Genomic DNA, 63618 nt, shown 5'->3' with positions numbered 1-63618 from the left:
AAATATATTTTTTTTACTTTTTTTTTTTTTTATTGCATTATTTAGCAAAACAACTTCCTGTTGTCACTGTCGCTGTTTTTTATTTCCTTGAAGGGAACATTACAAATCTGTACTGTGAGCTGTTTTATTTAAATGTTTAAAACATTTTAATCATCATTTCCATGTGTTTATTTTGCTGTTGAAACAAAATGGATAAAGCCACTGAGCTGTTTTTTTACACACCACCTGAAAAAGTACAATTTTTTTTTTGGACCATGTTAAAACTTTTTGAAATATTTTAAAGAGACTTGGGTTTGATATGAATTTGCCATTGCGCATGAATTTAAGGATCTGTTCTGATCTTCGACCATACAATGTACTGCCATGTTCATCTCCATCGTTTTATATACTGTTTTATTTCAGGTCGTTATTCGGGAGGATTTAAAGACTGCAGTCGGAACATTTCAATTCTGGAAAAGAATACCGAGTGCAACCGAAGGGATTCTTCATAAATATATCACAGCTTCCGTTAATTGATGTAACACTCAATCAAAGTCTGTTTTTATTTCATTAATATTGTACAAAATTGTACACATGAATAATAATAATACAAATGTTTTTGTATTATTATTCATGTGCTTATGAGCTTCATGGAAAAGTCCCAGCATGAGGATCTCTGTTTGTTTACTGTTTTCTTTTTTTCCGACACCACAATATCGTCTGAACGATCATAAAGACCTTTATTAAACCCGGCCGTTTATTCCTCCTGCTATGGAGATGTGTGATCTGATTGGTGCACTGATGGAGGTCATTCTGGATTTATCAAGAATGCAGACAATGATGATTTTAATATTATTATTATTATTATTATTATTATACGATTGTGCTAATCAATCTATTTTTTTTTTTTGAAGCGGCTCACACAGACCTGAGTCTCTTTGCCCTCAGTAAGAAAGTGAATGTACAGACATGTCTGTCACGCCACTCCGTCCTCGACGTGTTTATTGATGAACGTATGACAGGACGGAAACGTGACGCTTGTCGTCCCTATGTGCACTTTAGACTCTTTTTAAACTTTGTTTCTTTTTTTGTTCTCTTCATTCTTCCGACTGGAAAGAAGTATGTGATGGTGTGATGACGGTTGTCAGTGTGAAGACAGTGGAAATCCCCTCCACTGCTGTACATTTATTCTGTATTGTGTTTTAATTACAGAGGTGGGAACCAACAGGAAACTGAACCACAGCTGACCATGTTTGAACTCCTTTTTTTTTATTTTTTTTTTATTTGTCCCTGAAAAGCTCACTTTATAAACACAGGACCAAAAATCTGGAAGTTTTAAGACGCTGCCTCAGTGACGTCACCTGTGTGACGATTAATACGACGTTATTCCATTTAATGTTTTAATGTAATATCTTTTTGTTAAATCGGCCGATCTGACAAAATCTTGATGGCCATAGGTTGAGGTTGATCTTATTTAATCGTCTCATTTTGCCCACAGACGATCGAAAAACAAACAAAACTGTAAAGTAGTACGAATTTAGAGAGGTCTTCGCAGGTCTGTGTGTTTCTGCAGATTAGGTGATGGTGTAGAAAGTCAGATTGTGTCTGATGTTCTGCGAATCTCCTCCATCTTCACATGGCTCCACGTGGAGCAACCAGTGAGACGTTGTACAGTTTCAAGGAAAGTTTAAAGACCTCTAAATTGTCTTCACTGTCAGTTTTGTCACCTGACAGCTGAACGGATTATCGCCATAGAAAGCAAACAAAATCCATGTGAGGTGATAATGGGACCCAGAGGGCCACTGCTTTTTGTTTGTTTGTCGTTCCCCCTGACCCCCCCCCCCCCCTTTTTTTTTTTTTTTTACCATTTTAAGCTTCTCACTGAGTTCTGAGTGGTTTCCATCCGATCACATCCATTCCTGAGAGCTAAAGATGAGGGACACACTCCGTCTCTCTGATGGCTCCTGCAGTTTTATTTTGTTTTTCTTTTTTTTTGTTTAATGAAATGTTTCCATGTGTCCTGTTTTGACTGCCATGTAATGACTTAATGACTTATCATTCCAAACCTTAAATAAAAAAAAAAAGTTTATGAAGCCATGATGGATGTCTGTGGTTCTTTTAAAGGTGTGTTTGTGTAGTTCTGTCTTTAAACGGTCTTATAGTGTTTATATGTATTTCAGGAAAAAAAAAAAAATTTTCATTTCATATACACTGCTCAAAAAAAATAGAGGGAACGCTTAAACAACACAGTGTATTTCCAAGTAAATCACACTTCTGTGAAATCAAACTACCCACTTAGGAAGCAACACTGATGGACAATCAATTTCACATGCTGTTGTGCAAATGGAATAGACAACAGGTGGGAATTATAGGCAATTAGCAAGACACCCCAATAAAGGAGTGGTTCTGCAGGTGGTGACCACAGACCACTTCTCAGTTCCTATGCTTTCTGGCTGAAGTTTTGGTCACTTTTGAATGCTGGTGGTGCTTTCACTCTAGTGGTAGCATGAAACGGAGTCTACAACCCACACAAGTGGCTCAGGTAGTGCAGCTCATCCAGGTGGCACATCAATGCGAGCTGTGGCAAGGTTTGCTGTGTCTGTCAGCGTAGTGTCCAGAGCATGGAGGCGCTACCAGGAGACAGGTCAGTACATCAGGAGATGTGGAGGAGACCGTAGGAGGGCAACAACCCAGCAGCAGGACCGCTACCTCCGCTTTTGTGCAAGGAGGAACTGCCAGAGCCTTCTGCAAAATTACCTCCAGCAGGCCACAAATGTGCATGTGTCTGCTCAAACAGTCAGAAACAGACTCCATGAGTGTGGTATGAGGGCCTGACGTCCACAGGTGGGGGTTGTGCTTATAGCCCAGCACCGGGCAGGATGTTTGGCATTTGCCAGAGAACACCAAGATTGGCAAATTCGACACTGGTGCCCTGTGCTCTTCACAGATGAAAGCAGGTTACACTGAGCACATGTGACAGACATGACAGAGTCTGGAGACGCCGTGGAGAACGTTCTGCTGCCTGCAACAATCTCCAGCATGACTGGTTTGGCAGTGGTACCGAGATGAGATCCTCAGACCCCTTGTGAGACCATATGCCGGAGACGAAAGCATTGATGCTATGGATTGGCCCGCCAGTTCCATCGACCTGAATCCAATTGAGCACATCTGGGACATCATGTCTCGCTCCATCCACCAACGCCACGTTGCACCACAGACCAAGAGTTGGTTGATGCTTTAGTCCAGGTCTGGGAGGAGATCCCTCAGGAGACCATCTGCCACCTCATCAGGAGCATGCCCAGGCGTTCTAGGGAGGTCATACAGGCACGTGGAGGCCACACACACTACTGAGCCTCATTTTGACTTGTTTTAAGGACAATACACACAAGTTGGATCAGCCTGTAGTGTGTTTTTCCACTTCAATTTTGAGTGTAACTCCAAATCCAGACCACCATGGGTTAATAAATTTGATTTTCATTGATGCTTTTGTGTGCTTTTGTTGTCAGCACATTCAACTATGTAAAGAACAAAGTATTTAATAAGACTATTTCATTCATTCAGATCTAGGATGTGTTGCTTAAGTGTTCCTTTTATTTTTTGAGCAGTGTATTTCGATACCTCAAACGTTTAGAAATCCAAAACAAAGTGAACTTTAACCAATTAGCGCGTGCCACTGTGCATCAGGCCGATGGCGCCATCTGCTGTTGAGTAGGTGTGCGTGCGTGCGCGTGCGTTTATTTGTCGAGACCATGTTATCCTGCATGCTGTTAGTCATAGAGACGTCTTCACCTGGACACGGACATCACTCTGCTCCAGGTGAGGAAGTGTTGAAGATCGGAAGTGTCAGATGGGGCGCACTTCAGTGTACTGCTTTGTTTATTTATTATATATATATATATATTATATATATATATATATATATATATATATATTATATATATATATATATAATGCATACTGTCATGCACACTGCTCAGAGGCAACCGACTGCACTGTAATTCTAAATTATTTGAAAAATGTATAAAGCCATAAGTCAATCTATATGTTCAAGCGAAAAAATAAACTATTATTAAAAATAAATTACAATTATATATTATAAAACAATACTATATAAAGAATAATACTATTATATAATTATATATTTAGATATAAAAAATAATACTATTATATAATTATATATTAGATATGAAATATTTTATATTATATATATTTTTTGATGCACAAAAATTTAAACAAATGGTTAGAAAAAGATTGGAACGGATTGAGATTTTAACTGAGTTTATGGGAGCGGTTCGTCTCTGCCCTCTTGTGGCCGAACATGGAAATGTAACAATAAATCTAAAATATTTGACACGCTGTATGAAATATTTAATTATTATTTAATAAGTGAGAGTGTGTGTAATCTATGAGAAAAATAACATCACATAACGGAGGAATAATGATAGGCAATATAATGTAAATGGGGGGCACGGTGGCTTAGTGGTTAGCATGTTCGCCTCACACCTCCAGGGTCGGGGTTCGATTCCCACCTCCACCTTGTGTGTGTGGAGTTTGCATGTTCTCCCCGTGCCTCGGGGGTTTCCTCCGGGTACTCCGGTTTCCTCCCCCGGTCCAAAGACATGCATGGTAGGTTGATTGGCATCTCTGGAAAATTGTCGTGTGTGTGCGTGTGCGTGTGTGCGTGTGCGTGTGTGTGTGTGTGTGTGTGTGTGTGCGTGTGTGTGCGTGTGTGTGTGCGTGTGTGCCCTGTGATGGGTTGGCACTGCGTCCAGAGTGTATCCTGCCTTGATGCCCGATGACGCCTGAGATAGGCACAGGCTCCCCGTGACCCAAGGTAGTTCGGATAAGCAGTAGAAGATGAGTGAATGAATGAATATAATGTAAATAATTAGGTTAAATTACAATATGTATATTTTTAATCAATTAAATATTTATTTCTCTCTCTCTGGTTCTGAAAGTGTACATATATATTTCTATATATATATACATACACATACACACACCAGGTTGCGACTGGAAATCTGGCAGAGAAAGAGAGAGAAAAGCCAGTATGTCCCACCTGGGGCTTCTGGAGAGGTGAAAACAGGGGTTATGCTGTGGTGGGCTACACAATGTTAAATATTTTACATACTTGTGGTTTATATGTGTGTGTGTGTAATATATATACAGGGCTAAGTATCATGCATTGAGCCTGACAGTCACGCATTTTGGTCTTTTGTACGGTGGCCAAGAAGTGCAAAACACATTAACAAATCCAAAAACACAACGACAAGTCAGACAACACGGAAAAGGTAGGTATCGTTTGTGATGGAAATTGTGAATGGAAACTTAACGATCATCGGACAAGACACCTTTCATTCACCTGTATATCTTGAATGACAGGTGTCTTGTCCAATGATCAGTAAGTTTCCAATCACAAACTATACCTACCTTTTCCGGGTTGTCTGAATCGTTGCATGAAACACATTAAAAAATCAGAAAACACAACGACATTTCAGAAAACCAACGGAAAAGGTAGGTATAGTTTGTGATTGGAACACTTACCGATCATTGGACAAGACACCTGTCACTCAAGGTATACAGGAAGTACAACAGTCTGCCGCAGGGAAAAGTTGGAATGTGCGTGTAAAAGTGTACAAAATGTATTGTTCTTACTGGTGATTACTGTGGATTAATTCTGTTATTTTCTTATATTTAAACGGAGAACTTTACACATTACACATAAGATTCCATACCTCTATATCTTGAATGACTGATGTCTTGTCCGGTCGGTAAGTCGGTAAGTCTTGATTGGTAAGTTTCCATTCACAAACGATACCTACCTTTTCCGGGTTGTCTGACTTGTCGTTGTTTTCGGATTTGTTGTTTTGTTTTCGGATTTGTTAATGTGTTTTGCACTTCTCGGCCACCGTACTTTTGTCACGCTTTCCCGCCAGACATTGTATTTCTCACGCAGAAAAACTTACTATTTATCATATATGTAATATGCCGCAGCGCCCAAAATGTATCTCTCCGCACTGCTGTCTCTATGGAACCGGGCAGGAATCAAGCGCGTCTCCCCTGGAGTTCTTAGACGAGGCTGACACTTATCAGCCAATCAATATACAGTATGTGCAATTATATGTATATGCATACATATAAACCACAAGTATGTAAAATCATTAACTGTGTGTAGCCCACCGCAGCATAACCCCTGTTTTCACCTCTCGAGAAGCCCCCAGGTGGTACATACTGGCGTTCCTCTCTCTTTCTCTGCCAGATTTCCAGTCCCAACCTGGTTCCAGCACTGGTAGTTCACCCGAGTTGAGCTTTGAACCTGTGCACTGTGGACAAATACAAATAGCTGCTCATCCTCAGCCTACTGAGCTACTTCACTCGGCAAGCACTCGAGCTTTAAGTTTTACTTTGCAGCACTGCTACAGTACAGCACAGGTTTTCCCACTTAAAACAGAGCTCACCAGACTGAAGCTGGTCTTGAACTACTGCCTCCACACACACACGTTTACACACAGACCTATGGCACAGCACCACACACACTGCTAACCTAAACCTCACTTTTTCTTTGTATCTTCTAAACCCACACACGATTACCTCAGCAGCACAAGTCAAAGGTTTTCTTATTTCATTGTATTTCTTCTTGTATTTTCTACAGTCTCAGTGAGAATCTGGGTTCAATTCTCATGTTGGCTTAACATCTGTCTGTGTGCTGGAACATGTGAATAATACAAAACAGTGTCACTGTACAATGTATAAAATATGTATCTGATAAACAATGAGTGTGAAAGTATGTGTATGGTGTATTTGTGTGTATAAACATCCAGTGTAAATAAAAAGTGTGTGTGTACAAATCATAATGAGAGTACAGCAACACTATGAGTGCAGCACGACAATAATTGTGAGAGTTCAATCTGTAGTGTGACGCTCTCTCCACAATGAGCACATCACAAATCTGTGTGTGTGTGTGTGTGTGTGTGTGTGTGTGTGTGATTAAACAAATAAAGGAACTTCACAGTACCAGACGCAGCAGCAGACGCAGGCAGATATGGTTAGTTCCACCATGCTGGCTTTCTGGTAAGTGGAGTCCTAATGTTTTGGTTTCAATAGAATATGAAGTTTATTTAAAGATTACAGCTAAAAAAAAAGTGTCAGATTAAATATTGTGTTCCTGATGTTGGTGAACTCTTGAAATGAAACCTAAAGCATTGTGACTGTGTTGTCTGTCTGTTCCTCTGACCTGTCTGTTTGTGTCAGTGTGTGTATGTTGTTGGTGAGTGTGTGTCAGGCCGTCCAATTGGCAGGACTGATCCAGTCTCCCGGTTTTCCATACGGATACGGCTCCAACGTGTCTGAAACGTGGAAACGCTGCGCTCCGCCAGGTCATGTCCTCGTCCTCACGCTGCTGCACCTGGATCTGGAGGAAAGCTCCCAGTGTGAGAACGACTTCCTGGAGGTAAACAATGGAACATTTTCCCTCATTGTTGTTTTCCTTTTCCTACCTTACTTTTAATATTCCAACGATTTGATATCTTTGATATGTTTTTTCTTCCCCTCTTCCTCTTTTTGATGATTTTTTTTTGTTAAACTTGGACATTCACATTCCGTATCTTTGTCTCCCAGGTATCTGAGCACAGCCTCCTGGCTAAGTTTTGTGGCAGAAAGACGTCTGAGGAGCTGAAGTCTGTCGATCCTCCGCTCCGCTCGTCCTCCGGAGGCTGTCTCTCCGTCACCTTTCAGTCTGATTACTCCAACACGGAGAGGCACACGGGCTTCCAGCTGTTTTACACAACACAAGGTAAGAGGAAAAAGCCTCGACATTACGGCTGTTCTAGTGTTTGTTCAAATATCTGACGTTTTCCACACGAAGACCAGCACGCGTCTCAATACTTGTGTTGAGCATTAACCTTTGACCTCTGCCCCCAGATGTTGATGAATGCTGGGAAAACATTGTGATGTGTTCACATTTTTGTCATAACTACATCGGCGGGTACAGCTGCACCTGCAAACCAGGTTACTACCTCGATGAAGACCAACATGAATGTCATGGTATGGACGCGTGTACACACACACACACGTTTCTCTCTCTTCCTTCTTCCCCTTCCTTATCATTCTATTCACTTTCTCTTTTCTCATTTTTTTTACACACATTTGTTCACACTCACTTTGCTGTAGAGCACTGAAACGTTCCCAGAAATAAAGTCATTGGAAAGTCAGTAGACAGTTTTAACAGGCCTTCCAGTAACAGCAGGAAGTTCCCTTTCTCGCTCTCGCTCTACTTCCTGTGGTGCTCTGGGGATGGTGGTGGTGGTGAAATCAGGACTGGGGACAGTTTCACATCCCCACTACAACACACTATTACTGAGTCAGTAGGAATAAAGGTGACATTTAGAGACCTTAGACTTGTTACACTGCACTAAATGGTCCTATGTTCTGATTCATGAGTCGCTCTTTTCCAAACGATGATAAACCTTTCAGTAGCTGCTCCTGCTCTATCTATTTTACTGCTGTTTACTCCTAACCCCCACCACACCACTGACGGACGTGACTCCGTCCTTCACTCCACACTCATTCGTTCCTCATTCTGAGGACAAGAACATATTTAACTTCTCTTTCTTTCTGCAGGCTTCAGCCTTAAACTTCTTCAAAAACAGCAGTTACAGTAGTCAACGACGAGCGTCGGAATGTGGCAGTAGTTCATCTTCTGCATTAATGATTGTATTAACAGGTGACTTTTTAATGTTTTATTCAGTTTGTATCCAACGTTCTCTTTTTCAGCCGATTGCACAGAGCAGCGGCACGGCGCCGGAGTGTTAACGTCTCCCGGAAGTCCGGGGCCGTACTTCGAGAACGCCAATTGTTCCTACCGTCTCTCTGTGAATGAAGGAGAGCAACTGTGGTTCAAATTCACCGGCGTGTTTGACGTGGAAAGCAGAAACGGACAATGCGTCGACTTCATCGAAGTACGTAACACAGGGACGAGATATGACCAGCAGTTGAGCTGACAGATCCGTACTTCTAAAATATTAACAAAAGATTACAAACAGTAGAAAAATACTCATAAAAAGAAGAGAAATAATATTGTAAAATATTTGTACATTCTGAAACCACATTAAAGATCATTCAGTCATTCATTTATTCATCTTCTACCGCTTATCTGAACTACCTCGGGTCACGGGGAGCCTGTGCCTATCTCAGGCGTCATCGGGCATCAAGGCAGGATACACCCTGGACGGAGTGCCAACCCATCGCAGGGCACACACACACACACTCATTCACTCACACACTCACACACTACAGACAATTTTCCAGAGATACATTAAAGATCATTTAAAGGAAAATTAAGACACTTGAAAATAATTAAAAACATTTTTTAAACTGTTTTTAAAAACAGGTTTTTAAAACAGGTTTTTAAAGAAATTACTTACGAGAAATTAACAAAACAAACATCATTTTGGAAAATAAGGAAAATGTCCAAAAACTAAACACTATTAATTAAGTAGTGTTTCAAAACAATTAGATAAATTAAATTAAAAACAGACATCTGATGTGTTCAGAATATGGCAGCAGTTAATGACTAGCTGTGAAATAACGTCATGTCGCTGCTCTTCACCCACTTGAGCATGTAAGTGATTTTTGCTCAAACTGTTTCGCCTTTGTTTCTCCCAGATCAAGACGGCCAGCGAGACGTTTGGACCGTTTTGTGGCAAAGACAAACCTGCCGACATCTTGTCCTCATCCCAGCACGTTGAAGTCATCTTCTACTCAGACCTGGAGGGAACGAATCAGGGCTTCACACTCGAGTACAAACCGAAAGGCAGGATTGTTAAACTGACATTTTGAATGTGGATAATGTCGAGGTGCTCAGTTTATTCTCACTGCTGGATGTCTACTGATCGATGATTTGTCATCGTCTCTTGCAGGAATGGAATGTACTGGAAAAGTGACGCCGGACGCCATCGTGTCTCCAGAGAGAGATCTGTACAAAGTGGGCGAGACGGTCATGGTGCAGTGTGTGACCGGATACGTTTTATCCGTACGTTGTATCGAGAGTGAAATGAAATCATTAGACTCAACAGTACAGATATATATATATAACTGAAGGTTGTGTTCAGAAGAGTGACGCATGTGTATTATGCTGTATGTCGAGTAAATAAGACAAGAAAATACAGCTGAAATGTTAGAGAGAAACCGTAAAATCCTGTTAGAAAGCACCGACACTGGAGACTCCTTCCGTATGGGTTTTTCCCTCAGTCACTGAACTGTTTCTACAGAAAATCTAACAGGTAAGAATAAGCAAAATCAATGTTTTCTGACCAATCAGAATGCACAATCCAACAGCGCTGGAGAACCAATAGTTTCGCTCATCCCAGGTGTGAATCCCATCCTCCAGCTGTTTACTGCTAGAGTTTGAATTTTAAAGAAACCTCACATAGCTTTCAAACCTACTGAAAGGTGTAGCTCATGACAACAATCACGACGACAGGTGGAGTGAACCAGAACGGATGAAAACAGGCACACGTGTTTACAGCTATGACATGCCATCATGTAGAGGTCACCTGTAATCCTCCAGAGGTACATGAAGCCCAGGTCATGAGTTGATTGTGGGCGGAGCCTCTGAGGTTGGATTGAGTGCAAAGAAAAGGCAAGGTAGCGATTTTAGCTTCACGGTGACGTAGACAATCTTTTTTGACCAGATTGACTTTAAATTCTTGCTTATTTTCTGGGTGCAGGACAGTGATGATGATACGTTTGAGTCCACGTGTCAGTTAAATGGGGAGTGGAAACCCAAATTCAGCTGTGAACGTGAGACAAAATCCATTAACATTCTGCTTACTGAACACATCTACACCACACAAAATGAGATTACTGGCATCATCATTTCTGTATATGTTTGATCTCAGCGGTGGATTGTGGATTTCCTGAGCTTCCAGAGCTGATGGAGCTGACGGAGGAAAATCCAGAGACCACGTACAAGCACAATATCAGTGTTTGCTGTCCTCAAGAGTTCTACCAACTGGAAGGAAAAGGTAAGTGTGTGTGTGTGTGTGTGTGTGTGTGTGTGTGTGTGTGTGTGTGTGTGTGTGTGTGTGTAAATGCACATTTACTGGCCCACAATTTGCCAGGAAACACCCTGGGCACTAGGACCCAGGAGCAGTCCAAAATGTTTAGAAAGTCTGAAATCTTTGTATGAAAGCAAAGTTCAAGAAGCAGATGCTTCTCTGATAACCAGAGCAAATAAATCCACATTAGTGTGTTACAAGGCAACACCTCCTGACCAATCAGAACGCAGAATCCAAAAGCACTGTGAGATGAGAACTACTAAACCTACAGAAACGTGAATAACTGAAGGTCATGACTGTGGTCTGCTAGCTGGCTAGACAACTGTGTAACCCATCAGAGCTTGTGAGCCATGTTCCCTTCATCTCTCTTCTCTTGTTTCAGCCAGCTTCACCTGTCACGCTACAGGAGAATGGGTGGCTGAAAACGGAGAGATCTTTTCAGAAGAATCACCGCAGTGTGTCCCAGGTATCAAGAGTCAACTATCAAAGTATCCTGTGATTCATTTAATTGTTTGAAATCCTACAGGTTTTTTCCCCCTCATGGTGGGTAAAGGAATGGCAATAAATTTATTTTGAACAATTTCTCAACAAAAAAAACACCCAAATGAAAGCAAAATATTAATAAACCAGAGTTAATTGAATTTTAACTAGTGTTCAATGACATTATGAAAATAATTTAAACTTTTTCATGATTGTGCTGATTCTTTACACATGTAAAAAAATTGTTTAAACTACAATGACCTTTCAATTTTAAATTGATTGATTTTTTTTTTTTAGTGTGTGGCATAACTAAATCATCTGCTGGTGGTAGAGTATTTGGGGGACAAAATGCCAAACTGGGTGAAGTTCCCTGGCAGCTCCTGGCTCAAAATCCTCGAGGAGGTGCATCTTTAATAAACGACCGGTGGGCCATCACGGCCGCTCATGTGGTGAAAAACAAGAATACGATGATTTTCATGGGAGGGATGGTCGACGTTGGTGACAAAAACGCAGTCCACATGGAAACTGAGATGATAATAATTCACCCTGACTATAAATACTTACCTGATAACTACAATAACGACATCGCCTTGGTGAAGATGTCTTCTCGGGTTCCTCTCAGCAGAAATCTCTTGCCTGTGTGCCTTCCAAAGACAAAAACCGACGGACCAGCATTGGAGAATAAAACCGGGACGATCTCTGGGTTTGGTGCAACAGGAGAAACGTTGCAATCTGAGGTCCTGCAGTACGGCCACGTGATAGAATTTCCAGGTGTCTGCGTTAAAACTAAACTGGAGGTCACTAATAACATGTTCTGTGCTGGTGGGAAAGACAAGGGTGTGGACAGCTGCAAAGGAGACAGCGGGGGTCCGCTTGTCATTCCCATGTTGGGGTTCGGATCTGCCGAAACACCTTACCGCCTCAAGGGGATAGTTTCGTGGGGTCCTGAACGATGTGTGAATGATAATAAAGGTTATTATACCAAAGTGGAGAAATACCTGCAGTGGATTAGGGACACCATAAAAAACAACTAATTTTTTTTTTTTTCATGCTTGGGTGATTTAAGAGAAATTCTACAGCCTTCACTTCAAATTATATATGTGAGGAGTTTAGACGTAATAAAAACATTTCAAACGATACCCTTGTGCCTTGTCTGTAATATCCACCAGTTTAGCATAACACACACACACATGCACGTGCACACACACATTCCCTCACTCTGTTTGCTTCTTTTTTCCTGCTTTCTCTTTAGTTTTACATTAATGTCTCGGATGTCTTCCCTCTATTGGATGGAGGATTGTAAATCCTGCTCACTAACTTGATGGAGGATTGTAAACCTGCTCACTAAAAAAATCAGTCCTAAAGACTTTCCAGTGTCTGAAAACTTCCATAAACAGTAAATAAATAAAATGGACCATGACCTTTATTGATTAGTGACGTCATTAGTTATTAGTAGAGGCAGAGTCTCAGGTCATGTGTTAGTGTTTTACAGGAAAGAGAGAGAGTGTGTGTGTGTGTGTGTGTATGTGTGTGTCTGTGTGTGTAGGTCGGGTTCAGAGACCTACTGAGTGAGCTTTTTTGTTTATTTTTTTAAGTTTTTATTTGAACGTTTGAGTAAATATAGAAAAGTCCAAAATACTACCACGAGGCAAATCTTGTTTACTGGAGAAACAGAAAGTGTGTGTGTGTGAGAGAGAGTATTGTTACCTGTAATAAGAGAGCGAACGGGTATATTAGACTATATTTGCCCACTTGATCATTATTATTTGACTTCATTTCCCCGGATCATCTTATTAAGCAGCACCCTGTGGCTTTCCAGATCAGATTATAGCATGCTACAAACTAGACCCTGTAAACATGTGCATGTGTAATTAGTGTGTTTAGCAAGACACGCGTCGGGCACTAGGACCAAGGAGCGACATGAATCATGATTATTAAGAACGCAGGGGAAAATAAAATAAACCCAGTTTGTTATTTGTGCAGAAGAGCAAAGTTCAAACCACAAAGCTGATCCGATATCTAGAGCAAATAAATTAGTGAAAAATACTACAAATTGTCCATACATAAATATGTGAATACATTTACGTAACAGATCCTGGAAAAATAATTGCAGCTGCTTTAATTTCAAAGGATAAAATGACGATGACGTCATTACATAACGCTTCACGCCACCGTTTATTCTTTAGTACGTAGTTAAATATGGACCAGTGTCTCCCTCTAGCGGACAAATCTGTCGAGGCGATCAGGACAAGCTTTAACCCTTTTTTTGTTTGTTTTAAATGGTTGTTGCTTAAACAATTTAGAAAAACATTTAAACTTTAATTCTTCTTGCTAATCACATCTTTAATAAAAAAACAGTTTTAAATTTTATAAATAAGTATTCATAATTTATAATGTAATTTATATTATTTATAATATTCAGAACACTTTTTTTAGTTTATTAGTGCATTTTATTATATTTGGAGCCTTATGCTACACCCTAATCCAATCTTACATTTATTAGATAGTAATTTAAACTGCATTCATTCTGCATTTTATTTCTAGCTCATTTTGTGTGACTCTCAGCCATTGAGGGAAAAATCAGAAACAGCAACAGAAATCATCACTGATAATTCAGTAAACAAGAAATTTGACGCACACAAAAGCAAAAACCAACAGACTTTAAAAAATTTTTTCACATTATGAGTGAAATCTGAGCTTCATCCATTTTAGGTGTTACTCCTAAAGCAGCTCTCATTAAGTTCTTATGCTGTGGATGGATTACAGCTGTGAGAGACGCTCACACGTGTGTGTATATGTATGTGTGTGAGAGGGATATTCTGTAAAGACTACGATGATAACCTGCTGTTTGATCTGAGATTCGTCGGTTTGATCCCGAGTGCTTTCTCAGCATAACAGATGTCTGCTTCAGATGATTAATTGCTCGCCTCAGGGAGGGGCACACCATCGCAGATCTACCACCGAGCCACGAAATGCTAAATCTGCTATGGATGAGGAAAAAAAATCCTCCTAGTTAAAGACTAACTTCTTATAAAGGCTGCCATATTTTTCCCCTTCTTAAAATCCAACCCCCTTTTTAAAAAATAAATGAATTATATATATATATATATTATCTGAGCTCTGATCATAACCAAGATCACTTTTTTGTTGCAAGAATTGATTTATGGTTTTTTTTTTGGTCATTGCATACATTTTGTTTTATGTATTGTAATTTTTGTGTTTGTTTTTATTGTAAATTATTTGTTGTTTTGTTGTGAAAGCCTCATTAAAAATATTTATATAATGCTTTTGTTTAAAAAAATGAATAGAGAGTAAATTACTATATATTAAGATAAAATATAGTAAAATATTTCAAGCTTTCAGCTTAAATTTTTTATTTTTGTAATCTTTTTATCGTAAATTCGTTAGTTTTAAACTCCGATATTTACATATTTACGAAATATGAAACTTTCCATTTTGAATATAAACTTTTATTTTCTTATTTGGTAAATAAATTAGCAATAGAAGAACTTGAGTGGCCTGATCTACAGTCCTCACTGAAGCTGAACGGATCCCTGATTTATTATGCTACGATACTACGCCAGTTTAATATTAAAAATTTTTGAAAATTCCTTGTAGTGATTATTTGTTAATTGTAGATGTTAATTAAGTCAGGCTAATTTAATGTTTACGTTTTAAACTCAAGTCTAATCTTGTTAATTAATAAAAATTAAAAAATAAAAAATTTTGCAAAAATACAATTTAGGAAACAAAACAGCAAGTTAGCATGCAGTTTTAAGTCCAATGTGACTTTTTTGTTTTTGACGAAAGCGTTAAAGCTTTAATTTCATAATTTTTCTGTTGTTGGCCGTTGTATTTTAAGGTCATAATGTGTAGTAGTTCTAATTATAATTTAATGTGTTATTTTTTGTCGTTCAGAGTTTCTACTGATACAAAACCTCCAAATTAACTTAAAAACCTCTTGAAGGTTCTTAGACTCAGTTTTGCTCAGATATTTGATGAAAAACAAAAACAAACAAATAAATAAATAAAAAGGAAAAAAAAAACTTTAAGTCCACATTAAGGTTTACTTTCGATTATCTCAGTTTAACAGACTGGAGGTACTGCGATCACCTCGGAGATGAAACAAGAGAGAGAGAGAATGGTGGAGGGGACAGATAGAGCGAGAGAGAAAGAAGGGGAGGGATTGTGGGAAGGCTCATATAGGGATTGTGGGAAGGCTCTCATATTCCTAGTGGTCCCACTCTCTCCCTCAGCTGGACCTCAAACATCTAACAATCTCCATCTTCTCCATATCAGCTTTTCCATTCTTCTTCTTTGCCACAGTTTAGTTCTAGTTTTACAGAAATGGCCAGTTTTACTGTGCACCATTTGTACATGGACAAGTGATTATTTATTTATTTATTTATTTTTGCTCTGCGTGTTTTTCGTCCTCCCAGAAACCATCTCTTCTGAACTCGGCCGAAGGTAAGAAATAAAATATTTGAGTGTGTATGTATATTTTTTATAGATTGTTGAGTGTTTGATACTCAACAGGTGTTTTGACACTACAACACTCAATCTATTCATTTTATAAATAAATTCATATTTGGAAAATAGATTTAAATTTTATGTTTTTAACAATTTGTGTTTTCCCTCCCATGCATCCACATTTTTTGGGGGGTTTTATTTTAAAAAGATCTTTGCTAATACACATTTGTTTCTATACGTCATAAACACCACTGCTATGGATTTTATGACGGGTTAATTTGAGTTTGTTGAGCTCATCTTTGTACCATTGAGGAACAATTTTCTTACTGTCCTAGAAGCTCTAGATATCTATTTATATAAATATTTTAAATGTATATTATACATTTTTTTATTTTTATGGTGTTTTTTTGTGGGGTTTTTTTTTCAACGACCCCTAATTATCTATAATTATTAGATTGATTTCTAATTGACGATAAAATTTCTGAACTTTTCGAGTCAGGCGTCGATCGATAACTCGGAATCTCAGGTTGTGATGCGTGAACAAACATGGCAGCCCATCACATCAGGCATGTTCCTGATTTGCACCCTCGACATGGCCGTCTCGCTCCTCCCCTCCTTCCCCTCCCGTCCTCGATCTCTTTCCTACATCTGCATTCTCTCTTTCCTCAGTAAAGCCCCATGTTCAGAGGCAGAGCTCCGGCCACACTCATGTCCTCAGTCATTGCTCCCTCCAATCCCTCCGGCTCCACGGGACCCAAAGAGGTGGAGCTGATCTTGGTGAAGGAGCAGAACGGCGTTCAGTTCACAACCTCCGCCCTGGTTTCGCCGACCGGCCAGACTCATCCGTCTGGGGAGGAGCGAGAAACCTGGGCCAAGAAAATCGACTTCCTTCTGTCAGTAATCGGCTTCGCTGTGGACCTCGCTAATGTCTGGAGGTTCCCCTACCTGTGCTACAAGAATGGAGGAGGTAAGAAGTGGGAGAGTCTCAAAATTTAATAAATACTCAATAAACAAAAAGATTACCAGAAAAATGTCAGATGTAGTAGAATTTCCTTCTGGCCAGATTCTATCACAATTACCTGCAAAGATCAGTTCCAAATGAACAGGAGACAATTTTGAGCCTGAAGACTGATGTTCCTGACCTGAAGCTGCTTGGAGATCAGACATTCTGGGCAAAACCTAGAGTTTATTGGCATCTAGAAAAGTCCTCTACCTCAGAAGACCCTTTCTTTCTTTTCTCCAGACGTCATGCAGACATTGAATAAAAATGCAACATTATGCTAAATCAGCTTAGATAGTTGTATTTAGACATTTGAGGAAAAAAACATTGTCTATATAATATTTCCATGCAATCGTTTTCAATTATTTTTTTTTCCATTTTAAATCTTAAGCCCAAATTTGATCTCAGTAACAGCTTTCCTTCTCCTTTTCCCCACGAGGTGCCTTCCTCGTCCCCTACATGTTCTTCATGGTGATCGCCGGAATGCCGCTCTTCTATATGGAGTTAGCACTGGGACAATACAACCGTGAAGGAGCTGCAGGAGTGTGGAAGATCTGTCCCATATTTAAAGGTATCGTTTAAACTCAGTGACTCATTTATTTATCCGTCAGTCTCCAAACTAGCGATTCTCGTGACACAAATACTGTAGTGGTGATGGAAATAAACAGAACATTCTAATGGGCAAAATCTTTAAAATCTCCAGCTCAATTTCAAGAAGGTTAGTGTTTGTTGAACCGGATTTCGGGACTGATGACGTGATCAGAAAACTCTAGAGGATATTCTAACGTGGAGAATGTACGTTAACACGAACATATTTTGCACAGTTTAATGTACAGGCTAATGCTTATCTAGCTTGTTCAACTCTAGACTATAGTTGCCTAGCAACCATTCCAAACATATATTCAAACCATCTGTTTTTATTTCCAGAAAATTCTATATATTACTCCCATTTTGTACCAATTAAGGATTTGTGGAGAATTTAAAAGGCAATTGACAAGCGAACAAACTACTATGAAATCATGCCAATATGAACGTGTAATACAGGTACATACCTGCTGTAGCGTCTTGTCTTAGACATGCAGCGCATATCCTGGATGAAGAAACAGACAGGACACGGCCATCAGACTCAGACAGGTACCGTTTATCTCTCCTTTAAAATTCCTGAAACAGGAGACTGTCAAAATGGCTTTTAGTCTCAAAACATGTAGCGTTCACGTTAGTCCACTGGAGGAGAACCACAACACGCTTCAGGAGGCCCGAGATGTGTGACCTTCGTTTCCATAACACTTCTACTCGGGTGTGTTGAACAGTCATACACGCATGACTGGAAAATCCTCCATCCCTGCAGTACGGGAAAAGGAAACTTACACCTCAGAACACCAAGTAATACATTTGCAAGAAGAAAAAAAAAAGTACTTTTAGACAAAAAGAGGAGCTACATCCTTTTTAAAAGCTAAAGTAGAAGTAGAGAAATTATGCCAAGTTACAATCACTGGCAATGTTTAAACTGCTAATTAACATACCAACAGAAAATTCTAAAATTACCACAAGATGCTAAGACTAAAGTTACCCACAGGAGGATATTATTTAGCAGAATGCTAATCCAAATAGCCAAACTTAAAACTCTAAATCACCACAGAATGATCTGTAATTAATCTTACTAGCAAATTTTCCCTAATATTTCAACTAATATGTAGCTAGCTACATTTACTACATAAAGTTAGGGATACTAATGCTAACAGGATGTTGTGACTAGCTATCCAAAGCCTATAACAAAGTATAATAATTAATTAGCCACACAAAATGTTAAGCTTCAAATTACTAAATTTACTACACAAGGTTATGAAACGGATTCTAATCACAGGATTTTTTTTCCAAACTAAACTTTCCACTGGTTGCTCCTCTAACTTGCCAAGGTTACCACGGGACATTCCTGCTACTTAAACACACCAAAGATGTTATTTTATCTACCTAAATTTAGCACAGGTCTTTTTGGCTGTTACTTTACACAAGCTAAAGGCACCAAAGAATGTTACTCTGATACAATTTAGTACACAAAGCTAGTCAAGCTAGCTGAGCTAACAACAGGACTTTGGATGGCTAGCTTACTAAATTGACCTCAGGTGGTTACGGAGTCAGTCAGACTAGCTAAAACTCCCACGGGATATTTTCCAAACTAGATGAAGCTACTTCATGATGGTAGATGAACTAGCCTCAGACTGAGTAGCAATATTTACCAGAGAATGTTACTGCTTTTCTTCAGACTAGTTAATCCATACTGTTTGTGTGTAGCTACAGGTGTGTGCTCAGATTTAGATTCCCAACAAACCAAGCTGTCAGAACAAGGGAGAGGAAGAAAGAGAAAAGACAGACATCTTAATGACAAGCTCTGTTTTCTGTGCGCCTGCCACTCGGCGAGAGATTACTGTAATTACTGCTGATCAACACGTTCACTTCCTCGCGATCGATGCTCTGTAAAGCGCCGAAAATTGCACATGTGCACACAAAGAGATGACGCGAAGGTCGTATCCTAGCAAAAACTCCTTAGAGACAGACGTTCTCTAGAAAAGCCCTAATGTTAACCCTCTCGTCAAGTTAAGGGATCTTCCTTATTTATTGTTTTTTCAAGAAATCATTTTTAATGGAGTCAATTTTGGCATAGTGCTAAAGCATTTTGGAGAAATGCATATGATGGTAAAACCTTTCATGTGTGCTGTTCCTCCTCCCAGTCTTGGTGATGGTTTTTTTTCCCTCCTGATTTGTGCCCTGAGGGATCTGCTGATTTATTAACATTATTAAGAAATTAGCATCTTGGTCTGAGGCTGTGAGATAATCTAGAAGTCCACAGCAGCAACAAAAGACATGGGTAATTAAATTGTATTTGGTTCATTGTCCTCAGGTGTCGGCTTCACCGTGATCCTCATCTCGCTGTACGTGGGGTTCTACTATAACGTCATCATTGCCTGGGCGCTGTTCTACCTGTTCTCGTCATTCTCCGCCGAGCTGCCATGGGTCAACTGCAACAACACGTGGAACAGCGCAAACTGCTCTGACCTCAACGCCACCTTCCTGAACGACTCGCACAAAGCCACCCCCGCTCTGGAGTACTTCGAGTGAGTGCACATGGGCTACAAAATACACATATTAAGCTAATATTAGCCAGATGTTCGGTTAGCTTTACTAATAACGTCAGTGCTTGCTGTGATCCGTGATGCTCATAATAGCCATTATATTTTGTAGATTGTGTTTTATTTACACAGCAGTTTCCTTAGCCATCTTGGTAGTAAAAATTATAATTAGTTTGACTTTTTAGGTCAAGTTTGCTAAACTAGCACATTGGCCCTCTCTTATCCAGAGGAGCCTCTAAATATTACATAATTATCTGAACATGGTTATTTTTCTGCAGACGTGGTGTGCTGCACCTTCAGGACAGCACAGGGATCGATAACCTCGGACTACCTCGTTGGCAGCTCACTTCCTGTCTTGCTGTTGTGATTGTCGTCCTTTACTTCAGTCTGTGGAAGGGAGTGAAGACCTCAGGCAAGGTGAGAGAATTCTCTAGAAAGAAAATGCAGAGACTTGAACAAGCTTCAGAAATTATATACAACAACCCGCTCTGGAGATTAATAACACCTGTGTGTGTGTGTAGGTGGTGTGGATCACTGCCACCATGCCTTACGTGGTTCTGACAGTTCTCCTGCTGCGAGGTGTGACCCTGCCTGGAGCCATGGACGGCATTAAAGCCTACCTGAGTGTGGACTTCCTACGTCTGTGTGATGCTCAGGTACGTATACACACACACACACACAATTAACCACAAATAATTTACTGCACATTTTATTCTCATTAACACAGCCTTACACAGTACATACTAATCAGACAGCATGGAGGGTTAAGCAGACAGATATAAAGGTGGCCCAGTCCGTCTCTTTTCCTGGTGTATGATGGTGAAGTGTGAATCGCTGGATCGTTGTCGGTGTTTGTGATAAATTTCACCGTGTTTCGCTGGTCACTCTCTCAAACGGCCTCAAAGCCGCAGTTTGAGAATTAGATTAGACGCAAGCGAGCGGCGACAATTTGCAAAATTACCCTGCATTCAACGAGTTCCTTTCATCTCTGAGCTCAATGAGTTCCTGCAATTATCCCTAATGATGGCACTGCGGCCGCTTTGTGTGCCCGTCTCTGTGTGTGTGTGTGTGTGTGTGTGTTTGTGTAGGTCTGGATTGAGGCGGCGACGCAAATCTGTTTTTCTTTAGGAGTCGGCTTTGGCGTTTTAATCGCCTTTTCCAGCTATAACAAATTCACCAACAACTGCTACAGGTACACTCTGTACACAAATTTAATTTCTCCAGCAACAGTTTCATCAACAAATGCTACAGGTGCACACACCTTCCTCAAATACATAGTGTACTCACACACTGCCTCACACTGTACACACTGCAGTACTCACCGTGCACACACAAACCACACTGTGCTCTCTTTTTACACACACACACACACACACACACACACACACACACACACACACACACACACACACACACACACACACACACACACTCTTTATTCCCACTGCAACACTGTATACAGACAAACTCAGGAGTCTCACACTGTTCACAAACTGTACACACTAACTGATATTGCTCACACAATGCAGCATGCTCACACACACAAATGTGTACACAAAGACTGTACAATGACTTTTATATTGATTTCCTGTCGGAAATTAACAGGTCAGTTGCTTATTACACACAAGTCCAATCACTGATCCTGTTCATCACTGGCCTGTTTGCCATGTCTTCACAGAGACGCCATCATCACCAGCTCTATCAACTCACTGACCAGCTTCTTCTCTGGCTTTGTCATCTTCTCCTTCCTGGGCTACATGTCGCAGAAACACAACGTGGCTCTTGATAAAGTTGCTACAGACGGTAAGCTTGTGCGCTCTGTAAGGACTGGGAACTTTACTGAGATCGGACAAGATGGCCATCATTAGTGACAAGGATGGAAGCAAACAGACATTTGGATGGATGGATGGATGGATAATACTTCAAAGTATGGATAGAAGAATAGATTGATATTTACATGAATGGAGTGATGGATGTTTAGAGACTCTGAATGGATGCACATAGATATACAGAAGGATTAAGACAAACCTGTGGACAGACTGATGGATGGCTAAACAGATAGAGACAGATGGATGGAGAGAGAAACAGGCCTATACATGGACAGAGAGACCGATAAACAGAGACAATAATGAGAGTTAATAATGATAACATGTTTATCTTGTGACCTGCAGGTCCTGGTTTGGTGTTTATAATTTACCCAGAAGCCATTGCAACGTTGCCGGGCTCCTCAGTCTGGGCCGTGATCTTCTTCATCATGCTGCTGACGCTGGGCATCGACAGCGCTGTAACCTAAAACATTCTAATAATTACTTTACTTTTTATACTACTGTATAGTTAGAACTAAAAAAAAAACAAAAAACAGGTTAATAATAAAGGTCAGAGAGGCGTGTTGTGGGAATCAGCTTGTTTTTCAATTCATGGTGGTTATAACCTGCTGCAGATGGGCGGGATGGAGTCAGTAATCACGGGACTCATAGACGAATTCAAGTTCCTGCACAAACACAGAGAACTGTTCACACTATTCATCGTGGTGTCCACCTTCCTCATCTCACTCTTCTGTGTCACCAATGTGAGTGAGACTCCAACACAGACGTGGAATATGCCTAGACTTCAGAATCAGATTAAGCCATGAATTCCGTCTCTGATGTGTGTGTTAACTCTCGCTTCCTTCCTTTACAGGGAGGAATCTACGTGTTCACATTATTGGACCACTTTGCAGCAGGGACATCGATCCTCTTCGGCGTGCTGATTGAAGCCATCGGCATCGCCTGGTTTTATGGTGAGTGCGTGCGTGTGTTCAGGGAAGCCGATTCTCCATTACCGCCAATCAGAGACGAGAGAGGATGGTTGTGTTCCGATTCATATTTACTTCATTAGGCACAGCTGAGACTCAGATATGGTGCTGGAATCGGACATCACGTAACCCTCATGTGAATCTGAGACAATGTGGTCTTTATTAGTTCAGTGTGGACGTGTCCCAAACCACCCACCCATCCACACACACACCCTAACCACTCCATGACATACAACCCAAGTCGGCCCACTGTGGGCGTGGCCTAATCCACACACACACCCTTTTTAAATTTTGTCTTTAACTTTACTGGATGAGTTGAGATCCTGTGAGGAGTTGTGTTCCTTTTCAAATAAAGAAGATCAATTTCTTAAAAAAAAAATAAATAAATAAAATAATAATAATAAATCCCCTGACTAGAAAATCCTGCTGAAAGCTGAACTTTTCTGACCGTTTCCCGAGGCAAAACGTCTGACCTGAACTTCAAAAGACCAGCAGGTTCATCAGAGACCAATAGCAGAATAACCCTGATATAGACGTGACCCAAAAAGTTCCAGAGAAAGCAAAATGAGCCACACCTGAGGAGCATCGGCACTGACAGGGACCTGCGGCAGGAAACGCGTGTCACTGACATGCTGCCTCTATTTAAAGCTACAGTGTCTCTCTGAATGTCTCTTTCCTCTTTGATTAGAGCATTTGGTCACGTAGAAATGGCAAAATGGGCAACAGAAAGAACGTTTTGTGCTCGGCCTGTGACTTAGCAAAGGTTTACAAACAAAAAAAAAGAAAAGAAAATGGAAAGAAATGTGTCAAATAGCAGCTGCAATCTCCAATCACACTGAGCTGGTGGGCATGGCCTAATATTATAATAAGCACGTACAAACCACTAGATTAGATTTTAGTCCAAGTTAGATCACAAGGTCAGCTTTCTCCAACCTTTCATTTACTTGCTGTCAGTTTTTGTTCATTAGATGGGATCAGAAACGTTAAGAATGGGATAAGCAACATCAAGCATGTGATTGGTCAGGGTGAATCTTAGCCTCACCCATGTTAGACTGAAAGGGAAGAAATTGTGATGCTTCCCTTGGGAACAAGTTGAACGCTGGCGTTAACTGTGTGTGTGTACGTACGCAGGTGTGGATCGTTTCAGTGACGATATCCAGGAGATGATTGGGCAGCGCCCTGGAATTTACTGGAGACTCTGCTGGAAATTCGTCAGTCCCTGTTTCCTGCTGGTACATGAGACTTCATTTTTTAATTTTAAATTACTTTTGCTCAAAAGTTTAAATCCCAGCGCTGCCAAAGCACTGCTTCTAAAGTCTATTGTAAAAACAAACATAACTTCAGCATGACAAAGCCCATAGATCAACCCTGCATACCACCAAAGCTAGCTAACACTTGCTAGCTCCAAAATAACCAGCTTATGAATCAACAAGCATGGCTATCATTTCCCAGCCTGAATGATTAATATGAAACTTATTAGATACTGATCATAGTTAACTAGCAAGCATTAATAAAAAAAAAAATAATACATTAAAAAAAAAATTATGCATTATGCAAAATCCTATCGACTAACAGAATTAAGTCATAAGAGAGAAATGAGACATGTTAAAATGTTGGCCATATGATTGGTCAGGAGCTGAAATGGCACTTACAGTACACTTCTATTTGTAAACTAACTGTTGCATCTTGTTTTCCCATCCTGTATCCAGTTCATGGTGGTGGTGAGCTTCGCGACCTTTAACCCCCCGAAATACGGCTCGTACTCGTTCCCCGTGTGGGCCAACATGCTTGGCTGGTGCCTGTCCATCTCCTCCATGATCATGGTTCCCATCTACGCCATCTACAAGTTCTGCATGCTGCCCGGAAGCTTCTGCACTGTATGTGTTCAAGCGCAGGTTCTTCCACAACACATCAAACCTGCTAGCTAATGAGCTATTTGGTAGCCAATATACTGCTAGTCCTGAAAGCAGGAGTTTTGCAGCAACCTCGGGCTAACGTTAAACTCCTGAGAGGTTCTAAAGGGTACTTCAGGGCTTCTATAAAGTGTTCTTTTGATAATAAAGGGTTCCTTAGAGTTCTATCACAGGGACAAGGGACAAAATCCCTTTGTGTTAAATGTGAAAGGAGCCGATTCACAGTCTAACGTTTTCTAATTCTTTGGTTCCTGCTTGTAGAAACTGGCGTATGCCATCACACCGGAGACAGAGCACCACCTGGTGGAGCGCGGGGAGGTGCGACAGTTCACGGTACGCTCAGCTCGGATCACACTGTTAAGCTGAGGAAACTGTTTTGCCTTTTAAAATCAGTAAAAACTTTAGGGAAATTGTGGGGATAGTAATAGATCAAAGCAAATGAACACTAAATATTAAAAGGAGAGATTCAGTCCAAAACTATTTTACAAGCTAATTACAATTTTTAATACGTGAAATTTTATATTCTTCATTATAAAAAATAACTATAGTTGACACTTATTTAGTTGTCACTAGTTGTGACTATTTCTTTAAAAAAAATGAATGACTGAAGAAAAAAAAATTAAATAAAGCTAGTGACAAATTAGAATGAAGGTATAATTTTCCATAATAAAAATTAAAAGGAGTTTAATTAAAGGACTCTTCTGATGTTGGTAAGCCTTATACTAATTAAAGCTTGGACTACAAACACTTTAATATATGGTCCAGGGTAAAGGTTTGATTAAAGTCTAATCTCTAAAGTCTAGACCATTTAGAAAAGGAGCTTATACTTTTAAAACGTTTTTGTATCATACAGTAATTAACCAAATTTTAATCCCCATATTCTTCTTAGGGGATGCTAACTTTTGCACGTTGACCAAACAACTACTTTAAAAGCTGCCTAAATGTTACTCATGTGTTTTCTGTTTTGTTTCTAGCTTCATCACTGGCTGGTGGTGTGAACGTGGCACAAAGTAGTTACACAAGTCAACTCCTCCAGCTCAGTAGGGGGCGGTGTGTGCCAAACACGTGTACGTCTCGTCCTTCTCTTCCTCGCGTAAAAAAAAAAAAAAAAAAAAAAAAAAGATAATTAAAAGTGTTTCAGTGCCGAGGTATTGATCACAACATGGTTAACTTTGTCCAAAAAAAAAAAATCTAAATCATTTTAAGGCTGAACCCAAACGCTAGCAGCTAACAGGAAACAACTAGAGCAAACAGGTGTGAACTCTAGCGTTTGGGACACGGCCGTAGTCCCACTATGATGACTGTTACGAGGACTGTTTACTGTTTCTAGATTCTTTTGTGATTAGAGTAAAACCTGAGCCTTATTGATCAATGTGATTAACGTGTGGAAAACTGTATACTGACTAACAACCTAGCAACGAATAATGTTGAATATTATCTAGTGAGATAGCTGTACATCTTATTTGTGTTTGAAACGAGAAAAAACAAGGGCGTGTTGATCAGGTTTATCCACTTAACAAAGCCATATTTGTGTGTCAGCTTTGCTCCGCTGCTCATTTACATTTTCGCAGATATTAGCGCAGCTCGTATTAAGACGTGATGCAGCGAGTGGTTACACAATGCCTTGTGACATTGACTAAATTGTATAGTTTATGGTTAAATAAACACCACATTCTAGCTACTGATTTTTCAGTGACTTGTTTGTTTGAGTGCAAAGAAAAAAGTGAACTGAATTGTTCCTTCAACAATATTAAAAAAACAAACCGAAAACAATCAAAGAAACACAGACATTTGTCTCTCATCATGTATTAAAGTGAAATTTATCACCTGCTGTTAAAAAAATCTCAATAAAGAACCTGTGGATGAAATGATCTGAGCGGGGTTTGTTTTCCTTTTCAACTGCTGGAGTAACACAGCTAGCATAAATGCACTAATATCAGAGGCTCAGTGGGATGTGTGGAGCCTTAGGGACCATTTCAATAATAATAATAATAATAATAATACTGCATGTGTCTTGTCCTATGGCATTTCCAGTTGAAACATTCTTCACTCACACATCTGTCTCAACATGAAAAACATGTACTTCACATCTGCTTCAAAGTGAACTCAGTGCTTAGACTTTTGTTTTTGTGGAAACGTAAACACTTACATTTCCGGATGTTATTTCAGGTCTTTGAGAGCATCCAAGCACTGAACACCACAGTTTAAATTAAATGTTGACTAACACCTTTGGCTTTACTGCTCTACACCTGCAATGACCGTGTTTCTGTAGATACAGACATTCAGTGAAGTTAGATGCGGTTCTGAGAAGTTATGACTAAATCTTTCAAGAACAGAAGCTTTAACTGCTCCGCTTCTCTCCTCTGTCTGATCACCCGACTCACTCACCCTTACCTCATCCTCGTCCCTCCCCTCTGTGCATGTGGTGTTTGGATTTTTTCCCAGAGGTTGTAGGTTTCTAGCGGCATCTTTCCGGATATCCAACAGAGAATCAGAAAAGAAACGTTCTGAGATTGATGGTTTGCTGTTATTCTAAATCTATTAAATTCATCACACCGACTTGTGGGTGCCATTAATTATGATCGCACAAACTGTTTATTGCCAATTTCTTTGCTTTTTACTGAAAAGTCCAAAAATAAACAATATATAAAACAAATATAAAGTGGCTTTTAATTCTTTATCTTTGATATAAATTCTTTAACATTTATTAATAATTATTTTGGCACAAAATTCATATAAATATTTAATTTAAAACAAACAATAATAAATACACCTTGAGAAATAATTCAGTAGCACATTTAATATTAAATACTGTATTCTAGCAGCTTTTTCGCAGCGTTAGCTTCCCCTCACGTTTCCTGCTTCCTGTGACAGGTCCGTCTGTGTCCTTTAAGTAAGGTTACAGGTAAGTAAGGTAGCTTCAGTGACCTTTGACCCCTGCGATGGAGCACAAGCCATTGGAACTTTAATGGCACTAAAACTAACACTGCGCTAATCGGGGGCTGTTCATCATCATGCTAATTTCGTTGATTAGCAAAGCAATAAAGCGGACATCTGTGCAAACACGTGAGAGATAAAATGTTCTACGTTGTCGGATGTTCAGACATTGTCCCAAGTAAAAAACCAGAAACAAACTGGGATCAAAGGGAAGAAAAAAAATAAATAATAAGTCAAATTCTATTTGTGTTAAACGGCATTGTCCTCAATCAGTAAGCATCAGATGAATCAAAAAAGTGTTTGATCAGCAACGAAAAGAGCTTCTGATGCTCGCATTCTCATCGTCATAATGTTTATTCATACACACACAAATCCAATCCATTTTCCTTACAGGCACGTCAATATCCAATCTGAGCGTCGGCAGACATCACTTGGCCTCGTCGTCTCTTACATAACAGCGCATGCAGCACTTAATAAAAGGGAAAAGCACATGGCAGAAGTGGCCTCATAGCTCCCTGATTGTTTGGTGATGGTTCTCGTGCTGCTGAATCCGAACGTCTGATTACAAAGAGGCTGCGCACGGATTGTTGTATCCGAAACAGATATCTGTACCCGGGCAGCACCTGAGCACGACGGGGTGAAGACAAATTACCACTGGAGCAGAGCAAATTACTTTATGGTGCATTGGGAGGCTGCCTGCTGCATGAGAAAGATAATAAAATCTAATGTTTAAAGCAAACTCAAAGCAAATGAGATTAGACAGAAAAAAAAGAGTGAAGGAAGAAAAGGAATGAAAGTGTGTGAATGCTGCTACAGGAAAATAATCCGTGTCTGTGTGTTTAGGATGAAGACATGTTGTTCCTGAAGGCTGTACACACTGACCCCATCATGGCACCTCGTCCTTTCAGGAAGTGTGTGTTCAGAGCCCATGTTGTCACCGTGCCCCAATTACAAAGCACTTTAGTCTGCATGAGAGTGGAGTGTAAACTCTTATTACACAACACCACTTGGGTGCAATTTTCAGCCTTATAGTACCAAAAAGGGACAAAAAATTATGACCAGTCTTTGTGTGTGTTTACTCATGCATCATATACAGCATAAATACTTAAACTAATAAACACAACACAATACTCAACACCCACTCACAATTATACAATCACACACACCAAGCATTTGAATACAAGATGATTAAAAAAAAAAAAAAGTTTAAAGCTAGTAGCTTTGTATCATGACCCTATACCTAGCTAGGTATGCAAGCAATAACTAATGAACTAAAGTTAATTAATTAAATTCTAATTAAAATAACGTGTACTTTCTCATCTGTGTGGACAGAATTACGAGGCATTATTTTGTGGTATTTGTATATATTTAAAAAAGGAGACCATGAACTCACGACCTAAACGACTTAAAAACGTTCTAATAAGCTAATACATGCTTAAAAGGAAAATTATATTCGTGACCTTTAGAGCTACATTTGTTTTATACTTAAAAAGTAATCGAATTAAGCCTTTTATTTTTAAATTACATTGCAAATATCAACATAGCCACACTACATTAACGATTTATTATTATTATTATCGTGCTACTAGCTAGCATGCAAAATTAATTAATTATTTAATTATTAATTAATTAATTTATTATTATTGAGCCTCTTCGTATTAGTTTACAGACACATCTGAGGAAAAGTATTATCTTATAATTTTATCTTATAAATAATTTTCCCACTTTTATTCCACTGCTGCTTTCACATTCTCTTAAAGGCTACAAGCTAGAAAGCTACATGGTTAGCTTCGGTTATTAGCTTACGGTCAGCGTCCGGTTTTAATTAATTAATTGATAATTAATTATTTCCCCTTCACAGATGTTACCGTAATCTTCAATCAGTCCGAACAGAGCGACCATGAACTCACCTTTATGGCCAAAGTACAAACTTCAGTCCAAAGTGTCCCATGATTCAGTTAATAACTAATAAATCCTTCATTTGGTCCTTAATTGCTTCTTTTCTTGGGTTATGATGCCATCTTGTGGCAGGTCAGTGAAACTCGCTGGAGTTCAGGTCAAACAGGTTAACAAAAAAAATACAGTACATATATATATAGTGTAAGAACTTTAGGATGCAAGTTTCACTTGCTTGTTAGCAACATTAGCCTGGACACTAATGTCCCAGAGGAGAAAGCGTACTGATACTGAATATGAGCTGTCACTATAGAAGCCGTAACTTATTGTAACTTAATGAGCACATTCATAAAAAGTGGTCATAGACAATAAAACATGTTGTGACCGATCAGAACCTTGAGCTGATGGACTCATAAGCTGTTCTCTGACAAGATAATCCATTCTTCAAGTAAAACAAAAGGGTTTTATTTCTGAACCAATCCTCAGAAATAAAAGCAGCACATTAGAGCTTTACTTCAGAATGACACAAAGTGCTGACACTGGAGACTCCTTTCAGAAATGTAACAGATGACTTCACCGTAGCTACTACTAATCCTTGTATTTATTTATTTATATTCAACATTAAATTTGGGGGGCATGGTGGCTTAGTGGTTAGCATGTTAGCCTCACACCTCCAGGGTTGGGGGTTCGATTCCCGCCTCCGCCTTGTGTGTGTGGAGTTTGCATGTTCTCCCCGTGCCTCGGGGGTTTCCTCCGGGTACTCCGGTTTCCTCCCCCGGTCCAAAGACATGCATGGTAGGTTGATTGGCATCTCTGGAAAATTGTCCGTAGTGTGTGATTGCGTGAGTGAATGAGAGTGTGTGTGCCCTGCGATATGGGTTGGCACTCCGTCCAGGGTGTATCCTGCCTTGATGCCCAATGATGCCTGAGATAGGCACAGGCTCCCCGTGACCCGAGAAGTTCGGATAAGCGGTAGAAAATGAAAGAATGAATGAATGAACATTAAATTTGCTTGTGTGTAGTTGCGTTATAACAACGTTTATCTGCAGAGAAATATTTAATTGATTTGACTTACTGTACAACTGCTAGCTGATGCTGTGTTGGTGATATGAAAATTGAAGACACACTAATAACATCCCAACACAGACATTTATTCATTCATTCATTCATCTTCTACCGCTTATCCGAACTACCTCGGGTCACGGGGAGCCTGTGCCTATCTCAGGCGTCATCGGGCATCAAGGCAGGATACACCCTGGACGGAGTGCCAACCCATCGCAGGGCACACACTCAACACAGACATCTGTTAATCAAAGTTATGCTGATGTGATGCTATGCTATTAGGTATGGTATATTGTAGCTTTTAATGAACCAAATGCTAATTGTTAAACTTAGTGTATCAACACTTTGTACCTTTTCCACTGTACAGCACACACATGCTAGTGATAGTAGTTTTCCCAGAAGGCCGAGCACTGCAGCATCACAGGTATAAGTGTGTATTATACAGCCATCAGAGACCAGCCTGACCATGGAGCATGAAACCAGCTCAGTTCAGCAGCATGAATCTTGGGTCAGTGTGAAGTCTCACAGCTATACCAATCCAATCAAACCATAATTATACCCTGATTGTGTTTCTACACATATAACCCAGGTAATCATGCTCGTTATATTGTTTATATCATGATTTTGATTATATTATTTGATTATATTATCCTCATGCGAATGGAATTTTGCTGAACATGTGTGAAAATTCTTTTGAAAATATGACTGTCAAATACTGAGACATTTTTGAGAGAGAGAGAGAGAGAGAGAGAGAGAGAGAGAGAGAGATTGCTATTCACCTCTCACCCTGATTTAATATAATACCTGATTATTCTACTAAAAGTTACACCCTCTCTCTCTCTGTAACCTCTCCTAACCCACAGCCCCAGTGTCATGTCTTAAACACTGTCTCTAATGTAATGATGTGTTGCATGTCTTTTATTCTGCTGTTGTCACGCAACACAATAAACAAACATGCCGTATTTACGTGGGTTCTCACTCCAGACCACATTCCCTGTGTGTCCAATTAGCTCCACTCTGCCAAGCAACAGAACCACTGGAAAACACACATTTATACACAAGAGCTATGCTATTAACACGGCTAGAAGGCCTCCATTAAAACAATGATCTATAATACCACACCTAAATGACCGAAAAATCATGTAGAAGTGAAATAAAAGTACAAGATGTACACACAGCACAGTACTGCTGGAGTATGGATTCCGACTGGCTAGAAGATGCCGATTACACAGCAGCCTTCACTGAGATTCAACTCCCAGGTTCATATTAATGCGGTTATCGTTTCTATAGTGCCATCTTGTTCACAGGGGTCTTGATGCTCTACGTGAAGGGATAAAACAATTATATGATGAAGTTTTCTTGAAGGTAACATTTAGGGAAGGAGTCTCCAGTGCCAGCTGGTCTATAATTTAAGAAATAATTATTTTAATCTGGTGAATAATCTGCTGTGGTATGAGAGGAACCCGGCACCCTGTTCTCCATTTGTACCCTTCAGTGTTTCAGATCCACCTCTCGGAGTAGTTCAGCACGTCTCCATGGCAACCGTTCAAAATAACCTCGGCGTTCCCGAGATGCCCGGTGTCATTTCAGCGCGCGCGGCGCAGCAACCTGTCCACTTTATTTTAACTGCCAAATATTTATGATCATATTAACCTGCTGATGATGAAAGGAGTGAAACAGTGACACTTTAATAATCTGGATGATGATGACAATGGCGTTCGCGCGACTTTGCAACACTTTTGATGTGCAAAAAAACCACTACGTTTTAAACTAAAAGATGTCTTGTGAGAAGCCCAACTTCCGCGCGCAGCCGGCGGTGCGGAGCATCTTCGTGTACAAGAACGGGGACGCGCACATGGAGGCACGGCGCGTGATCATCCACGAGAAGCGCGTCTGCGACTTCGAGACTCTGCTGCGCGAGGTGACCGGGCGAGTGCGCGCTCCATTCGGTGCCGTGCGCAGCATCTACACACCACGAGCCGGGCACCGGGTGGAAACGCTCGAGCACGTGCGCCACGGCGAGCAGTACGTCGCGGCCGGCAAGGAGAAGTTCAAGAAATTAGAGTGAGTGACGCCGAAAGAACCATAAACAAACTGCGTAAAACATTTACAATCTAAACAGAAAACTACTAAATACATACAAAAGATTACATCTATATTAGCTTTCCTGGTCATTCAGATCATCTTGGTTTTAACCCCTTACTTTAAATTCCATAAATTGTGATTACACAGGCTGATACTTTAATGTGATATTATAATAACACACATGGAATGGTGATTTTCTTCCACAGCTATTTGCAAATCGGAAGCAAGAAGAAACAGATGCTACAGAACAACGGGCTGGTGAGGACAAAAGTCACATACTGTATCTGCTCTCATATGGAAATAAATGCCATTTCCCAGGTTCCACCAGTCTCACAGGGGTTAAACCCTACAGCTAGCAAATTAGCCGAGCTGTAATGACCTTAACACTGAACAGGACACAGATTTATTAAGAGCCTAGTTTATATGTAAGGAGTCTCCAGTGTCGAGCGAACATTTTATGTTGTCTTCAGCACACAGGTGGCGTAAGAAGCAATAAAACACTTGGACATACCGCTGTAGGAAACAGCGAACACAATCAAGCATTCACTTATATTAAGCAGTGTAAATGATCACACACTTTCACTTCATTTGATTTGATTAGGACAAACTTTTAAAACACGTTGGTGGTTTTTCCTTAAGTAATCATTTCCTGGAGAACTCGAGCTGTATCGTGTGGAATCAGAGCCCCGATAGCTCTTAATGATTCTAGTTAAAATGCTGTCCTTGTCTTTCCGAGTAACGCAGGTCTATTCCCTCGACACAGACGCAAACACACCTCTCACCATGTTGCTATGAACTGATGCTGAACAGGACAACAGAGGCTTAAGCAGAGAGAACACACACAAATAGCAAGTGTGTGTATGAATCAGGAGTCGAAAAGTTTGTCCTAGCTGATTGTGTTACAATGCGAGTAAAATAAAGTTGTCAGTAATGTTTGCTTTTAATACCAAACTTAAAGGTAGCACCTTGTAATCAGGATAAACTGCTCGTGTGTTTTATGTGGGCAGGTGAAAGCAGCACCGCCGAGCCGGATCATCGTCTCAGCCCGGTTTCTGAAGCCCATCAAAGAGCCATGTGCAATATTGTGAGTTTTCTCCTGTTATCCTTTACCACTTGACACTGGTATTGCAGTAACATCTCAGTCTAACACCATCACCATTTCACAGTCTGACTATCACACCATCTGTTGAAATATATTTCTGCCCATACTTATATCTGTGTGTGTGTCTTCCAGTCTAGCAAACTTTCCATCAGTTGCTTTCATTGTTTTGTGTGTATGTGTGTGTCCTCAGCATTGTTGCTAATGGTGACATACTGAATCCGGCTGTGAGGTTTCTGGTTCCTAGCCGCCTGCTCAATCAGTATGAGCGAATTCTGGAGATGATCACAGAGAAAATGGGGCTGAGGATTCTGGGTGGAGTGCGCAGGTATCAGTACACCTGAACACCACACCACCTCGACACCTGAACACCTTTACTACACTTGCTCATCAACGATCATTAGGTAGTGAGCTAACAGGATGTTAACTTGTTAGCTCGTGTTGACACGGGGTCATTAAACAGCCTGTAAAACTACACGTCTCCCACTCAGAGACCTGAAACCGTGAGTAAATCTGACAAGCCCAACGATATTGTAATGCAATTTAGAACATTATGAACATCACTCGCACATCTCCATTTAGTAACAATGACTAACTTCACTTTAGACTAACAACTCCCCTGTTCATCTTTGCTAATGCAGCTTGTCACTTAGCACTCTATTAGCATAACTAGGAAGCTAGTTAAAAAGCAGCAGATGCTTTAAAATGGTTGATACTTACTCGTGACGTGTTTAAATAAATAGCTGCTTAACATTTTTGATCACTTCTGCAGTTTGTGTTCGCTGGAGGGACTTCCTTTAACAGACGGGAAAGATCTGGAAAACGGGCAGTTTTACGTGGCAGTGGGCAGAGACAAGTTCAAACGCCTGCCTTACGCCGACATGCTCTTCACCAAACCTGTAGGCATGAGGAGGAACATCAGGTGAGGCAATCCTGTACTGGAACATATCTTAAAGGAGATGTTTATTTAACCTTTATGGAAGAAGTCTCCAGTTCTAGCAGTTTGTAAGAGCCAGAATTGAAGCTGTAAGACTGGAAACATAAATTGTACCAGTAGCACTGTGTCCTACTTCCAGTGATGACAGGAACCGACTTTTGAAACACAACTAGAAACGGATAAAATGGTCACTTTTCTCACAAAAGACATTTCTGGATAATTCCGGCTTTACGTTTTTTTAAACACGTGCGCTACACTGCTAATTACAATGTTTCAGCAAAACATTTCACTTCTGCATGCCATTAACTTGATGTGTAACCATGTACCACAAATACTGCTATTAACCCATGTGTCAAATCACTTACAGATCGAAAGCAGCTTCTCTTCCACCCATTTACAAATATGCAAGACAAAACGGGGAAGTAAGTAACCGCTAATTAGCCATCTATTCACATCTAAACTTCAAAAACTGAATCCTGGCTACTGTTAGCATAGCTAGCTGGCTAATAAAGCATCAGTACCACTAGTTACAGCAACTAAATTGCCTTATTCTTTATTACTAGTTAGTCTATCACTAACCTCAACATTAACATTCACATGGAATAAACTATCTTGATATTAGAATAATTTCACGAACTGTACCTTGAACTCTAGGGTCTTTGTGTAAATGTACAAGCTTAAAGCTTGTAATACTATAAAACCTACACAATGGTCCAAGTTAAACAGCTAGCAAGAAGAACAGTCATGCTAGCATCTTTCTGCCTATATAGATTTCATACTTTCATCACTTTAGATGTTAGCATGAGGAGCTAGGTCAGTGTTAATCACAAAGAAATCCCTTACACGTTGTTTTCACTCTCCACCAGGCAATTAACGGAGTGAGCAATTCGAATCACAGTGACGACGTGAAGATCAGCGACCCGGCTATATCTCTGATGCGACAGATTTCGCAGGCCAGGCTTATGGCCATACGCAAGAAGCGGAGCAACCTGACCAACTCATTCAGCACCCAGGATAATGGTACCATACACTTATGACGAAAACTGAAGCAGCTTTACTTGTTGAATGGTTTATCAAAGATCATCAGGCAGCCAATCAGATATGAGAATGGCAATATTTTAAAATAGTAATATAGATTATTACAGTAGTTACTTTCTACATAATCCTAAGCTGGAAATGAGTATCAGCCTAGGGGTAGAGACCAAAGCCTTAAAAAAAAAGCCCTTGAAAAATGTGATTTCAATGAATAAAATGTCTTTTCATGCTCAAATTATTTAGCAGCTTATAAAATAGCTACAGCACTTATTTATGCAGCACTTATTTACAGTGCAAAAAATCTTTGTGATAATGTATTAGAAATTATAATGAAAATTTATCAGTAGTCATATTAATGTTTTTAATACTTGCCTCATAACCTCTTCCATTACATCATGAGTTACAATTGAGGTCTGAAATTTGGTAGAAAATCTTCACTTGATTTAGACATGGGTCTTTGAAGGCACAAAGTAATTGTGTGTGTGTGTGTGTGTGTGTGAGAGGGAGAGAGAGGAGAGAGAGAGAAAACGAAAGGATGACCTCATGCTAATCACATTTTACTCAGAATTAAACAACCTTCATTTCTTGTATTTACACAGTGACCTTTTTCCACACGGATGCACACTCTAATTATTTTTAAGAACACGCACACTGACATCATTCCAGGACTGACATCACTGTGTGGATGCCATCATGCTTGGCATCCTTCCTTCCTCTTTCTCTATATCCCTGTCACTACATATCTCGCTTGGGCTCTTTACCTTTTCCCAACCGATGACGTAATGCAGTTGTGGTTTGGTGTTATGACGTGTTCCGACCCAGAGATGGCGCTGTCGCTTCACGAGCGCCGTCGAGCAGACAGGGTCATCGAGTTCGGAGTGGTATAAAGAGCATTACAACATCCCTCTACTTCTTCCGTCATCATAAAGCCCCCACACACAAGCCAGTTATTCAGTTGTTCATTAACACCCTGGGTGGCTGATGGCGAAGTATTAAATCTCCATGGTGATGAAATAAACATCTCAATCTGTAGGGAACTGGTGTTCTTCCCTTAACACTGAAATAACAAATTATCACTCGAAGTTACACTTTCTTTACGATCGAGTGATTGATTTGAAGCCTTCTTGACATGTTGGTATCTAATCTGTTCCACCAGTGCACTGTTCATTTCCATTATAATGGCTTCATTCAGAGTGTTAGCAATCAAATTTGGTTGGTTATTGTGGCCAGTCTGAGACTTGTTTCTTAATTGAGGGCAGTCACGGAGGTTTGGTCGATCAGTTGGTTATTTGAGGGTCGGTTAGTTATTTGAGGTTTGGTCACGGAGGTTTGTTTGGTTGGTTATTTGAGGTTTGGTCACGGAGGTCTGTTCGGTTGGTTGAGGTTCGTCACGGTGGTTTGGTCGGTTATTTGAGGGTCGGTCACAGAGGTTGGTTGGTTATTTGGGGTCGGTCATGGAGATTGGTTGATTTTCATTGCTTGCCAGACGAAGACATGCTGTTTAAAAATGATTATGGCAGATATTTTAATCTTAGACTCATTGATCTCTCCAAGACTGTAACCTTGTGTCAGATGGTTTAATTTCCAAAGCAAATTGTACAAAAAATATATTTCTAACCTATTAATTAATTCTTATATTCTTCTTTGACTTAATCATAAAGCAGTGAGTTTTCACACCTAGACGATAATGTGCTTGCAATTTAAGATAAATCTTTGACGGGGAAACGGCACAGTGTGCAACAAACTAACAACAAAATGACTGCAGGGCAAATTACATCAGTTAATGAAGCCAAAGAGATGGAATGATTGTGTGCGCGCGTGTGTGCGCACGTGTGTGTGCAAGCAAGAGAGAGAGAGTGCACGAGAGAGAGGAGACAATAAATACAAAGAGGGAGCTAGAGATGGAAGGAGGAGGTGAGGAAGATATGAGGAGGAACAGCTGCATGGTGCAGCAGCCTCGCTCTGATAAGAGCAGGGAAGATTAGAGGGTTGAGAAAGAAAGAGTGTGTGTGAGAGAGCGAGAGGCCCAATGATGGCTATCATACACTCGTTATACTCCTTGAACAATCTTTTCCTAATGGTGTGAAAATGTTCAAATGGGCCTCCAGAGCCCTGGTGTCCACTCTGAGCAGAACAGATCCCTTTTGTGTGAAAGAGTTTGTTCTTCTGTGAAGAGACCAGACCCTGGAAGCTGGAAAGACTTTCTAATCAGATGATAGCCGGATAAAAAATGGAGCTAATATGATGGTAGAACTAACAGATTGACAAATTGATAGAGATTTTGTACTTCTGGTGCTCAAGTTCACTATAACAGAGGCTTCTCTGTCTTTTCAAGTCTTTATGGTGCAGAAGGAAAGCTCTGCTGCCCATCACCACCAGCTGAAACCTCATTACAGGAAACACACCGAGCTCACACAACCGTCATTTTTTTATAGAAAAGATTCAAGAGAAGCTTACAACACTGCAACCTGCGATACAAGCTCCTTGAGGAACATCTGAAGATCTGAACGCTGCATTCACCAAGAGTGAAAAAAAAATGTAATTACTAATTACAAAATGAAATTTAAATGAATGCTAATTTGTATTGAAATGAGAAATCTTCAATGACGCTTTAAAGCAACGAATCCAAATGATCAACTCTACCAAATCCATGGACTGATCCTGTTCCTGACCCTGACATGATAATTATAGCATTAATCCTTGCCTTTCATCTACATCTGGGCCTTCATTGTTGGAGTTCTGTACACTTAGCATAAAATGTTCAACATTGGCCTTGCAAATGGCAGCGTATCAGTATTAAAGTATGAATGGCCTCCCAATCAAAATCCATTTAGACTTGTAATGCATGTTATCATGTATAGTACTATATAATTCTGTCTTAATCAGAATTCTGAGGAAGTTATTCTTCTTCCTGAAGGGACACACTGTTCCCTTTAGCGATCAGGATTTGTTTTTATATTTTTTTTTTGGTATAAGGTTGGTTGTTCCATTGCTTTTGGTACATTTTGGGATTAGCAATAAATAAAATAAAAATTGTGCTATTCCACAACTTGTTGGTCTTGGCGCAACATCAGCTGCTTTGGCTTACTGTTGTGTTTGTGATAATCAACTGCAGATAAATTTAAAGGAAACTCAGAAACATTTCGGAGAAGAAAAAAAAAACCTTAGAGACCCAGACGGTGGTTTTAATCCTTTCGTAGAATTTTACAAAAGACTTTTATTCACTGAGCCATTGTGTTTTTTCAGCCAAGGCTAGTAGAGAGACACGCTGTACAGAAACTTTCAGAGGAACGAGGTGTTGTGAATAGAAAGCTGTTTAAAAAGAGCTAATCAGTTTGCCGAAAGTGTTTTATTGGAAGGCGTCAGGAGTCAAGCCTGAGTTTCCATTGTGGCTGTTTCAGAGATGTTGAGTGTTTCATCTATTAATAAAACCCCATCTCTTTATATGTACAGCCTCAATCACTGACACTGACCTTGTTTAGAATGCCTTTCAGGACATGCATTCAAGCCCTTTGCTATTTATTTTGCGTTCAGAAAGCACCTTAAGAGCGACCAAGAAGCGTCGACTGAGGGTTTGTGAAAGAAAATAAAAAAAAAAAAAACGTAAGTTAAGCGCCGCTGAGAACTTGATCAATACCCCTGAAAAGCAGCAGCAGTACACGGCTAAGATGCGTTTGTATTTGCTTCTTTAATGTCTTTAAAGTTAAAGCTTTCAGCATTTCACCTGAGAGACATTCAGGCAAAACACCTAAAATCTCATCTATTAAAAAATGTTTCTAAACATTTCTCAAGGGGGCACGGTGGCTTAGTGGTTAGCACGTTCGCCTCACACCTCCAGGGTCAGGGTTCGATTCCCGCCTCCACCTTGTGTGTGTGGAGTTTGCATGTTCTCCCCGTGCCTCGGGGGTTTCCTCCGGGTACTCCGGTTTCCTCCCCCAGTCCAAAGACATGCATGGTAGGTTGATTGTCATCTCTGGAAAATTGTCCCTAGTGTGTGATTGCGTGAGTGAATGAGAGTGTGTGTGTGTGTGCCCTGCGATGGGTTGGCACTCCGTCCAGGGTGTATCCTGCCTTGATGCCCAGTGACGCCTGACGCCTGGCACAGGCTCCCCATGACCCGAGGTAGTTCGGATAAGCGGTAGAAGATGAATGAATGAATGAACATTTCTCAAGGATGTAAGGGATCACAACTCTGTCTTTCTGCTGATTATTAAATGACTGCAGCCAGATTAAGTGTGTTATTCCTCCAACAACCACAAAATTATTAAGAATTTTTTTTTTACCTTGAAGAGATAATAATAAAAAAAATCTGAACTGACACGTTCACAAGTTCCAAGCACAAGTTCATCTAGTCTTGAGTAAACACCTCAGAAAAGGTCTAGCTATTTGCTTCTGCTAACCAATTAGCTAATATTAGAGTGGCACTGTTATCATGTCGCTATGTATCTTTGTGCACACTTGTTGATTTTGGCATGTAAATACAGTATGACTTCCTGTTACAGGCTCCTGTTAGATAATTACTAAGCTAGCTAGCTAGATAGCTAATAGAGCAAATTAGCAAAGCCTCATCAACTCATCAGTAGACCAACTGCTAGTTATGGTTGCTATAGTAACAGATGAACACAGCAGGCAGAAAATGGTGACATAATATAAATATTCTGCGGACCAAGGATTTTAAACTTCTTTACAGATATTTTAAAAATGTTCTCATTGTAGAGCAACTCATAGCTATACATTTACTATACATTTGTTTATTGTTAATAATTAAATTACCAAAATTTTAAGCAGGCACCTCGTTTTAATTAAAAAACTAATGTTAATTTCAAAGCATCATATTTGTGCGAGTGGTCACAAGTGGTTAACTCATTTAATGACTGCTTTTGACATCATTTATTAATGTGCGTCCCAGACACATAGAAAGAATTAACCATGAAGCGCGCTTATCCAAGCAGCACTTAAAAAAGCGAAAGAAAACAAAAGGTTGCACCTTTCACTTTTGCCGGCAGCGTAGTTGAGTGCCCTGTCCCTCATACCTGGCCCCTTCCCCATGATCTACTGCTAAGCAAAATCGTGCTTTCTGTTGACATCACAGATCACTGTTGCCTCAGGAGAGAGAAGCTTCTCCACTTTAAAGCAAATTAAAACTTCCCAGGAAGGACTGAATAGCTTAGCAATGATTTCTATTGAACAAAGAGTCAGAAGATCCCTGAACATGGAGGATATAATTAAGAATTTTGCTGAAGCCAAAACCAGAAAGGTTCAATTCAGATAAAAGGACTAGAATTTTGAATATGCAAGACAACAGACAAAAAGAAGACTCTTGCTTAAGGTAAAACCAAAGACCTTTAGTTTCTTACAACTAAAAGGATTCTGTATCATTTTGAATGAGATAGTGAACACTATTTTTATTTTCTTAAAATATTAAAATTAAAATTTTTGTTTAAGACCTAACTAACAATTTTGTGTGCTGTTACATGCAACAGATGCACAGATGCATCTCACCAGCACCAGAACTTGACGAGTCCAAATAAGCTGCCGTTAACCGAATGAATAAAAATAAATAGGGAATAAACAGATTTAAAAAATAAACATAAAACTAAAAAATAGAGAACTAAATCAAAAGAAAGGATTTAAACATTAAAAAGGATAGAAAACCAAACAAACAGGCAATTAAATTGGATATAAAAACAAAACCAAAAAAGATTACCACAACAAACAAACTCAATGAGAAACTAAACTCAATTTAAAAAAAAACAACAACTGTAAAACAATAACACAATTGGATAAAAATAACAAAAACAATATGGGGCACGGTGGCTTAATGTTTAGCACGTTCACCTCACACCTCCAGGGTTGGGGGTTCGATTCCCGCCTCCACCTTGTGTGTGTGGAGTTTGCATGTTCTCCCCGTGCCTCGGGGGTTTCCTCCGGGTACTCCGGTTTCCTCCCCCAGTCCAAAGACAAGCATGGTAGGTTGATTGGCATCTCCGGAAAATTGTCCGTAGTGTGTGATTGCGTGAGTGAATGAGAGTGTGTGTGCCCTGTGATGGGTTGGCACTCCGTCCAGGGTGTATCCTGCCTTGATGCCCAATGACGCCTGAGATAGGCACAGGCTCCCCGTGACCCGAGTAGTTCGGATAAGCGGTAGAAAATGAGTGAGTGAGAACAAAAGCGATTGACATGCTAACTACCAAGCTGAGCTAATTAGACCAGGTGAGATTTATTAGCAAGCAGATAAACTTGCTAGGAAGAGTGTGGGTATGGCTTTAAGAGTTGGAGTCCCTGGAGATCTGAGACCAGAAATGATCAGTTAATAAATATATGTGACTTAACATAACTGCCACTGGACACTCACCATATCAGTCAATACCATGTGACCAATCCGAAGCCAGAGTTCAACAGGACTGTGGTGTATATTTCTTCTGTCTATTATATCAACCCACAGGTTCTCTACTTCTACTCTTCTCCATCAGTCATTTTTCTCTCCTTTATTCCGTCCTTCAACAGATGAGGAAGAAGCTAAACCTGAATGCAAGGAGGTGGAGAGCAAAGAAAAGCCTGAGGAAGATGAAAATTCAGCAGCTGAGCAGGTCTGAGTTCACTACACATCTGACAACACAAAATAAACCTCCAACATTTACACAAAGTCCAGCACAGTGTGTTCCTATTGGCTGTGAGCTGAACAGTGTGTTCCTATTGGCTATGAGTTGTACAGTATGTTCCTTTTTGCTGTAAGCTGTACAGCATTTTACAGGAATGCATCAACACACTTCCCACACTGCACCAGCATCAAAAAACATTGTGCTAGGAAACTTATCACACTGGTGATCAATGACCTTCAATTGCTCACAGGTATATGGCAGTGAGGACATAGGAGCTGGAGAGGAAGAGGCAGCAGCTGGGGAGGAAGAGGCAGCAGCTGGGGAGGAAGAGGATGCAGCTGAACAGGAAGAGGCAGCAGCTGAACAGGAAGAGGCAGCAGCTGCGGAGGAAGAGACAGCAGCTGAACAGGAAGAGGCAGCAGATGCGGAGGAAGAGACAACAGCTGGGGAGGAAGTGGCAGCAGCTGTGGAGGAGGAGGCAGCAGCTGGGGAGGAGGAGGAGGCAGCAGCTGGGGAGGAAGAGGAAGTAGCTGGGAAGGAAGAGGCAGCAGCTGGGGAGGAAGAAGCAGCAGCTGGGGAGGAAGAGGCAGCAGCTGGGGAGGAAGAGGCATCAGCTGCAGAGGAAGAGGCAGCAGCTGAAGAGGAAGAAGCAGCAGCAGAGGAAGCAGAAGTGGCAGTGGAAGATGAAGAGGCAGCTGAAGAGAAAGAGGAGGCAGAAGTAGAGGCAGAAGCTGTGTCAGAGGCAGAAGGAGAAGACAAAGCTTAACCACATAAAGAGGAACCCACAGGAGAGACAGTGGAGAGGAAGCAGGAGACAACACGGCAGCAGGAGAAGGAGAAGGAGAGGAAGGCTGAGACGGGAAAACTAGTGACGGTGATGGCATCAGAATATACAATTAAATTTAGAGTAAGAAAGTAAGATAAATATTCTATTTCTTTTTTAATAGGTGACAGTGGGGGAAGTCCTTATGAAGTCAAATGAACATATTTGCATATGACATTCAAATGGACACAGATTATACAACTAACTCCAACTTTCTTAAGACTACAGTACAGTAGGTGTGTCTTTGACTCCATATACTGTATGAAATGAGAATTCGAAAATGGAGAGAGTAATATTTAAATTATTTATAATAAAAACTTCAGTTTTAGTTACATCTTGGTGAGAAAACCTGTTGAGAGGTGATGAAAAAAACGCTGCTTTATTTTACACACATTTAAAATCGGATATTTACAGAGGTGTATTTTGTGTGGTGCTTCATTTTTCTGTGTAGATCTGTTTATTATCCTGAATAAAGAGAATTAATGCATAAAAGAAGTGTGAATTTTTCGCTAATCGCTAATCTGAAAATTTAAATTTTATGTTCTTGTGTAAAAAATGTTATGATGGCTCCGAAATTTAATGAGCGATGAAGTGATTAAGAAGTTAAATTAAATTGTGCTTAATGACATGAAGGATGTCCTGAAGCTACAAGCTTTGTATTAATATGCAGCAAAAAGCGTTTTTTCACTCAGCAAATACACATTTAGAGTTAACCTGGGAGCTGTTTGTGGGTAAAATAGATGGTTGTTTCCATGAAAGCTCCATGATACCTTCATGTACCATGTTTATTATGGCACTTATTATTTTTTTTTTTTTTTACAATTTTGTCAAAATTTTAATTCTTTGTGGAAGAAGAAAGAAGAGCAAACGCAGATTTGAGACCTGGCTTTTATTGTGTTTACCAATATGGTACATTCCGAACAGAAACCGTCCGACAGACCCGGCTTGTCTGTTCACTCTGTGACACTGTTGTACGAGGCAAAAGCAAATAATTGCAAAATAAGTTGCAAAGGAATTTCACAATTATTGTCCAAAATCATTTTTTTCCCGATTAGAATATTTTTTTTTACCTGTCAGTCACAACAGATAAGAAATTACAAATTTGAAGCATTGTTGGGAGAACTGTGACCATGGACAAACGTAATTTCACAAAACTTGAAATGTGGAAAACATCAAAAACACAAGAGCTGTCCGCAGTACAACACTCGACACATTCCAAAACAAAACTGTGACAAAAACAAAATTCTACATGACGACACACAAAATGTCCATATCAAAGAACAGACTTTAAACTCGGACAAAGAATAACAACACATTGATCTGGACACATTTCAGTGTATTTGCTCGTCAGATCAGTCCTAACGTCACTGTGCCATTAAAAATGAACTGGATTCTGAAGGTTCTTTGTTGCTTCATGAGCAAAACTTAAAATTCTGATTTTTTTCAGAAATTTGGTTGTGTACACAGAAAATGCCAGAAAAATAAAAATCATACATTTTTAACTATATTTTTATAGACATAAATAACAAATATTCTGTTATAGCATATTTGGAGAAACTGGTTCTAATCGGACGATAACTTGACGATTTGTTGTTCAGAAGGCAGAAATAATTTTAGTTATACAGCTGGTAGTTCAGTGGGTGGTAATGACAATGATGTCATCTCAAAACAAAACAAAAGCAACTTGAAAAGTCATTGCTAAAAAAAGCAATGAATGACATTATGAGGATTGTTAACTACAGTTATATAACCTAGACCAAATGTTCACGCTATCAAGCACGAAGTCGTTTATAGTTTGTCAGTTGTGGGTGTGGCCTGTCCTACAAATCAGTACTTATATATTCCGTGTAGAAGTCCCTTTGTCACTTGCTAGTAGGAACACACAAAATTTTAACGCGTCATGAAATTAACAGCAGAATTAAACTGCTGTAAAACAGATTTAATAATCAAGGTTTAATTATGCAAAAAATCTCATTTATTTTCTCAGCATAAATACTAAATTAGCATCACTAAGATGGTCAGAGTTTTCCATTTAACAGAAAAATATAACTCCTGCATCTAACAGCAACATTTAGCGGCTGCTAATGGATTCTTTTGCTAAGCTAATTCGATCTTTTCTTGTTAGTATATGCTTAGCTTAAATATGCAGCGTATCTCAATAACAAAATGAGTCATAGTTGAGCTTAGATTTATGAGTCATAGTTGAGCTTAGATTAAATCAGATTTATTTGAGTTCAGCGCGATCTTTTAGCACTCAACAGAACCAGGCTGAGCAACTGGTTGCATCACTTTGTGTTTTTTTCCTGAACTGTGATTGGTGAAGCATTCTTCAGCTTTAATGTGTGCTGCTCTACTAAAATATCATGTTGATGTATTGTATAATAATGAAATGTTCGGGAGGTCAGGGTTCAGAGCCAGGTTGGATGTTCTGGACTTTGGACAGCGTGACAGGAACTTTGGCATCTCCCGAGTTAGGAACAGACGCCTGGATCTCTGCTAGCCGCTCTTTGAAGCGCCGCTGGCGGTGGAGCTCGTCTTTGGCTCCACCCTGCCCGCAGACAGCCAACAATATGAGACCGGCTGCCACACCGGCTCCGCCCACACAGAAGAGCACAGCTCCGCCCAGTTTGCAGGCATCCAGGGCGCGGTTAAAGCGCACAGCTCGGCCATCTACGAACAGCAATTCGTCCTCTCCGAACGCCTCCAGACGTGGGGGCGTGGCATAACCCACCAGCAGCACCGACAGACCTGAGACCAAGATCACCACTCCGACTGCCACACACACCTGAGATGCACACACACAAAAACTGTAGATCTTAAGATTCTTCTTAAAGTAAAGTACTCTTATAAGCTAAAACTATATTAATTAAGGTAAAACGCAAAATTGAAATAAAATTTCTGCCAAACAAAATCTGCCAAAACTTCTGAGAAAAAGTCAAAGGATGATAATAAAACATTTATAAAAAAAAAAAGTTAAAACCTTGAGGCCCAGAGCAGATGCTAAAATCAGAAAACTCATTTAGAAATTAGCTTCTAAAGGCCTGTGAAGTTAAAGAACCTAAAGAAACTGCTAAAGCTGAGAAGCTAGAACATAAGGACCTGATACTTTAAATCAGATGGTAACTGATTAAAGTCAGTATTGAAAAAAAAATTTGGAACTTGAAGCTTTAACACAAAGTAAGAAGATAAAAGTTTGCATTAGCTAAAAAAAACACTTTAGCTCTTAAAATTAAAAGCACCAAAATGAAAACCCAAAGATCAACATACTTTAGAAAGGCTTCAAATAAAACTCTGAAAATGTAACTAAATGTCTTAAAGTTTATCATCAAAATTATAAATTAACAAGCAACAAAGGTGAAGCTGAAGTGAAGGTCACCAAATGAAATGTGAGGATGTGGTGAGACCTTCCAGAGGACAGAGCTCCACCGGCTGGGCGATCTCTGTGTCTGGAACTCGTCATTGTGACGCTCCCAGATGGAGGAGGTGCAGTCCTCATAGAACTGGTGCAGGTAGGAGCGAACGCCGTAGCGCTGAGGACCTCCGTCACCGTACTCCGAGCCACACAACTCCGGGCAAGATGCCATCTTCACATCTGACACCCAACACACACATGCACACACAATACACCCAACACACAAGTGAGACAGTATGTGAAAAGAGACCGTATTTGAGAATGAGACAGTATATGAAAATGACACAGTATGTGAGATAGTATGAGATCGCAAGACAGTGAGAATGAGACAGTATGTGAGAGTGAGACAGCAAGTCAGAATGAGACAATATGAGAGAGACAGCATGTGAGATAGTAAGATATTATGTGAGATAGAGAGAATGGGACAGTATGTGAGAGTGAGGCAGTATGTGAGAGTGAGACAGTATGTGAGAGTGAGACAGTATGTGAGACAGTATGTGAGATAGTTAGACAGTATGTGAGAACGGGACAGTATGTGAGAGTGAGACAGTATGTGAGATAGTGAGACCAGTATGTGAGAATGAGACAGTATGTGAGAGTGAGACAGTATGTGAGAGTGAGACAGTATGTAAGAACAAGACAGTATGTGAGATAGTGAGACCAGTATGTGAGATAGTGAGACCAGTATGTGAGATAGTGAGACCAGTATGTGAGAATGAGACAGTATGTGAGAGTGAGACAGTATGTGAGAGTGAGACAGTATGTAAGAACGAGACAGTATGTGAGAGTGAGACAGTATGTGAGATAGTGAGACCAGTATATGAGAATGAGACAGTATGTGAGAGTGAGACAGTATGTGAGATAGTGAGACCAGTATGTGAGAATGAGACAGTATGTAAGAACGAGACAGTATGTGAGAATTAGACAGTATGTGAGAATGAGACAATATGTAAGAGTGAGACAGTATGTGAGAATGAGACATAATGTCACATAATGAGACAGTACAGTATGTATGAGTGATCAGTATGAAAGTGAGACAGTATGTGAGAGAGTGAGATGGTCAAAAGAGATTATTTTAAAACATGTCACACTTTAGTTTATACAGTTTAGTAAGAGCAATGCCTTGTGGGAAATGTCATATTAAAGGACACTGATGTTGACTTTATTTCTCACATGAGAAACCTGAGAGACCTGATAGAAGAACGATGTAACAGAAGTGTTTCATTATTGTCTCGTAGGACAGAAGTAAAGCTTGTGTCTGCAAATTGGCTCAGAAACTCAGGTCTGATTCAGCACTTGGGGTTTCTGTCCCCAGAACAGCAGCAGAAACGAATCAGCAGTTTAGAAGGTGATGAAATGCAGAAAGGGTATTTGGAATTCAGGTCAGATGAAGCTCGGATTACATTCTCGTCCCTCCTTCACACACTCATCCTGGTTCAGAATCAGAGGACGGAGAAAGCCTTATTATAGATTGAATAGTTTGGAGTCTAAGATCTGATCTGCACTGGGATTTAAATCACAGCCATACTGTAAACCTTTGTCTATAAAGTAGTTTTGCTTTTTCAACATTTATGTTGCTTAGCAACCAGCACTGACTGATAACAGACTCCACTACATGGTGGAGTAATATTTTACTTTCAATATTTTGAACACACATTTGATTGTTTCATTGTAACATTCTCTAAAAGCAATAACATGCCCGAGTGTTAAAAAATAATTTCTCCACCAGAAAAGGTTCCCCTTCAAGAAAAGTTCTTCTTTTAGAAAGAATCTTCTTCAGAAAGGGTTCCCAGGATACATCCTTAAAATCTCTGAAGAACTCTTCAGGACCTTTTCAGTTAGTCAGGAGATTATAGACTTCATTTAATCTTGTCAAGTCTCTGAGTCACTTCAGAAGAAGGATAAATCAGATTAAATCTAGAACCAGTAGTTTGTTTCATCCTTTAAAGCTTACATAAAGAAGCCTAGAAAAATAACAAGATCCATAAAAAACATCTTTGTAGTTTGTCCCACTGGAGGAAGAACAACGTATTTACATTTACAAACCATTTACAAAGTCCCATTCCATTCCACAGGGAAAACATTTAGGGTAAAAAGAGAACTCTCTCTCTCTCAGAGCCTTTACTTAACGGCATAAACAGTAATGAAAGATCTTCATGATAGGAACATTACTAAATTAGATTCAGAGGAGGACATGAGCAGAGAGAACACAACGAGCTTCCTGTATAATGATGTAATTAAATCATGCCTGGATGATGATGATAATGTGTGTGTGTGTGTGTGTGTGTGTGTGTGTGTGTGTGTGTGTGCTGTCTTCTGGCTTGGAGGTTGCATGATGTGTTAGTTTCAGGTCCCCGTGAGCCATTTCTCCTTCAGGAGGAACCAAATGACGCATGTAATATGTGTGTTGCTATTTGAACCTGTCTTTGTGATGTATTGGTGTCGTTTTGCGTATAACGCCATTAATAATGCTGTCACACTGTGAAATCTTTATGCACATTATTTTTATCCCTATCTAGCTAAAACATATTGTGCTTGTTGATGCACAGCAAATAATAATGCGTTCAAGTAAATTAAAATTAATTAGAATTACTGCACACTATAATCTACACATCACATTTACCGTACAGACACAGTCAGAAAAGCTTGTCAATCACATTAGATAATTAAAAGTTAGATAAAATCTGGACTACTTGTAACACTGTTAGCCAAATAGTCTTGCTAGATACACTGAAGCTACTAATTGCTAATCAGCTGAAGCTAGATGGGCCTTACTTCACTATAAACTACAAAGCTAGCTCAATTTTAAGTTGTTGGGTAAAGCTACTAATTAATAACAAAGGAGTGTGATAAAGTTCACAACAATTGTTTGTGTCAGTGACCAGAGAAATGAACACATAACTCAGCTCAGTCTGTCAGCAGCTAGAGGTGTGATGTAACAATGTTAGCAACTGAGATTTTAGGCATTTTATGCAATAATGCAATTACTTTTTATGCAAATATTCATATCCTGTTTACAGAACTGTTTGTGGATGTTAAATCGATATGTAATTACTGTACAGTCAAATCCTGTACATTTTCGTACAAATTAAACGTGATGTCAAAATTTTCAAATTCAATTCAAGTCAAATTTTTGTCAAATTTTCTCTTGATTTTTTCTAATTCTGTGCTACTCCTAAGCTTTCTCTGTTTGATCAGGACTAAAAAATGCTCCAAACAACAAGCTTCCCAAAAGATATATATATAATAAACAAGTGACAAATATTATTAACACCATATATTTTTTTCCTGTTGCATTTTGGTTTCAGACACGTGGCGCGCGCGCGCACCAGGACGCACTGCGTCATCACGCAAGCTTATCGTTGTCTTGGCAACAGCAGGTGCTGTCTGTTGGCTAGGACACGAAGGAAAAAAATGGCAAATTTAAAAAAAACAAAACATATTATTCCGTGTTTATTTTTGCACAGCAACTAAGACTGTAAGCATCTTCTTTGAAAATTTCCTTCTTAAAAAAAAAAACAAAGCGGTTTTAATAGCATCCTAAGTGACGTCACGCTCCTCGCCTCCATCACATCCGTTTCTCCTCCGCTTTCTAGTTTAGAGATCAAAAAGCTAAGGTGACCTATTTGTTGAGATTTCTTTTAATCCGTTAACATTTTCTGACCAGCTTGACAATATATGTATCTAAAGGAAAATAATAAACGCCTTAATGTGCAAAACGTGCCCACTTCTTTTTTTTTTATTTTATTTTCTGTATGTCATTTCTAAACGTTTTCAAAACGTTTATAATTATAGCTAGCGACGAAATAACGCGATGTAAATAAAAAGCTGTCGTTTTTGAATTTTAGATCCTTACCTACATGACGCTTTCTGCACCATACACACTAATATAACACTAATATAAACACCCCACTGCGTCGGGAGCAACAGATATCTGAGGATTTAATGATATCTGAATATAATTGTGTAAAAAAACAAACGAAAAAAGTCCTGTACCTGTGCTATCCGGATGTTTGTCCTCCTGCTGTCTCCCATCACTCTGGGCTCAGCATCTCCTGCAGGAGCGCGTTCAGACACGCACCGACTCCACTGCGCATGCGCAAGACTCCAACCGCTTATATAATGCTGCTTTAAATCGTAATAACATTTTCATTTGGAGTGTTTTATATAAATAAAGCACAAGGGTTTACAAAAACTAAAACAGAAGATAAACATGATTAGAAAAGAAAGTCTTAAAGAAAGAAAAATAAATGTATCAGAAAAGCCCAGCTGACTGACTGATTGACGTGTTGTTGCTAAAATGTGAAGAAAAAAACAACCAAACAAAAAAACGCTAATTTACTAAATTATCACTCTGGGGGAGATAAGTCCTAAGAGCTTACTATTAGATTAAAGTAGATTAGAATCTTCATTGATTTATTCTAATGAGAGATTTTATTGTCAGTGAGAGGAGTACAAGCACAGAGCCTGCGAAATGCAATTAGCATCTGACCAGAGCAAAGTAGCAAAATGCTAAAGAGGGTGTAGAAGTAGGGTGTCCAAATTTTTGAACATGCCACAATAACTATTGTTTCCGAGTAAACGCATCGTTTATGTTGCTGTGTTTTTGCTAGAAAATCAGCAGGTAATTTTTTTCGTCTACCCAGTGTATTGTACTATAAAATAACATTCACACTAGTACAGAAGTGTGTTAGCATTTTAGCATCGCCTGTGCCGCAATATTAGCAACTCCAGTCTAAATGCTACAGTAATGAAAAGAAGACAGTGTCCTTGTGTTTTGAACACACACACACACACACACACACACACACCTCTGCAGCTTCACTGGATGTTACACAGGAAGTGTAGATGGTGTGTGTGTGTGTGCGTGAGCTGTAAATATCACAGAGATACAGCAGTGAGTCAGCTGCGTGAGTCACACCTGGTTGTTTGTGTGTGTGTGTGTGTGTGTGCGTGTGTGTGTGTGTGTGTGTGTGTGTGTGTGTGATGTCCAGCTGGAGTTTGGTGAAATTGAGACGCCAGACTTTCAGCCTCCTGCTGCTTCACTGCTGTGTTTTTTTTACTTCATATTGAGAAAGAAACAGACAAACAGAGTGACAGACAGATAAACAGAACGATTATCATAAAGACAGACAGATAATCAAACAGACAGAGAGATGGGTAAACAGGCTACAGATAAATAAATAGACATATAAACAAGAAAGAGACAGATTGGGTGAATAAACAGAGAGACAGACAGAAAAATACATAAATCAACAGATAGATACATAAATAAACAGACAGAGAAATAATCAATTAGAGAGACAAGTGAATAAACAAACACATACTGTATAATAACTAGAATTGTAACACATTTTCTTGATATGTAAAAGTTTCTCACAAAATGTACAAGATTTCTCTTTCAGTCAAGTTGTTCTTTGCACACACACACACAGAGACCTCAGCCTTAGGAACCAGTTAATGATTTGTTTACTTGCTAATTATTTCTCTATAAACAAACACATACACACATACACTCTGTTCTTACAGTAGTTGTACTTTAAACACTGAGGTGAAACACAATCCTGTCCTCTGCCAGGGCTTTTATTCTTTTATCTGTGATTATTTAGAATATTCATGGCTGAGTGCTGCGCTGTTGAATCTCTGATAAGGCTCTGATTGCAGTTGTGTTTACACTACAGGAGCTGCTTCTCTCTCTCTCTCTCTCTCTCTCTCTCTCTCTCTCTCTCTCTCTCTCTCTTCGTTTCTATAGTTACAGTGCTGTAAAGGTCACCTTCAGGAAGGTACCGGTGAGCGTGTGCAGCATGATAATAAACACATTATCACACCACCATGATGGCTGACTTCATTAGCTGTGTGTGTGTGTGTGTGTGTGTGTGTATGTGTGTGTGTTTATAACCTCAGTGATTGCTTAAAGGTGTAAACTAGCCCTTATTCAATTACACAAATGAACTGAATCTATATGTGCAATAAAGTCAGTGGAGGAAGAATATGGCAGAAACCTTGGAATTAAAGAAAAAGTTTGTAAATTAAGAACTCCAAACCATGCTAGCATCATATTAGCACCACACTACCCTTATGAGGGGCTATGAGAGCTGAGAAAGCAGGTTCACACCAGTCACTGATCTTTATTGCTACCAACAACCAATCACTGGTAATCATTTTAACCTAATGACCAATCACTGATCTGTATTGTTCCTAACAATAAAGATGTCGTTTATCATAGTAATGATGATTTAATAACGAAGGAACTTTATTTGTTGACGTCTAGCTACTATCCTCTGAACAGAGCAGGACAAACAGAGCCACGCTCCTTACGCTCATATCTGACTTCAGTGTTTTAAAGCATTTACAGTGATTTCTCATCCTTGCTAATGACGAGCTAGCATTTACAGTTTAAATAATCGTAAAACATCTTTTACACACACACAAACACACCGATTTTTGCATATCTTACGATACAATATGCCCAAAGTGCCTAGTGGGATTTGCTGCCATCTTGTGGTTTAGTTTGAAATCACAACACTGTATATTTTCACCTCATTGTCGTTTAATGATTCAATAGTCAATCTTTTTTCCATTCACCTTTTACCAAATTGTGTTTAAGATGACAAGATTTAGTATATGAATACAGAAAAGGACAAATTGAACAAATGACTAGACTCACTAATTCCTGGATTTTCTCTTCTTTTTGGTGCTGTTTATCACGAAAAAACAAAAATCATTACTGTCAGAGTCAGAGCAAATCTTTACTCGAACCATGCTATTTTCATCTCCTTCCTCCTCTCTTTCTCTCTCTCTCGCTCTCTCTCTTTCTCTCTCTCTCTCCCTCCCTCCCTCTCTGAGAGTCTGTGTTTTTCTACCTCTTTCCATTACTCTCTCTCGTCCTTTTTTGTCATTTGCTGAATGGGTTTTGGGTAGGGTGGGGGACAGTAAGGGCTTTATTCCCCTCAGAATAAGAGAGAGAGAGAGAGAGAGAGAGAGAGAGAGAGAGAGATGCCGTTTCCTAGGCAGCAGGCATTGGGCATTTCAACTGTCAAATTATAGCTCTGGGCTCATGTCTCGCTCTGCACCTGCCTCCATTCCTCTTTACCTCCTCTTCCTTAATCCCTCCATTCACCTGCCTTCGGGTTTTCAAAGACAATCTGTGGTCAACAGAAGGAGGAGAGAAACCAATGAACTGTACAAACAGACAAAAAATAATAACTAAGGCAATTATTAGTTTAATGAAACTTTACAATTCCTTTGATAATCTTTTCAATAGAAGGGTAATAAAGTGTTTTATTCCTCTTACACCACAGCAATTTGTCACTGACTACAATTTATCTCCAGTTAACGATAAATTCCCACTTATGTTATAGCAGCTATAAATACTTGTCTCTTAACCACTGTTTCTATCTTGAAGCTCCCGAAACAAAGTGCTCACCCTGGAGACTCCTTGTAAATAAGCTGCTACTATAGAAACAATAACATACTAGTTCAAGGGTATTAATATACACCTGTTCTGTGAGTAACAATCTCACAATCTCCCTGTTGATGCTTAAACCCCACCTCTCGCACTCGCACATGTGTAACTTTGTGTCAGATTTTACATACTCCATAAACAGAGGTCATCAGATTAAAATGTCATGTAAATAAATTATTGTGAGCATGAGGATCCAATCAAGGACATTTGGTCCCTGTAAACCTGTACATGTATGTAAACATGTAATGGAAATTTTTTTAACTTCCCATAAGTCATGAAAGTGTAATGTAAATAAATTATTGCAAACATCTGGTCCAAGAGAATAACACCCCTCATTTGCAGAACATGTGTGCATGTGTGTGTATCTGACAGAAAGAGATGTAATGGATAATTCTATATTTAAGAAAACTGTACCACATTTTTCCCTAAAAGCCATTAAATTGTGATATAAATAAATTATCACAAACATCTGGCCCACAAGAAAAGCACCTGACGCGTCTCCTGAGGACATTTGGTCCCCGTAAACCCCTCAGTTCCTGAACCTGTGTGCAGATTACCACAAAGTCCTGAAATCAAAACTCATGACTTCCACTTTTGGAGTGAAGCGCATCAGCGTCACGATGAAATAAAATCACAGCCTTATCCGTTTCCAGCTCAAATCCTTTGCTCGGATTAGCGGCCGCGACGCTGCACACTGACCGAGCAAGAGCTCTGATAAATGTCCAGACACAAACGACACTTTTAACCTTGCTGTATTGAGTAAACGACCCTGCAGCTGAATGACGAAGAGTCCGTTTTATTATTTATGCTACATTATTCCCATTGAGAGTTCAATAGCACATTACACCTCATTCCAGCACTGCAGTAAATTACACGTTGTCTGTCTGAGAGAGGAATGAAAAATGGATGGTCAGAGAATAAGCACACGATGCATCATTACCCTTTCATTTTTTTTTTATCATTCTATTTTTTATTTAAATTAAGCATCCGAGTTACTGTTCCTATCCTGAAGTTGATTACATTTTTATCCATTTAGAGTTACGTTTAACGTTGTGGAACGTCTGTGAAACAAAAGAGTTGAAAAATAAGAGGCCACGCCCACAACATGCAGCATTGTGAGTTGTTTAACTTGGGTTTTAACTGAATTTGAGAGATCACTAATTAACAAAGCGTATGTTTTAAATTTCCACACGCTCCCCGCTTATTACTACAATTCGTCTCTTTCTCTGCATCATGTCACGTTTCTGCAGGAGGCATATTGTTTTTTTCCCATCCTCATATCTTTCTTCCATGCATTATGCATCTCAATCCATCATTTGGTTGCCGATAATGAGATCGCACTTCCGCTCGCTGTCACCCTTCACATCTCGTGACTTCTGTAGAGTGCGAAGAAAAGCGGCTGTTGGATTATTTATTTACTTACTTCCACTCTCACACGAACAACTGATGGAGACATGAACACCACCATTACTGCAGTATATATTTTCACCACTGAAGGGATTTAAGGTGAAGAGACTGCAATGCAGATCATTTGAAGTTTACTTACATAAGGGTGCCAATATTTACGCATAGACGATTTTTCAACATGTTTGTAACAGCAATATGGAAGAACTGGATAAATATGTACAATTTCAAAATTTGTAAAAAGAAAAAAAGAATTGAATAAATTTGTGAATAAATATAAGCTGAAAAGCTGATTCACAAAAAGGGAAAGGACGTCTGATTTGTTTATGTGTGCAAACAACTTTTTTTTTGTTTTGTGAGCCAATTGTAAACAAGTGGGCGGGGCCACATAGTCAAACAAAACAAGAGCTGCTAATTATGACGCAACATCACACTGAAGAAAAAACAAACAAATAAATGAGCTAATTAGCTAATGTTTCTTTCACATCTAGAACAATTTTTGGTTTCGATAAACTGAAAGCATCCTGAGAAATGAACAGAAACTGTCGTACAAGAATAACTGAGTTATTATGCCTGTGACCCAATAACATTAAAACACCATTTATCTGGTGGCTTATTAGCACAAATCCCCCAGTGTATGAGTACTGAATATAGCAGCCTGCTGATCTACACACACACACACAGTCACGCACACACGCGCACACACACACACACACACACACACACAGGTCAGAGGACTCGCACACAGCTCCGATCCATCAATAAGTAATCAAACTGTAGGTGGTCTGGATTAAGGAGACGAGTGAGCACTCGGTGCCTACAGCCAAGTCCCCTTCTCTAAATTAGTGCAGTGATGGATTCTGCTGAGCGTCGAGATAATAAGAGACCTCGTCTGCTCAACATCTGTCTCTACACGCACAGGGAAAAGATAAAAGGAGGGACGGAAAGAAAAATGAAGAGAGAGAAGAGAGGGAGAGAAGGGAGGGAGAGAAGGGAGTTGGGCTTTAATTGTGAACAGAGCCGAGTGCAGCGTAACAAATCTTCTGAGAGAGAGAGAGAGAGAGAGAGAGAGAGAGAGAGATACTGGGAGGTCGAGACAAAGGAGAGACAGACAGAATGAAAATGAAAGAAAGAGAGACTCACAGACAGAAAGAGAGAAAGGGTTTACACAGGGAAAAGAGGGAGAGAGAGAGAGAGAGAGAGAGAGAGAGAGAGAGAGACAGGAAGATGTAATTGAAAAAGAGGGATTGAGGCACAAAAAAAACAGAGTGAGAGAAAGAGAGATTTTCTTTTTTTCTTCTTCATGTTAAAGATGTCCACATACCAGACTGCCGTGCAAAGACGTCTCTCTCTCTCTCTCTCTCTCTCTCTCTCTCTCTCTCTCTCTCTCTCTCTCTGTCTGTCTCTCTCTCTAATCTGTCAAGGAGGAAAAATGTTCAGAAAAGAACATTTCTGCAGGAGGAATAAAGTTCTGGTTCCCAGCAGGATCTCTGGAGCAGAACAACAGATGGCGCTGTTACTTCATAGTCCAGACTCTGCGGCGGGGCTCATGATGATGATGATGTAATCCTTGTACAGAGGAGACATGAATGACATTCATTCATTCATTTTCTACCGCTTATCCGAACTACCTCGGGTCACGGGGATCTCAGGAGTCATCGGGCATCAAGGCAGGATACACCCTGGACGGAGTGCCAACCCATCGCAGGGCACACACACACTCTCATTCACTCACGCAATCACACACTACGGACAATTTTCCAGAGATGCCAATCAACCTACCATGCATGTCTTTGGACCAGGGGAGGAAACCGGAGTACTCGGAGGAAACCCCCGAGGCACGGGGAGAACATGCAAACTCCACACACACAAGGTGGAGGTGGGAATCAAACCCCCAACCCTGGAGGTGTGAGGCGAACGTGCACACACACACACACACACACACACACACACACACACACACACACTTATCTTTCTGTTATATTTATCACAGAGAAATGTGAGCATGAAGATAAAAAAAAAAGTCATTTTTTGAGACTTTTTTCTAGTTATTAAGATCCATTATTATTTCGACTTAATTGTGAATTGAAAATTGTTAATTCAAGCCAATCTTATGGTATCAGGTCAAAATCAGTGCCATTGTGTATTTCTGTGACAAAACAGAATATTAAAACAGGACAAAATCTGTTTATTAACGAGCAGTGGTGATTTATTTCTAATTATTAAAATTATTACTTAATTTATCTATTGCTTTCATAAAAAAGCAAACAAACAAAAACAAAAAAAAGGCTTTTTTTCGTCATCAGTCTAATCGACATCTGGCAACCTTGAAAGCATGAATTCTACCAATGAGATTTTTAATTTGTAAAAATCTTTACAGAGATTTTTATTTTTAATTTGTAAAAATCTGCCTGCTAACATATATGCTCGTATCCTCTGAATCGCTGAATCGCAGAAACTTTTTCTGACGTATTCTTGGACATAAGTCATCGTCTGCAACTGCGGCCCACCATCAGGAAGTGGCCTGAGGTGGATTAGTGACTCTTTATGATATTCTCATGTGTCAAGGAGCTGGTGCTGATAACAGGTGATGGTTTTATGAGTGGAGAAATTCCCACAGCAGAATGTAGCCTGCGCTCAATGTTTATAAGGAAAGGATCAGCTTTCTGTGCAGGATTAGATTCAGAATATTCTGAATAACACCAAAGTATTTTTTACTAAACTGAAGCTAAAGATCTTTTGAAGAGGAGTTTTTTCTTTTTGAAAATGTATTATTATTATTATTATTATTATTATTATTATTATTATTATTATTATTATTGTTGTTGTTGTTTCCTGCTGCTTTCTTCCACCTCCTGTTGCGACGTTCCGATATCCGAAGCGAGTAAAATGTCACAGGAGGTCTACAAAGCCAATTTACTGAGGAACATGCGGAGGGACAAGAAAATCATTATGGCCAGATTCGTATCGACGGGCGTTCTCTTAATGCGCCGAGTTTGGTTTAAAGTCCTGCAGCCAACACACTCAAGGATAGATCAATGTCGCCAGAGCGGGAAAGGGAACAGAGCAGCTCAAAAACGAGCAGCTTCAGGCAGGAAAAGCCATATCAGGGGGTTTCATTTCATGAATTCTTTAATGCGAGGTAAAGTCCAAATGGTACCCCAATGCACCGGTCCAAAAAATATATATAATTGAGGACTTTTTCCAGCTTCTTTCAAAAATGACCTCCTTGCGTCTCAGAGCTTTGATGGCTTCTGGGCCGAAAGATGGAGTCGTGTCGAGTTGTAATCTACAGAGGTGTCAGGAAATGACCCCCCAGAGGATTCCCACATATCCCACATCATTTATCCGGCTGTCTAATCTCGGGGCTCGCAGATCAATATTAGGAGGGAAAGTGGAGGGAAGGTGGAGGAAGTGAGGTGAGCTCTGGGATTGGAGTTAATTTGGGGTTCGTTGTGTAGAATGATGAATATAAGTTGGGAGTCAATCACTGTGGGTGGTGCAGTTACAGTAAAATAATCAGCCATGTGGTTAAAATGGGGTGTGGAATATGTTGTCTTTTGTGGAGATGAAATGAAGTGATAAAAAAGTGACAATGTATGAAGATAAATACCTTTCAAGTCATTAAAAAAAAAAGAAATGTAAATTAATTTTCGATTAAACAGCAGTCAGACTGGAGATAGTGAGATGTTGTTGGTCTTGGTGAATTCAAATAGGAGGTTATTTTTAAACCTTTCTTTTACAAAAAACAAAACAAACAAACAAACAAACAAAAAAACCATCTTGAATTATCGACCCTATCGTTCTAGAGAAAGCAGACGTGTGGCGATAAATGTCCCTGACTGCTCCGCTGCGTCTCCGCAAGAGCCGAGAACGAGAGCTTCATTTTCGAGACGAATGAAGCTCGCGGCTTTAAGGTACACAACAGAAAGCCAATGAAAGGGAACGTAGCATCATTTGATGAGGCGTCCTGGAGGCGAGGTCCTGGAGGCGAAGTCTCAGGGGAAATCGAAACCTGAGGCTGTGTGAGAAATAAACACTACTCCTGCTGCTTTGTCTCACATATGATCATACATCTGCATTTTAGTGCAACCACCATCAAGCTTCACACTTTTCTCTTTAGAAAGTGAGTCTGGAAATCAAACCTGCTTTTCCTGATAAAGTGCAGGCGAGCGTTTAAATCCCAGTGATCCGTTTTTCAATCCGGTCTGGCGTTCACGCCGAGGCTTACCGTGTCAGTTTATTTCATTTCGGAGTAGGATTTCAGCTATTTACGAGACACTGACACTACATCCATCCTCTCTGACAGCCCACAAATAGCCCTCAGGCCTGTGCTCGTCTCCTCTGGGTCTCCTCATATAGTGGAATAAAGCTGAAGTCTGAACTTCCTCAAACTTGGCTTCATCAGATGAACCCCTTCCTCCCTCCCGCCCTCCCTCCCTCCCTCCATCCCTCCATCTCTCTTCACTTAAAAAATGAAACTCCACATAACTCCCCGTGGGCAGGATTCAGCCGACATGACATCTCTCTCACTCGCTTGGGTTTAAGCTCATGAGCTCTGTCCATTAGAGACCGAACTCCTGTCCTGGGCTTGAATTACGTTACATCGTCCTGCTCGGATCAGTAATCGAATACACTCTGAGTTTCAGAAATCTAAAGAAAGTGGCGCAGCTCGAATCCAGCTCTCATATTAAATTTATCAAGCTTACAGTCATCGACTAACATCATATTTGTTGTCGTCTTTTTTTTCCTGAAGCGCAGCAGAATTTCTCTCTCTCTCTCTCTCTCTCTCTCTCTCTCTCTCTCTCTCTCTCTCTCTCTCTCAACGTCTTTTAGTGTCTCTCTTCATTTCTGTCTTTGTCTGTTTAATACTCTTTTCTGCACGTTATATCTGTTTACCTCTTAAGCTGCATATCAGATATTAGATCTCACAGCATGCTTCGGCTTTTCAAGAAAGTTTCATGGATTGAACAATAAAGCTCCAATATTTCTTCCCCCCCCACCCCCTTTCACAGGTTCTCCACATGCTGAAATCTTAAAAAGAGTCAAAGTGAGGCTAATGTAACACACATCCCGAGCTCTGCCTTAGAAAGTCATTTATTAAAGTCCCTTATTATTGTTCAGGAAAAAAAAATGGTCTGTGTTTGTGCCTGTGTACAAGCTGTTATTATAGAAATGATGACGTATCCGCATTCACATACAGCTGACAAATACGATTTCATGAAAATTTCAATCAATCCGTTTCAGTTTTTTGGAATAAACAGAATGAAACTGAACTGAAGTTGAATCTCTCATGATAAACTTGTGTGTGTTGAACGATATCAGTCATGTATGGATACGTCATGTGACTCAGAACTTCAGCTCTGCCTGAGTGCTCCCATCCATCATTTACACACATCATGACGAGAAAAATATCCTTTTATAGTCATACAGAAAAGCCAAATTGCTGGAATAAACTGTGAAAAAATTGAAGTAGAATCAAGGAAAACTGTAGTATTTGTAAAGAGATCAAACACTTTGAATCATCCAATGAAGCCTTGAGAAACCCTCGAAGAACCCTGACATGTCCTTAAAGAATCTTCTCTTTGGACACAAAGGAGGATTAAGTATCTATTAAACACTTAAAGAATCCATTAAACCATTAAACGTCTAATCAAGCTTTCATGAACCATCAAAGCAAAACAAACGTGAAGAATCCAGTGAAGAATCCATCAACAAGCCCTTGTTTGTAATATAAGAACCTGAATCATCCAACACACATTTAACGCACCAACAAAGAAACAATTTCTGAAGCAAAGAACCCAATAAGTATCCAACAAACCACTGAAGAACTTTTTTGTCCAATAAAAAATAAACGAAGCCGCAGAGAAGCTTAGAAAAGTCTGAACTACTGTGAGCTAAGAACCACTTTAGAACACTTTTATGGATGCTGAAAAACTTCAGCACTTAGTAAATCCTTTAAAAAATTAAAAGATGTAATTAGAACTTGGTAAGTGAGCAGAACTCAGTAGTTTGTAGACTTTTAGAACACAAAAAATGGTCATTCAAGGGTTCTTTACGGGTTCCTTAAGGGTTCATTGAAAATACTGAGTACCATAAAAGAGAGTTCTACTGAGACAACAGAACTCTTCATACAGTAGATCTTTTACAGAGGTAAAGAGTGCTGAAGTGTTCTACAGCTTCCATGAAGATAAACTCTTTAAAGTTGCTTAGTTTCCTGAAAAAATTCTTGAATTAGTTTTTTTTCTTTTTAATCAGTTCCTCCATTTGAACTCTATGAACACTGGGTTATAAATAAAACTATTGCACTAGTGGTTCTGGGTGATTTTTTCCCCAGCGTCTCCTGCAGCCATTAGTGGATTCTAACACGACATTAACAGCTTTCATATCCCTCATTTCTCACACGCTCACGCCGCCAAGGTCACCTTTACCAGATCCCTCAGAAGGATGCGTGATTACTCCGACTGCGGCCGTCATTAACGTGAGAGGAGGGAAGAAAAATAGACTGGGGTTCGGCCGTTAAATCAAAGAGCCGCAATATCTGCACGTTAACGCCACCGGAAACGTTAATTATCCCCTATGGGTTTGAGGTTTGCATATTTAAATAAAAAAGTGCAGGTGATGAGGTCTCTGGTGGGCATCACGAGACATGAGTAATGTTTCATTTACATGCTGTTTTGGAGAATTCACAAACGTGTGCACATTATTAAAGTCGTTAGGAGCATGAAGATACATCAGCTACTGTAGGAGCAGAAGAAATACAGCATGCAGTTCGGAGTTACGAGGTAATGTGATGAAGCCGAGTTACTGAGATCACTTTGATGTTGTTTATTTTCCCATATCAACAAGTCTGGAAGGAGTCCGACATTTAAAGTTACTAAGTAGTGACACTGGAGACTACTTTAAACACTAAATAAACATCTTTAAAGATCTGGAGTTAATTCTTTAAAGTCTAAGAGTCAGCTCCAAAGCTTTGGAGTCCATTAGAGAAATCACTCGGACTCCAAACCTCCAAATGATTCACAGATTCTCCAATAAGTTAAACACATATGAAAATGGAAGAATGAGCTCAAGTGAGATGCCACAGTCTGTGCCAGAAATTGTTTAAAAATCAAATATTTTTATTGTTAAAAACCCTTAAGCTATTTGGGGTCCAGCAGAAAAAAAAAGAAATAATTGTGAGTGAAAAATGAGCTGTGTCCAAGTCAGAAATGCTCTCAGATACATTTATTGGGCCTCAGAGAGTTCCACTGATTTCAGGCCTCAGAGGAAAAAGAAAATAGTAAACGTAGGCAATTATGGCAGAATGATTTAACTAAGCAGAGCACAGCATTTCTCTAACTGCAACTGGAGGAAACGCTTCAGCCGGTGTGCTAGAGTAAGAGCTTCATTTTAAATGCGCATAAATATGACATCATGACACTCACACACATTACATTCATGTGGTCTCAAGAGTTTAACTGTGAATATTCGAAAATAAGCCATAAAATAAAAAATAAATAAAATAGAAATGAACAATAAGCATTACTGTTCTATCATCAGAGAGGTGTGGCTGGTCTGTAAGTTTCACTGAAAGAGGCATGGCCTATGTACCTGTCAGTTATAAAGGAGGCGTGGCTTCTGAAACTGTTAATCTTAGTGAGGAAGGGTTTGCACTCGTATTAGTCTCTGTGAAGGAGGCGTGGTCTCAGTGAAGGAGGTGTGGTTATTGTGTCAGTCTCAGTGAAGGAGGCGTGGTCATTGTGTCAGTCTCAGTGAAGGAGGCGTGGTCATTGTGTCAGTCTCAGTGAAGGAGGCGTGGTCTCAGTGAAGGAGGTGTGGTTATTGTGTCAGTCTCAGTGAAGGAGGCGTGGTCATTGTGTCAGTCTCAGTGAAGGAGGCGTGGTCATTGTGTCAGTCTCAGTGAAGGAGGTGTGGTTATTGTGTCAGTCTCAGTGAAGGAGGCGTGGTTATTGTGTCAGTCTCAGTGAAGGAGGCGTGGTCATTGTGTCAGTCTCAGTGAAGGAGGTGTGGTCATTGTGTCAGTCTCAGTGAGGGAGG

General features: G+C 39.8%; 5 protein-coding genes and 1 long non-coding RNA gene across 6 annotated transcripts in view; 4 read left to right on the top strand and 2 right to left on the bottom strand.

Annotated features, from left to right (window-relative positions):
* Positions 1–2076, top strand: part of LOC132846344 (lysophosphatidylcholine acyltransferase 1) — a 12348-nt gene extending 10272 nt beyond the window's left edge. Inside the window, exon 15 of the mRNA XM_060871019.1 lies at positions 403–2076. The gene's annotated coding sequence lies outside the window, so the exon portion shown is untranslated. The remainder of the gene's footprint in view (positions 1–402) is intronic.
* A 4828-nt stretch (positions 2077–6904) lies between these two features.
* c1s.2 (complement component 1, s subcomponent .2) lies at positions 6905–12655 on the top strand. The gene is made up of 11 exons (XM_060871017.1): positions 6905–7050; positions 7231–7429; positions 7597–7771; positions 7900–8022; positions 8752–8936; positions 9643–9790; positions 9897–10009; positions 10707–10779; positions 10878–11003; positions 11419–11502; positions 11814–12655. Exons 1-11 carry the CDS (start codon positions 7022–7024, stop codon positions 12548–12550), a joined length of 1992 nt encoding a protein of 663 aa, XP_060727000.1. The 5' UTR covers positions 6905–7021; the 3' UTR covers positions 12551–12655.
* A 3108-nt stretch (positions 12656–15763) lies between these two features.
* On the top strand, positions 15764–26548 carry slc6a3 (solute carrier family 6 member 3). Its single transcript, XM_060871018.1, has 15 exons — positions 15764–15983; positions 16656–16953; positions 17426–17557; positions 19886–20099; positions 20393–20531; positions 20636–20770; positions 21203–21306; positions 21793–21917; positions 22286–22398; positions 22555–22683; positions 22794–22893; positions 24040–24140; positions 24618–24785; positions 25083–25154; positions 25796–26548. Exons 2-15 carry the CDS (start codon positions 16665–16667, stop codon positions 25817–25819), a joined length of 1845 nt encoding a protein of 614 aa, XP_060727001.1. The 5' UTR covers positions 15764–15983; positions 16656–16664; the 3' UTR covers positions 25820–26548.
* Positions 16455–20636, bottom strand: LOC132846343 (uncharacterized). The gene is made up of 3 exons (XR_009648503.1): positions 20409–20636; positions 18039–18328; positions 16455–16936 (listed from the first exon to the last, which is right to left on the bottom strand). It is a non-coding gene; the product is annotated as an uncharacterized LOC132846343 (long non-coding RNA).
* Positions 26549–32493: 5945 nt separating the features above from the next.
* LOC132845390 (doublecortin domain-containing protein 2-like) lies at positions 32494–43427 on the top strand. Its single transcript, XM_060869346.1, has 9 exons — positions 32494–32780; positions 33008–33059; positions 33809–33885; positions 34094–34228; positions 34673–34822; positions 35205–35259; positions 35704–35857; positions 42380–42462; positions 42725–43427. The coding sequence occupies exons 1-9, from the start codon at positions 32494–32496 to the stop codon at positions 43238–43240; spliced, it is 1509 nt and encodes a 502-aa protein (XP_060725329.1). The 3' UTR covers positions 43241–43427.
* A 739-nt stretch (positions 43428–44166) lies between these two features.
* Positions 44167–50795, bottom strand: nrsn1 (neurensin 1). Its single transcript, XM_060869345.1, has 3 exons — positions 50706–50795; positions 46702–46889; positions 44167–46082 (listed from the first exon to the last, which is right to left on the bottom strand). Exons 2-3 carry the CDS (start codon positions 46879–46881, stop codon positions 45699–45701), a joined length of 564 nt encoding a protein of 187 aa, XP_060725328.1. The 5' UTR covers positions 46882–46889; positions 50706–50795; the 3' UTR covers positions 44167–45698.
* Positions 50796–63618: the final 12823 nt, after the last annotated feature.

This window comes from Tachysurus vachellii, chromosome 5, assembly GCF_030014155.1.
Source record: "Tachysurus vachellii isolate PV-2020 chromosome 5, HZAU_Pvac_v1, whole genome shotgun sequence".
Lineage (NCBI taxonomy): Eukaryota > Metazoa > Chordata > Actinopteri > Siluriformes > Bagridae > Tachysurus > Tachysurus vachellii.
The sequence above is the reverse complement of the archived record's forward strand: the minus strand, read 5'-3'. Positions and strand labels throughout refer to the sequence as shown.

What these genes read in the sequence shown, in the direction of transcription:
- slc6a3 (XM_060871018.1), top strand. Translation starts at nt 16,665, where the DNA reads ATGTTCAGAGGCAGAGCTCCGGCCACACTCATGTCCTCAGTCATTGCT. An exon ending in GATCTGTCCCATATTTAAAG is followed by an intron (nt 17,558 to 19,885) that starts GTATCGTTTAAA and finishes CATTGTCCTCAG; the next exon opens with GTGTCGGCTTCACCGTGATC. An exon ending in CACTCTTCTGTGTCACCAAT is followed by an intron (nt 22,684 to 22,793) that starts GTGAGTGAGACT and finishes CTTCCTTTACAG; the next exon opens with GGAGGAATCTACGTGTTCAC.
- c1s.2 (XM_060871017.1), top strand. Translation starts at nt 7,022, where the DNA reads ATGGTTAGTTCCACCATGCTGGCTTTCTG. An exon ending in TCCACCATGCTGGCTTTCTG is followed by an intron (nt 7,051 to 7,230) that starts GTAAGTGGAGTC and finishes TGTTTGTGTCAG; the next exon opens with TGTGTGTATGTTGTTGGTGA. An exon ending in AGACCAACATGAATGTCATG is followed by an intron (nt 8,023 to 8,751) that starts GTATGGACGCGT and finishes TCTCTTTTTCAG; the next exon opens with CCGATTGCACAGAGCAGCGG.
- nrsn1 (XM_060869345.1), bottom strand. Translation starts at nt 46,881, where the DNA reads ATGGCATCTTGCCCGGAGTTGTGTGGCTCGGAGTACGGTGACGGAGGT. An exon ending in GGAGCTCTGTCCTCTGGAAG is followed by an intron (nt 46,083 to 46,701) that starts GTCTCACCACAT and finishes TGTGCATCTCAG; the next exon opens with GTGTGTGTGGCAGTCGGAGT.
- LOC132845390 (XM_060869346.1), top strand. Translation starts at nt 32,494, where the DNA reads ATGTCTTGTGAGAAGCCCAACTTCCGCGCGCAGCCGGCGGTGCGGAGC. An exon ending in TGCTACAGAACAACGGGCTG is followed by an intron (nt 33,060 to 33,808) that starts GTGAGGACAAAA and finishes TTATGTGGGCAG; the next exon opens with GTGAAAGCAGCACCGCCGAG. An exon ending in AAAATTCAGCAGCTGAGCAG is followed by an intron (nt 42,463 to 42,724) that starts GTCTGAGTTCAC and finishes AATTGCTCACAG; the next exon opens with GTATATGGCAGTGAGGACAT.